Below are 66,047 nucleotides of genomic sequence, written 5' to 3' on the forward strand. Positions count from 1 at the left end.
CTCAAACCTCTTTAGTTTCAAATTATTATTAGTTACCATAACTCTGCGTGTACAAATGCCAGAGTTACGGACCCACACGGGGACATTTGGAACTCACTCAAGGACACTTTGAGACCCACTGGCGTCTGCGTCGCGTCTCCGTCTGCGTCAGGAATGTTCCCTTTTAAATCAATGGAGGGTGGCTCCACTGCCCGCGTTGCGTTGCGCTGCGTTCGGTGACTAAAAAATTGCCCCGGTTCGTTTTTTGACGCACGCACGTACACTACAATACATTACCCATGACGTCGCTGACGCGCGGTTTTCAAAAGCCCGCGGTGGAGCACCTCTAGCGTGACGTTGACGTTGTCATGGCGCGAGCAGGACGCAACGGAGACGCAGCGGTGGAGCCCTGGCGTTATGCTGTGTGCATAGAGAATATTATTGGCTCAGGAATGCCACACAAAAACATCTCTTTGAACGCAAGGCTTCGTGGGGTGTGTGTGGATTGATAGAACATGTTTCTGGGTGAACTTTAATATAAATCTATCTATGGGGATTTGTTAGGGCCCCATCACCCTTAATCACCTGTTATTACGATGAATAACAACAATTCTCAACATGTCAACAGACTATAATTATGAAATATGCCACGAACAGAAGCAGCTTACCGAGCCTGCCTGTAAACCTCAAAAGTCCCTATTCTGATAAATAAAATCAATAAAACAGTGTTTTTACGTTCCACTTTCTGAATTTCCAAAAAGACAATAAAATTGTTTCGTGGGCAAATTATATAATCGGCATTGAATCAGAATTGTTAGACGCCTGGCATAATATTCAACGTGCTCAATTAGTAAGACGCCCACGTAGATAAAAAAGACATTACATAAATTAAAGCTGCTATAAGCAATAATAATTATGTCAACATTTTAATGACCTTTTTATTTTGTTGGTGTTCAGACAGCCAGCGATGTGTAGAACGCTCCCAAAACAAATGGAGTCTCTGTGACACATCTAGAGGCCGCAATCTGCATTAAAAAATGTTCCTAGAAACGTTGTCATTGGTCGGAAAAAAAAAAAACCCGGTCGAAATTACTAACCAATCAAGGAAGCATACAGGCAAATCGACCAATGACAAAGCTTCTAGGAAAATCTTTGAATGCAGATTGCGGTCCCAAGATGTGTCTTTTTGGGAGCCTTCGACCCATTTCTGGCTGTCTGAATACCAACAAAAAAAATGTAAGATAAAAAGGTAATTAAAACTTTTACATATTATTGCTTATAGCAGCTTTAAGTCAAGCAAAAATAAAATGCTACACATGAAAACAACAGGGCGGGAAATAGAGCACCGAAGTCTGACGTCACTTTCAGTAGAGGGCGTCAGTCCCCAGGTTCATGTATTTGTTTAGTTGCATTGTAATCCCCATTGAGGCGATTTGACATCGCCTCATATAACAACTGTGTTTGAAAAATAAACATGTCACCCCGGCCGCTTCACTCATATGGATATGAAGAATCAACTGACTGAGAGAAAACGCTAATGTTACTGCTACTGAATTAGTTACATTTTCGCTAGAAGCAGACTGTATCATATATGAGTGACTGACTGTTGCAAACGATACAGAGACACCTCCCTGACAATAACGCCGAGACAGCTTGTTTATGTTTGGACCACAACGCTTATAGTAGACGATATTAAGATCACCCCATGTTATTCTCCATAGAGAAATCACTTCCGCGAACCAGGGGAATGGTCGGGATGAGCGAGTTACGTCAGGACTTCGGTGCTCTATAACTGTCTAAAAGTCCCTGAGCGATAATTAAGCTACAGGTTAAAGGACCACTTCACCACTTTTCAACCTATCTTCATATAATAGGTCCTCACTAATAATCATGAAAAACATTGTGCGATTCTTTTCTACTCGGTCTGTGTCTCATACGAGGGCTGTGGGCAGTTCAGAAACAGTCTTCCAGTGACATCATCGATGGGGAATACAAGCTAATAGAAACGTCAGGCTTTCTAGTCCTGAAAAGTTGCAATGCAATAATGGAAGCCATCGTTCTCACGATGATGGAAATCTAAACATTTCTGTAAAAAAATCTTGTTTAAAAATAAATCTGCCTAATGATGATGTCACTGGAAGACGGTTTCTAAACTGCCCACAGCCCTCCTATGAGACACAGACTGAGTAGGAAAAAATCGTGCAATTTTTTATGATTATTAGTGAGGACCTATTATATGAAGATAGGTTGAAAAGTGGTGAAGTGGTCCTTTAATACCGGCGGTGCAAAACCTCCGGTTTAACCACCTCTCCAAGCTGGGAATTTATTCCAAGGAAATCTTCAGTGCATTTTAAAGGGAAGACCTCAACGCAACGCAAGAGGTTCCATGCTACAGGACCCTACAGATACACAAAGAACAAATCATAATTTAAAAATAAATAAAAGGGTGCAGTGTTGATTTTGACAGCAAAAAAATAACCCAAACACAACTGGCCCGTGTTCGGGGAGTAGGTGGGGGCGGAGGGGCTGCACCTGTCAGCAGGGAGTATAGGACTCTACCATCCTCCCGGTGGGGGCTCCTCACTGGCAGGTTGAGTCAGTAGGATACCACAGTATGTCCTCCCGGTGGGGGCTCCTCACTGGCAGGTTGAGTCAGTAGGATAGAACAGTACCATCCTCCCGGTGGGGGCTCCTCACTGGCAGGTTGAGTCAGTAGGATAGAACAGTACCATCCTCCCGGTGGGGGCTCCTCACTGGCAGGTTGAGTCAGTAGGATAGAACAGTACCATCCTCCCGGTGGGGGCTCCTCACTGGCAGGTTGAGTCAGTAGGATAGAACAGTACCATCCTCCCGGTGGGGGCTCCTCACTGGCAGGTTGAGTCAGTAGGATAGAACAGTACCATCCTCCCGGTGGGGGCTCCTCACTGGCAGGTTGAGTCAGTAGGATAGAACAGTACCATCCTCCCGGTGGGGGCTCCTCACTGGCAGGTTCAGTCAGTAGGATAGAACAGTACGTCCTCAGGGTGGGGGCTCCTCACTGGCAGGTTGAGTCAGCAGGATAGAACAGTACGTCCTCCCGGTGGGGGCTCCTCACTGGCAGGTTGAGTCAGTAGGATACAACAGTACGTCCTCCCGGTGGGGGCTCCTCACTGGCAGGTTGAGTCAGTAGGATAGAACAGTATGTCCTCCCGGTGGGGGCTCCTCACTGACAGGTTGAGTCAGTAGGATAGAACAGTATGTCCTCTCGGTGGGGGCTCCTCACTGGCAGGTTGAGTCAGTAGGATAGAACAGTATGTCCTCTCGGTGGGGGCTCCTCAGTGGATACCACAGTATGTCCTCTCGGTGGGGGCTCCTCAGTGGATACCACAGTATGTCCTCTCGGTGGGGGCTCCTCAGTGGATACCACAGTATGTCCTCTCGGTGGGGGCTCCTCAGTGGATACCACAGTATGTCCTCTCGGTGGGGGCTCCTCAGTGGATACCACAGTATGTCCTCTCGGTGGGGGCTCCTCAGTGGGATACCACAGTATGTCCTCTCGGTGGGGGCTCCTCAGTGGATACCACAGTATGTCCTCTCGGTGGGGGCTCCTCAGTGGATACCACAGTATGTCCTCTCGGTGGGGGCTCCTCAGTGGATACCACAGTATGTCCTCTCGGTGGGGGCTCCTCAGTGGGATACCACAGTATGTCCTCTCGGTGGGGGCTCCTCAGTGGATACCACAGTATGTCCTCCCGGTGGGGGCTCCTCAGTGGATACCACAGTGAGCAACGACACACAGAAATGTGCGTGAGGAGGAATGAATTGGCACGGCGACCAAACGGGGCAGAAAAAGGACATGAAAATAAATACAAATGAAAATACAAATTTGATCGAGAAAAATACAATACAAAAAGAATTTGCATCCAAAGGTACTGTTAAGGCACTTTGGACAAACACGCCCCTGAATTACGCATATTCATGACTTGTATAATTATGCATTCATGACTATTATGATTATGCATATTCATGAGTAGTATAATTATGCATATGCACGACTATTATGATTATGCATATTCATCCTGAGGTAACGGGTCAGAGGTCAGCTGCACTGTCTCTGATTGATCAGGACTGATACAGTCTATACAACACTCCTATGGAGTGTGGAGCGCACACACACACACGCACGCGCACACACACACACACACACACACACACACACACACACAGTGAGTGTGCATGTGAGTCGTTTGCGTAGGGTTCCTCCAAAAACTAAACGGTGTGCGTCGCCATCGGGCAGAAACCTCTCATCTCCATCGGGCAGAAACCTCTCATCTCCATCGGGCAGAAACCTCTCATCTCCGCTGTAACGTTTTGTGTTTCCTCTCATTTTGTGTAATTTCAGGGTGTCCTTCCTCAGGGGTGAAGAAGGGGTGTGTGTGTGTTATTTGCGGGTGTCCTTTCTAAGGGGTGAAGAAGGGGTGTGTGTGTGTGTGTGTGTTATTTGCGGGTGTCCTTTCTAAGGGGTGAAGAAGGGGTGTGTGTGTGTGTGTGTGTTATTTGCGGGTGTCCTTTCTAAGGGGTGAAGAAGGGGTGTGTGTGTGTGTGTTATTTGCGGGTGTCCTTTCTCAGCGGGGGTGAAGAAGGGGTGTGTGTGTGTGTGTGTGTTATTTGCGGGTGTCCTTTCTCAGCGGGGTGAAGAAGGGGTGTGTGTGAGTGTGTGTTATTTGCGGGTGTCCTTCCTAAGGGGTGAAGAAGGGGTGTGTGTGTGTGTGTTATTTGCGGGTGTCCTTCCTCAGGGGGGTGAAGAAGGGGTGTGTGTGTGTTATTTGCGGGTGTCCTTTCTCAGCGGGGTGAAGAAGGGGTGTGTGTGTGTGTGTGTTATTTGCGGGTGTCCTTTCTCAGCGGGGTGAAGAAGGGGTGTGTGTGGTGTGTGTGTTATTTGCGGGTGTCCTTTCTCAGCGGGGTGAAGAAGGGGTGTGTGTGTGTGTGTGTGTTATTTGCGGGTGTCCTCCCTAAGGGGTGAAGAAGGTGTGTGTGTGTGTGTTATTTGCGGGTGTCCTCCCTAAGGGGTGAAGAAGGGTGTGTGTGTGTGTTATTTGCGGGTGTCCTCCCTAAGGGGTGAAGAAGGTGTGTGTGTGTGTGTTATTTGCGGGTGTCCTCCCTAAGGGGTGAAGAAGGGGTGTGTGTGTGTTATTTGCGGGTGTCCTTCCTAAGGGGTGAAGAAGGGGTGTGTGTGTGTTATTTGCGGGTGTCCTTCCTCAGTGGGGTGTGTGTGTGTGTGTTATTTGCGGGTGTCCTTCCTAAGGGGTGAAGAAGGGGTGTGTGTGTGTGTGTTATTTGCAGGTGTCCTTCCTAAGGGGTGAAGAAGGGGTGTGTGTGTGTGTGTGTTATTTGCGGGTGTCCTTCCTAAGGGGTGAAGAAGGGGTGTGTGTGTGTGTGTGTTATTTGCGGGTGTCCTTCCTCAGGGGGGTGAAGAAGGGGTGTGTGTGTGTGTGTTATTTGCGGGTGTCCTTCCTCAGTGGGGTGAAGAAGGGGTGTGTGTGTGTGTGTTATTTGCGGGTGTCCTTCCTCAGGGGGGTGAAGAAGGGGTGTGTGTGTGTGTGTTATTTGCGGGTGTCCTTCCTCAGTGGGGTGAAGAAGGGGTGTGTGTGTGTGTGTGTGTGTTATTTGCGGGTGTCCTTCCTCAGTGGGGTGAAGAAGGGGTGTGTGTGTGTGTGTTATTTGCGGGTGTCCTTCCTCAGGGGGGTGAAGAAGGGGTGTGTGTGTGTTATTTGCGGGTGTCCTTCCTCAGAGGGGTGAAGAAGGGGTGTGTGTGTGTGTTATTTGCGGGTGTCCTTTCTCAGCGGGGTGAAGAAGGGGTGCCACAGGGCCTCCTCCATGGTGATCCTCCTGTTTACATCGTACTCCATCATGCTCCTGATCAGGTCAAACAGCTGCTCATGTTCCATGCTCTTACTCTGCATGTAATGCTGGGAGAGGAGAGGAGAGGAGAGGAGAGGAGAGGAGAGGAGAGGAGAGGAGAGGAGAGGAGAGGAGAGGAGAGGAGAGGAGAGGAGAGGAGAGGAGAGGAGAGGAGAGGAGAGGAGAGGAGAGGAGAGGAGAGGAGAGGGGAGGAGGGGGACGAGAGGAGAGGAGAGGAGAGGAGAGGAGAGGAGAGGAGAGGAGAGGAGAGGAGAGGAGAGGAGAGGAGAGGAGAGGAGAGGAGAGGAGAGGAGAGGAGAGGAGAGGAGAGGAGAGGAGAGGAGAGGAGAGGAGAGGAGAGGAGAGGAGAGGAGAGGAGAGGAGAGGAGAGGAGAGGAGAGGAGAGGAGAGGAGAGGAGAGGGAGATGGGAGGAGAGGGGACGAGAGGAGAGGAGAGGAGAGGAGAGGAGAGGAGAGGAGAGGAGAGGAGAGGAGAGGAGAGGGAGAGGAGAGGAGAGGAGAGGGAGAGGGAGAGGGAGAGGGAGAGGGAGAGGGAGAGGGAGAGGGAGAGGGAGAGGGAGAGGGAGAGGAGAGGAGGGGAAGAGGATTTATTGTAATACAATAAATCATTGTCTTTGTGTAAGTAGTCAACTGGGGAATTAAGTTCCATGGTGATAATCTAATATAGGTATGATTTTTCTCCACTCAATTCATAACTAACGTTCCAATTTTGGAGCTCTGGCTCATGAACTAAGAACCACAAAGAACTGAACCGGTTCCCATTGGGAACCAACTAACTGGTGGAAAAGAACTGAACCAACTAACTGGTGGAAAATAACTGAACCAACTAACTGGTGGAAAATGGGTCTTCCTTCTAAGTGTAATTCCTGACACTAATGTTGGCTTTTGCTGCCCCCTCATGGTCGCCCCAGGCTACTGCTACTGCTAGTGGTGTAATTGAAGCTCATGTACGCATGCACGCAAGCACAGAATGATTGTTTATCAGAATAGTAGGCTATATAGCTACACATAATATAGATTAATTTAGGCCCCTGCCTATCCATCAAATCAATGACAATGCTGTCAGTCACCACAGCCAGTTTCAGGAGGAAAGGCACAATGTACTACTCACGTTGGCTTGTTAAAAGTTCCAAACTTCTCACGGCTCCATTTCCAATTCAGGAGTCTGAAGGATATCTCCATTTAGTTTCCACTGACGTAACAACGGAGTTATTATTATTATTAATGTCTCCGTTCCAAAAGTAAACCGTTTTTTCCATTCATCTTATCCGTGCAATGTTCCAAAACAGAGCTACAGCTATATCGTCGTGACAACTTTAAATAGGCTATTAAATAGGCTATTAAATATCTAATACTGTTTACAGTCTTTGAGGGGCGAGTCCGAGGGGAGTCTAGAGTCCCATTTGTGGCGACTCGAGTGAGAGTCTTTAACTCGAGTCGCCATCTGTGACACGCACACACACACGCACACTAGGGCATTAACGACTTGAGATTTTTCCCAGTCGACTTGTCGGACAGTAATTTATCGATAAGTCGATTTATCGTTTCTGGCGGCGGGGGGGGGGGGCGGACGCGGACGCGCGGGGGGGGGGGGATTTAACAGGGGCGGGTGGAGCTGCCGCGCGCTCAAATACGGAGCATGTCAAACATAGCACTGCGCATTCAGTGGCCTCTCCAATATGACACAGTCACAGTGCATGTATCATCTATATCAGAGGTTCCCAAACACCGGTGCCGGTCCGCGGGACACGTGGCACTGGTACGCAAGAGGGGAATTCTAAGTTTTGCGTCGTTTAAAAATGTCCAATCTTTGTATCTTTAGCAGCAGCAGCTGTAGGCTATTTTGTGACGATCGCATTAATGAAACCAAACGCTACACGCGGTTCCGGTACAGGATTATTATTTCATGTGAATCATGTCAAAATGAAAAGATGATGTTATCCAGGTAAAGTAGTGGTATTGGCACACAGCGCAGCAGCAGCACCGAGAACACAATGAGAGATATGACATTATTATTCTCCTCCTCCTCCTCCTCCTCCTCCACAACTCGATAACGTTCTCATTTGTTACTCATTTTCTGAGCCATGCAAATAAACAACAACCCGCACTGACCGGAGACGGAGAGGTTCATGTGCGCTGCGCGTAAAGCTTAGCCAGAAACAGACAGTCATTGCGTCAGCATGCATGTAGCCTCGGGAACCCAGACGTTATATTTCCAGCACGGAGGTGAGGGGGATATCGTTTGGGGGTAACGTTTGCGTGCTTCTATCTGTTACTTCTCTGACACAGCGCAGTTCAAACAGACTTCAGCCAGTCTCAATAGTGGGACACCGCGCGCTGAGAGCCACATAGCCTACACAGCTGCATTTGGTTTTTAATTAAGGGCGCGTTCTGAATGCAATGAAAAAAGGGGAAAAAAAAAAAAAAAAAAAGCTCAACTTTCGACTCGCGCTGCTACGAGTCGACTCGTGACTCGTTTATCGATAAATCGATAAATCGATTTTTTGATGAATGCCCTAACGCACACGCACACGCGCACACACAAACGCACGCGCACACGCACGCACACACACACAGCACAGCAGTAGGGCCTGGCGTATCTTATTTTCCATAAGGAGGTACCTTCAGTGGTTTGCAGTTCTTCCTGACGTATCGCCCTTTGGAGCTGTTCTCGTCCCAGTCCAGGCGCTCTGCGTGCACGTAATGCTGCTTCCTGTACACATACATGGACCCATATTATGTAACCCATTCTGACCCGAGATCAGATTCATACGAGGTTTCCACTAGACACACACTGTTCTGATTAACCCATTCCTGACCTGAGATCAGATTCTAAAAATGTCAGTCGGTCGACACTTTCAGTCGACACAAAAATAGCAGACCTACAAGCTCATAGCGCGCCACTCGGTGGCGGGCTATGAGCTTGTAGATCTGCTATTTTTAAATAGCTAAAGCATAACACGATGCTAACACCAAAATGGGTTAAAAACATAATGCCAGGGACCCCCCCCCCCACCCCCATAAGAGAAGGTTTTCATGGCTCTAGCAGTGATTCTCAACCCGTTTAATTTCAAGGACCCCCCAGTTTGACATGCATTAGTTTACGGACCCACATTTAATGGCATTTCTATCTCTGGGACCCCCAGTTTATATTGTAAAATCTATGTTAATTTAACTTGGAGAGTGTACAAATGGAACCAGGTTCCGTTTGTACACTCTCAAAGTTACAGATCCATAAGGGTCCATTTGCTTCCTAACTATCATGTAGCTGGAGACCTCCTGGAACTCCCTCAAGGACCCCTGGGGGTCCCCGGACCCCACTTTGGAAATCAATGCATTATACTATATGCTAGCTATAGTTCACCCTGCAGCAACAGCATCATTGAGTGAAAACAAACAAACAAAAACGTACAGGTCTGTAATTTTGGTTTTGGATTTGCGCTTTTTGCACAATAAATACAGATTATTTTAATAATCAATGTTTATGTTATGTTATGTTTATGTTTAAAATGAAATAATGAATATTCAAATATTCTGACCCATAGGTTAAAGTGGTTAATAATAATAATAATAATAATAATAATAATAATAATATACTTGGTTTTGTTGAGGAGGTGAGGTGGAATGGGTCCCAGGATTCTCTCCATCATCGCCAGATGTTCTTTACTGTCATGAGTCTGGAAGGAAGGAAGGAAGGAAGGAAGGAAGGAAGGAAGGAAGGAAGGAAGGAAGGAAGGCAATATGTTGGAAAACGGGACGCCTTTAAGCGCAGAGCCTCGGTTTCGATGGGCGCTGAAGGGGACGCTTGTGTTACAGCTCCGGCTACTCCCGAACGACAACCTACCTCAAACCCTAACCTAACCATAACCGCAAGCACGGAGCAGTGCACCCCTCACCAACCTTAATCTGGTCGTTTTAACGCACCCCTCACCAACCTTAATCTGGTCGTTTTAACGCACCCCTCACCAACCTTAATCTGGTCGTTTTAACGGACCCCTCACCAACCTTAATCTGGTCGTTTTAACGCACCCCTCACCAACCTTAATCTGGTCGTTTTAACAGACCCCTCACCAACCTTAATCCGGTCGTTTTAACGCACCCCTCACCAACCTTAATCTGGTCGTTTTAACGGACCCCTCACCAACCTTAATCTGGTCGTTTTAACGGACCCCTCACCAACCTTAATCTGGTCGTTTTAACGAACCCCTCACCAACCTTAATCTGGTCGTTTTAACGCATCCCTCACCAACCTTAATCTGGTCGTTTTAACGCATCCCTCACCAACCTTAATCTGGTCGTTTTAACGGACCCCTCACCAACCTTAATCTGGTCGTTTTAACGCACCCCTCACCAACCTTAATCCGGTCGTTTTAACAGACCCCTCGCCAACCTTAATCCGGTCGTTTTAACGCACCCCTCACCAACCTTAATCTGGTCGTTTTAACGCACCCCTCACCAACCTTAATCCGGTCGTTTTAACGCACCCCTCACCAACCTTAATCCGGTCGTTTTAAAGCAGCCCTCACCAACCTTAATCCGGTCGTTTTAACGGACCCCTCACCAACCTTAATCCGGTCATTTTAACGCACCCCTCACCAACCTTAACCCGGTCGTTTTAACGGACCCCTCACCAACCTTAATCCGGTCGTTTTAACGCACCCCTCACCAACCTTAATCTGGTCGTTTTAACGCACCCCTCGCCAACCTTAATCCGGTCGTTTTAACGCACACCTCACCAACCTTAATCCGGTCGTTTTAACGGACCCCTCACCAACCTTAATCCGGTCGTTTTAACGGACCCCTCACCAACCTTAATCCGGTCTTTTTAACAGACTTAATCCGGTCGCCTGTAAAACAAGCGCCCCCTCAGTGACCATCGACTCCCAGGCTCTGCGTAAAAGGTCATCCCGTTAGAAAACATTGGATGTGTGTGTGTGTGTGTGTGTGTGTGTGTACCTGGAACATCATCAGACCGAGGTAGAACTCCATGAGGATACATCCCATACTCCACACGTCACACGCCTGGTTCCACCCTAGATCTGAACACACATTTTACACTTGGTTGCATGCGGAAAATAGCAGATCTACAAGCTCACAATGCGTCGCATCAGTCATTACGACAGCATCAAGGCCCCACCAAAATACATACTAAAGAGAGAGACTATGACTAAAACTAAAATCTAAATCTGCTGCCAAAGACAACACTTGTTGTCGGTCTGTTGGTGCGTCTAATCTGCGTGTGCGTCCCATATGGGTGCGCGTGTGTGTGTGTGTGTGTGTGTGTGTGTGTGTGTGTGTGTGTGTGTGTGTGCGTGCGCGGTCATAGTTACCCAGAATGACCTCCGGAGCGCGGTAGTGGCGCGTGGACACCACAGACGTGTGGTGCTCGTGGTCAAAGAGGGCGTTGCCGAAATCCACCACCTTCACGTCCAGACTCCTCAGCGTCCTCTCATCTCGCCTCTGACAGGCGTGCACGCACGCGTACACACACACACACACACACACACACACACACACACACACACACACACACACACACACACACACACACACACACACACACACACAGGGGTCATGGAGCCAGTGCCAACAGCATGCACGAAAAAGGCCGCAAAGACTAAAACATTTCAGATGACTCGAATATGACTAAAACTAAATTTATTAATTAAAACTAAACTAAAATCTAAATTTGCTGCCCAAAGAGCAGCACTGGAGCAGGAGGAGGAGTGGAGAGTTTTACCATCTTGGCGTTGTGTTCCATCTGGTAGTCGGAGCAGACAAACAGGATGTTCTCTGGCTTCAGGTCCGTGTGCGTCAGCTTGTTGCGATGCAGGACTGGGAAAAAAAAGGAAAGAAAAGAAAACGGTTGGACGTGAATGTGAGTCCTCTGGTCTCGGTACTCACAACAACAGATACCGTAGTCCTATCTCTGGTCTCGGTACTCACAACAACAGATACCGTAGTCCTATCTCTGGTCTGGGTACTCACAACAACAGATACCGTAGTCCAATCTCTCAAGGATTCCCGTGGCCCGTGACCCCACCCCTATCGGGCGACACATTTCTTTTTTTGGGTTTCTGGAACCACTAGTGTGGTCAGATATCTAGTATCTATTGTACTAGTGTGTATTTCGTCGAGTAAAACTATGACAAAAAAAACCTTTTTCACTAAAAAAGTCCCATCTGATTGCGCTTTTCAGAGCGCAAACCAAGTGTAAAATCAGCCATTACGACACTAAAGCATGTCAGATGGCTAAAAAATATGACAAAAAAAAAACGAAATTACATTTTTATTCAAATGACAAAATGTGCTGTCAAAAATCAACAGTATACCACTCACAGCAGACGGCCGTGACCACCTGGAAGGCCATGTGTCCGCCCCCTGGAGAGACCCGGAAAATAAATCCCCGTTAATTTTCCTCATAGACTTTTCATTTTTTTTATTTTGTTTTATTTATATTTTTTGTCCCACGATTTTGTAACCCATTTTTCACCCCTGTGTCAATCATCCTGTGATGTGATCCTGGGCTCTACACACCCTCCGCCAACCTAGGGAGAGCAACGGACTTGAACTCATGCTTCCTTCATGCCTGAGTGTCCAAGTTGCTCCTTTACACCTGACAGGGGGGAGTTTCCCTGGTTGGACGTAGCGCGTGGAAGGAACACGTTATTCCAACCAGTTCCTTTCCCCTCCATCAGGCGCCCCAGCTGGCCAGGGGGAGGCAGTTTAGAGACCAGGATTACTGCATGTTTTTGTGAGGGTACCTACCCTAGGCCTCATAGACTTTTCAGAAAGTATTTATTTAAAGACGTTTACGCCGCGGACAAAGCCAACTCTTGTCGTGACAAATCATGACAACAAACAAAAAAGAATCGGGCTGAACAAATAATTATAAAGAAGAAGAAAACGGCAGGTTACAACACTTTTTTGTTTTGTTTTTCTTCTTTGTAATTATTTTGTTTGGTCCAAAATATTGTGTTTGTTGTCATGATTTGTCACGCTGATTGTACAACGCTTATAAGGTCTTTAAATAAATACGTTTTGAAATGTCTATGAGGATAAAATGCATTGGAAACTATTTCCTGGGCCTGGTGTCGTCATGGAAGGGGGCGGGACAACGACGCTCTATACTCACAGACGATCAGTATATCTGATCTCTATACTCACAGACGATCAGTATATCTGATCTATATACTCACAGACGATCAGTATATCTGATCTATATTCTCACAGAGGATCAGTATATCTGATCTATATACTCACAGACGATCAGTATATCTGATCTATATACTCACAGACCATCAGTATATCTGATCTATATTCTCACAGAGGATCAGTATATCTGATCTATATACTCACAGACGATCAGTATATCTGATCTATAAACTCACAGACGATCAGTATATCTGATCTATATACTCACAGATGATCTATATATCTGATCTATATACTCACAGATGATCAGTATATCTGATCTATATACTCACAGATGATCAGTATATCTGATCTATATACTCACAGATGATCTATATATCTGATCTATATACTCACAGACGATCAGTATATCTGATCTATATACTCACAGATGATCTATATATCTGATCTATATACTCACAGACGATCAGTATATCTGATCTATATACTCACAGACCATCTATATATCTGATCTATATACTCACAGACGATCAGTATATCTGATCTATATACTCACAGACGATCAGTATATCTGATCTATATACTCACAGACGATCAGTACATCTGATCTATATACTCACAGACGATCAGTATATCTGATCTATAAACTCACAGACGATCAGTATATCTGATCTATATACTCACAGATGATCTATATATCTGATCTATATACTCACAGATGATCTATATATCTGATCTATATACTCACAGACGATCAGTATATCTGATCTATAAACTCACAGACGATCAGTATATCTGATCTATATACTCACAGATGATCTATATATCTGATCTATATACTCACAGATGATCAGTATATCTGATCTATATACTCACAGACGATCAGTATATCTGATCTATATACTCACAGACGATCAGTATATCTGATCTATATACTCACAGCAGACGGCCTTGACCACCTGGAAGGCCATGTGACGGATCTGCTCCACGGTGAAGGGCAGGAAGTCGTTGTGCTTGAGGAAGTCGAAGGTGCTGAGACCCAGCAGCTCAAACACGATGCAGACGTGACCGTGGTGGTCGAACCACTCCAGCATCTTCACACACGCACTGGGGGGAGAGAGAGAGAGAGAGAGAGAGAGAGATCAGCCAACACAGGGAGGCTGGCAGAACATTCACTAAAACAGCCTGAGACAACCAGAGCCATACTGTACACATACAGTGAGTTAAGACAGGGTTACGACATTGAGGGGGGCAGAAAAAAACAGGCCGGTAAACGTGGTTCGTGTCACGCCTTTGTCACTATTGGCCAAAAGAAGTCTATGTAGAAGAGGCCGCCATGAAGTGGTGAGTCTTATACTCTCAGGGCTGTATTATGCGTGTCTTAAGTACCAGGTCTTATTCCCTAACTTGAGTAAACTAAAGACCTGGAGACGTGAACAATGCCATTTGGCTATTCTGAGTGGCCAAAGAGACCTGGTACTTGCGAAAGAGACATGCAAAATACAGCCCTATGGCTCCACACGTCCCAGACTCCTTTCCCTTCTGGCTCCAAAACCATGGAATGAACTTCCGTACTTCATTCAGTATTTAAGTCCGACGTCATTTTGTAGTGCTACGTTACGTCCGGGTCCAAGTGGCACCAGCTCCCGTCCGCATCTCATTGTAAATATCTAAACGCGTGAATCTTTTTACAATGACGTTATTTTTCAGAAAGGAAGCCATTGAGGGTTAAAATAGTTCTTAATGCTTCCAACTCGAGTAGAATTATTAATGTTTTGTACAAGTGTCCATGACAACAAAAATATATGATGTGGAGACAATAAAGACTATTATTATTATTATTACTATTATTCGGGGCATATTTAGAATGTGTGCAGGCTTGAGTATGTTGAATCTAGTTTGCATTAATGAGGATTTAGTTTAGACACAATTAAATAAAATGGCGATAGTATTCCATGTGGGGCAGACGGCCTGTCACAGCCAGATTTGGGAAAGCAGCGCAGCTTTGTTGTTGCGAGGAAAGCGGTAAAATTAGACTTTCGTGGTTGTTTTCGTCTCAGATTTAGTCCGACGGAGCGTCACAGTATAACTCTATGGGGACACAAAAGCGACACAAAAGTAGGACCCGGAAGTATCTCAGGAGGGGGCGCTCACGTCACGGCTAAAATACTGAATTGCAATCAGAACCGCAGACTCACTCCCAATCTTCCGCCGTAGTCTGAAAACCCAACTCTTCAAGCTAAGTCTTGGCCCCTATAGCACTTGCCCGCCTATAGCCTCGACGATCTTACAGGCGTATGCAAAGGCTCAACCTATGTAACTTAGATAGCATTCTCTATAGTGTACTGTATATGCAAAGCATTACTGTACATATATTCTACTGTTGGACAGATGCTAGGTTCTGAGCTTCCTTAGGATTCTTGATGACTATTTCTATGTATTTGACGTATTACCGTGTGTTGTTCTTGCTTATTGTAAGTCAGAAGTCTGGATTAAAGCCAGAGGCAGATTCTAAAAAAAAAAAAAAAAAAAAAAAAACGTTTTCTGAATAATCTGTTTCTATGTCAGTGGAGCTCAAACCCACCGGGATGTAAAAAATCACACCTGTGTGAACTGAGTGGTGCAACTCCCCCACCCCCCAACCTCTCTCTCTCATTAGCAGGCAACAGTGCAGCACTATCTCTCTCTGTTTCTGGCACAACAGCGCCCCTACTGGTACTAGTCATACTCGTGCTCATTAATGTCACACGGACACATAGGTGAACAACACATAGGCGGATAGGCGGACACGGACATCGCTGTTCCTTGGAGTGGTTGCACCACTCAAAAACATTGAGAACCACTGACACAGAAACATAAGTTTGTCAGAAAACAGTAAACAGTAAATGGGTGTTACTTACAATCTGTCGTCGTCGTCCAGCCTCCTGATCTCCTCCAGGACCTCCACCTCGGACCGAGCCGCCTCGCGGTACCGATCGATGTTCTTGATGATCTTCAGGGCCACGTCACGGCCACTGGAGTGCACGCACACACACACACACACACACACACACACACACACACACACACACACACACACAGACACAGACAGATAATTAATGGTGTACTGTGAGACAGTCGTACAAATGTCTTTAACAAAATCTTTTGGAGGCACGTAGATTAGAGGACAAGCAAAACTGAAAAATGCTGTCCGCGCGCACACACACACACACACACACACACACACACACACACACACACACACACACACACACACACACACACACACACACACACACACACACACACACACACACACACACACACACACACACACACACACACACACACACACACACACACACACACACACACACACAGGGGGGTCTGCAAAACACTTACCTGTGCCGGTCAATGCAGCGCACCACTTTGGCAAACGCTCCCTCGCCCAGGCTAGAGACCACCTCGACTGCAATGGATAGACGGACGGACGGACGGACGGACGGACAGACAGACAGACAGACAGACAGACAGACAGACAGACAGACAGACAGACAGACAGACAGACAGACAGACAGACAGACACAGGACTGTCAACAATGTGGACAAGACGGCAGCAACACACTCACAACAGAAAGACTGCCCTCAGTAGCTCTGCCAATAACTCTGCTAACAATGTTAATGTAAGTACATGGTTATAATTATTAGTTATATAATCAGGTGCAGTGTATATTATGACGGATAGGGGGTGCTGGTGCTCAGTACATGGTTATAATTATTAGTTATATAATCAGGCGCAGTGTATATTATGACAGATAGGGGGTGCTGGTGCTCAGTACATGGTTATAATTATTAGTTATACAGTCAGGTGCAGTGTATATTATGACAGATAGGGGGTGCTGGTGCTCAGTACATGGTTATAATTATCAGTTATACAGTCAGGTGCAGTGTTTATTATGACAGATAGGGGGTGCTGGTGCTCAGTACATGGTTATAATTATTAGTTATACAGTCAGGTGCAGTGTTTATTATGACAGATAGGGGGTGCTGGTGCTCAGTACATCGTTCTCTCAGCACGAGGCCGGTGTCGTAGACCATGTGACCCTCGTCGTCGTCCTCACAGCTGCCGCTCTTCCTCCCGTGTCCTCTCTGGAGGCGGCGTGCGTCGCAGAACGCCGTCGGGTCAGGTGGAGCCGCACGCAGTCAGAAGAACACAAGGACATGTTGGTGAGTACATAGAGCGTCACAGAACCCGCCCGCTTTCAGGGCACCAGGAGAGAATAAGGGTCTTTCTCGGCCCCACCCCTCCTCTCCCACTGTTTATATTGTGTTTTGTTTCCAAGATGGCCGCAGCACCAGGAGGGGGTGGGGCGGGGTCGACATATGCCCTTACTGGGCTGCGTTCACACATTCAAGACACCTGCCCGGTTGTCACATCCATCAAAGCTGTGTTCAGACACAAGGCAAGTGTCTTGAACGCAGCCCAGTAAGGGCATTATGTCGACCCCGCCCGCTCACCTCCGCCCCACGCCCTCCTGGTGCTGCGGCCATCTTGGATCCCAAACAAAATATAAACAGTGGGAGAGGGATGGGGCCGAGAAAGGCCCTTATTGACCTATAGCTAAGCGCCTCCCCAAACTGCTATGGTCCAATCACAGCGAAGCATAACATGGGTTAGACAAACCTCTCCACCAATAGTTTTCCTATATGATATACAGTAGGTCTCTAGTGAGGACCTATTATATGACGATAGGCTGAAAAGTGGTGAAGTGGTCCTTTAAGCCTCAGACAAAGCCAACTTGGCTGCTGACAAATCATGACAATAAACACTGGATTCTTTGGGCCGAACAAATAATTCGAAAGAAGAAAAACTTTTGTTATTTTTCTTCTAACTATTTGTTCGGACCAAAAATTGGTGTTTGTAGAGTGTCGCAGTTCCGCCCCCATTCATGACGACGACAGGCCCGGAAGAAAATTCCCCGTTCATTTCTCCCATAAACGTTTCAAAAACTATGTATGTAAAAGATCTGTAAGCCTCGGACAAAGCCAGCAATAAACATGACGATAAACACAGTTTGGGCCGATCGAATACTAGAAGAAATAAAAGGCAGTTTCAAAACATTGTTCATTGTCATGAGTTGGCTTTGTTTCCGAGGCTTAAATGTCTTTAAATAAACGTCTATGGGAAACATGAATGGGAAATGATCTTCCGGTTGCCCTCGTGTCGTTCTGACAGTGGGGCGGGACTGCCACGCTCAACAGAGTGGATGGAACGCAGATGGAGAGGCGAGGAGATGAAGAAGAGACAGAAAGGACAGGAACCAAGACAAGAGGACAGAGACAGACAAAAGACCAGATGACAGAACAGAGACAAGAAGAGAAGACAAAACAGAGAAAAAGACAGAATCAGAGATGGGCAAAACAGAGAGAAGGAGACAGACAAGAGACAGAGAAAAGCAGAGGACAGAGACAGATATAAGGAGAGGACAGGCACAGTGTGTGTGTGTGTGTGTGTGTGTGTGCGTGTGTGTGTGTGTGTGTGTGTGTGCGCATCATACCGAGCTGGTGCTTCGGCTGCGGGAGCTGCTTCTCCGCGAGCGTGCGTGCGACGAGCGCGGCTGCGCGCTGGAGTTTGTGGTAGTCGTGGCGTTGCCGAGCGGAGGCAGGCTGTGCTTGGACACGTCTCCGTTGGTGGTGGTGACGCCGTCAGGAAACCCATTCTCTATCAGTGGGAAGGAACACGTGTTGTTGAGATTGTGGCTCGGCCATAGATCTTATATGCAGACCGCGGCCATCTTAAGTTAACCCATTCTGAACGGGAACCCCTTTGTTTTAAGAATTATGCTTTAGCTATTGAAAAATAGCAGATATACAAGCCCATGGAGCTGTACTGAGTGCCGCGCTACGAACTTGTAGATCGAAGAAATCGAGACAAATCTTTGAATATATATTCTTTCAGAGTTTTTTTTTAACTCAAATCTTTGCTTCTGGGAGGGGTCCCTGGAACAACATATTTTCAGACGGGGACGGCGGCCAATTACATATGATTTTTGGGGGTCCTTGACATGAAAAAGGTTGAGCACCACTGACATAGAAACATAGGTTTTTCAGAAAACGGTCTGGATGTAGTAGACTTTCTTTTTAAAATCGGCCTCAGTTCTAAATGGGTTAATGGCCACAATTTGCCATTGACAGCCCATTCATCCAAACAGAAAAATCCTATCTGAATCTCATTGTATTAAACTATGTCAAACTCACCAACATTGCAGCTGTACGAAAAGCTTGAATCATCCTCTTTCTATCTGCAAAGTGTTTGTTTCATAAAAATCCACTGTAGACATGTTATGAGCTACTTTCTGTCAAGCAATTAAAGGTAAACCTCATTGACACTCGTTAATATTACTTGCATTAAAGGCAATGATGTTGTGTTTCTGCATCAAATAGAACAACGTCTAATCCAAGATACCATCAAAGTCTTTTTACACAACCCTCTCTGGTAATATTTTTTTTACTGGGCTAGACTTGGTTGTTAAAGGACAACTTTATCTTTTATTTATTTTCAACCAAGGTTCATGTTTTAGGTTATTAGAGAAAGTAAAAGATGAGTGATACGTTCTTTTAATTTGCTGCTTTCTCTAGTTTTAGCTATTTTGGATATTCAAAGTGTTTTTTTTTTGTTTTTTTTTTAATGGCAATTTCTTTATTATTTAACTCAGGGCTGCACACAACTTTTTTGGTCTAGTACTCAGAGGAGCACCTGGAGGAGTTTCTTGGTTCTCCTAAAATGCCGTCTCGCCGGATGGATAAAAGAGGGATGAAGAACTTATAGCAAAACAATATTTATTGGATGAGTGGGGAGTCAATGGAGGGTATTGCAACTCTAGATTTAGCCCTAGAATGGCTCTTGTTGTAGATTCATCCCATTATTAAAAATAATCTAGGTCCATGTGTGGTCCAGCCCTATGGAATGCATATTCTAATAAAAACAACTTAATACTTCCTAAGGATAATATGAGCATCAAAGCAATATTTAGATTTTTTAATATTTTGTATTTAAATAACCGATCTACTAGCTCACAACGTGTTGCGACACTTTGTGAGCTTGCAGATCAGCAATTTCTTTTACATGCGACACATCGTACGGTGAAGCATACATCAGGGTTCCGTTTTGTTTTTAGCTGAGGCGACGTAGTCAGACAGTCAGACACACATGGCTCCTCGGTGCAAAATAAACAGTGTAACTACCCGACTTTACGATAATAAGGGACAGTATGTCGAGACACGGTGTTCATGTTGGGCAGTAGCAGTGCCAGTCCGCAATGCTTTAAACTCTTCCCACTCCACTATGTCGGAACTAAAACCTTAGTACCCGTAAAAAGTCGGTGGCCGGTGACTAGGCTGTGAGAGACTGCATCGCACACGAGCAACCATGCTGCTCCAGCACCCGGAAAACAAACACAAGCACAGCGGCAAATGGGAAGAGTGCAAAGCATCCAAAGCATGCCCTTTTACACCGGGGACTACAGTAGTCTGAAACGGAGAAGACGAAACTATTTGTGTCAGGGTTTTCTCAGTGGTAAACTCCTGTCCTGTCAACCCGACCGCACTCCTCCCAGGCTCCCAGTCCCAGCAGAAAGCAGCATGGAATCCTCCCCCTTTTGAGTAAGGACGCGCTGTGATTGGCCACAATGGCCAGTGTGCACTTGTGCAAGACGTGCTGTGATTGGCAATCGTGGAAAATGCTCTCGCCACAGAATTTACTAGTATTCTGGCCATAATAATCATTCTAGGCGGCCCCGGCTGTTGGTACGCAGAAGCACTTCCCCGGCGCTTGATTGACAGCGCATTTTGAATTTTGACGACGCATGCGCGCTGGCGCACCGCTTATGTGCAGCCAAACACCTGGCGGTCTGTTAGAGTAACGTTAACTCCACAGTCAAATACAAAACAGAAAAAGTCCAAAGATCACAGCACTCCATCGTTAACAGATTCTATACATAGGACGTCTGAGAACGTCATAAGGATCCCGAAATATTAGTACTATTGACGTGTGAGGACGTCCTAGCGACGTCCCAGCGACGCGGGGCGAGATAAGAATATTCAGAATTCTTCCTATTATTTTTTTTGGCATTTCGCTTTTCGCTTGCCGTATGCTAACGCTCAGTGCAACTATTAGCTTGTCATTGACTCCCATGTTAGCGCGGCGGAAAGAATGACTCGTATCTCCTAATCCAGGGCGCTCTTTTTGGAGCGTAAAACAATATATTAAGATGATCGGGGATGTGAGGTCCCTTTGTAAAGTCAACTTTTTTAGGCAAGTGTTTCCTGTTTCATGGCTTTCAAAGTAAAAGCGATCAGACAACTCTGGCACTCTATAGCCTTTATTTTGAAGGCACTTCCTGTACTAAATGTGTTAAAGCCAACGTTATTAGTACAGCATGCTGGGGTGTCTGACCTCTCTTGTGGTTGTTCCGGGGCAGGGAGCGCTCAGCCTCCCCCTCAGCGCCGCCGGGCCCCGTGGCCCCGCCCTCAGCGCCACCGGGCCCCGTGGCCCCGCCCTGCTGCCTGGGCCCCGTGGCCCCGCCCTGCTGCCTGGGCTCCAGCCTCTTGGAGATCGGAGCGCGCCTGAAGGAGACCAGACGAGACCAGACCACAGAAACACAGTATTATTCAGGACCACTCGCCGTTGTGTTATTAACCCATTCTGACCGGGCACCCATTTTGGTGTCAGCATCATGTTATGCTTTAGCTATTTAAAAATAGCAGATCTACAAGCTCGTATCGCGCCACCGAGTGGCGCGATACGAGCTTGTAGGTCTGCTATTTTTGAATAATCGAAGAGCGACTGACATTTTTAGAATCTGATCTCAGGTCAGAATGGGTTCATCAGACCAGTGTGTGTCCAGTGGAAACCTCGTATGAATCTGATCTCAGGTCAGAATGGGCAGTCTGATTGGTTCAGAGGAACCCTAACATGAACCGTGACCTCAGTCTTAAGAAGCACAGACTCCTGTCACGGGGGAAACAAACTCTATAACGAATCAACGATGATTACTATAAGAATATATAGAACTGTTCTACACAAACAAATTTACGGTTTTACACTTTTGAATGAAAGCGGAAGAAACACATGTACAGCAAATGATGATATACATTAACAGTAAATTAAAAGAGAACGCGGTCCTTTTCAAACGGTCAGATAGCACGGATTAAAAAAAGAGAAAGAAAACAGATAAGTCATTTTACAACGTGGTTGCGTGCTGAAAATAGCAGATCTACAAGCTCTACAACGTTGTCGCGCTTGTAGATCGGCTATTTTCAGCAAGTGTCAAAACAGTCATCACGACGGCATCCCGTCAGGGTCCATTCGTACGTTATCTCTGAGTGACACACCCATACATTTGGTTCCTGATTATCATTCAGCTGGGGACCCCCTGGAGCTCTGTGGGGACCCCCTGGAGCTCTGTGGGGACCCCCTGGAGCTCTGTGGGGACCCCCTGGAGCTCTGTGGGGACCCCCTGGAGCTCTCTGGGGACCCCCTGGAGCTCTCTGGGGACCCCCTGGAGCTCTCTGGGGACCCCCTGGAGCTCCCTGGGGACCCCCTGGAGCTCCCTGGGGACCCCCTGGAGCTCTCTGGGGACCCCCTGGAGCTCTGTGGGGACCCCCTGGAGCTCTGTGGGGACCCCCTGGAGCTCTGTGGGGACCCCCTGGAGCTCCCTGGGGACCCCCTGGAGCTCTCTGGGGACCCCCTGGAGCTCCCTGGGGACCCCCTGGAGCTCCCTGGGGACCCCCTGGAGCTCTCTGGGGACCCCCTGGAGCTCCCTGGGGACCCCCTGGAGCTCTGTGGGGACCCCCTGGAGCTCTCTGGGGACCCCCTGGAGCTCTCTCATGGACCCCTAGGGGTCCTCGGACCCCACGTTGGGAACCACTGCTCTCCAGGCAGCGAGATGAGAGCACCACTACAACCAATGACACTCCACCGTGTCTACTGTAAATACTGTAAATCTACTGTACATACAGTCAGTATAAGTACATTTCAAAACAATGTCACAAAGTGCTGTACAGTGGGCAACAAGGTTAAAACAAGTCAATTAAAAGGAGGCACACATGAGCAATAACAACAACCAAAAAATAATAATTGATGAATTAATTACCAGCTGCCTTATTATATCTGCAGAACTGTGCTATGAAATGTAAATATCTATGTCAGTTTTTATCACGTCGCGCGCCAATGTAATATATGTCTTTAATTACGTGTGTGTGTGTGTGTGTGTGTGTGTGTGCACACACAGTGCCGTACCTGTTATCCCTTGGTTCGCATGACGATACCGCAGCCAATGAGAAAGATGGCTTGCTAGTACGGCCACTACCGCAGCCAATGAGAAAGATGGCTTGCTAGCACGGCCACTACCGCAGCCAATGAGAAAGATGGCTTGCTAGCACGGCCACTACCGCAGCCAATGAGAAAGATGGCTTGCTAGCACGGCCACTACGGCAGCCAATGAGAAAGATGACTTGCTAGCACGGCCACTACGGCAGCCAATGAGAAAGATGGCTTGCTAGTACAGCAGTACTAGTGAAAGGAAAAGCGATCGAACATAGACCAGCACAGCAGCTGGTAAAAAAAAAAGCATTGACCTGCACAATTAGGTCAGGTAAAGAAAAAAAAATCATGAGACAAAACGCTTACAAAATAGATGACAAGTTGTTGTAAAAATGGTCGAAGCGTCTTTGCAATGTGGATTTGTTTGTACCGTTCTGACGGTGTGGAGAGGTTGTCAGGCAGGGTCTGACGGACTGACGCTGGGTGAGATGTCAGTGGGATATGGGAGCTCTCTCTCTCTCCCCCCTGTCTCCCCCTCTCCCCCTTTCTCTCTCCCTCCCCCTGTCCGTCTCTCCCTCCCTCCCTCCCTCTCCCTCTCTCTCTCTCGCTCTCTCTCCCTCTCTCTCTCCCCCCCTGTCTCCCCCTCTCACCCTTTCTCTCTCCCTCCCCCTGTCCCTCCCTCTCCCTCTCTCTCTCTCTCTCTCCCTCTCTCTCTCCCCCCCTGTCTCCCCCTCTCACCCTTTCTCTCTCCCTCCCCCTCCCCCTGTCCCTCCCTCTCCCTCTCTCTCTCTCTCTCCCTCTCTCTCTCCCCCCCTGTCTCCCCCTCTCACCCTTTCTCTCTCCCTCCCTCCCCCTGTCCCTCCCTCTCCCTCTCCCTCTCTCTCTCTCTCTCTCTCTCTCCCTCTCTCTCTCTCTCTCTCCCTCTCTGGGTTTTATATTTAAGCACTCCTCCCTCCAACCAGCCACAGATCTAAGGTCAAAGGTCTCTCCAGCCGTGACCGGGGCCCTTTCTCCTCCTCTCACCTTCCACAGCTATTCATAGAGAATAGAAGCCGTTCCCATCCATCTCCATCTCCGATGGTTTATGGGAACGTTCGCTCGGTTGACACTTATCCACTTAGTCTCTAAGCCTCTCCTCCATTCCGATTGGTCGGGCTGGGAAAAAGCATCCCGTTCCGAAATGTGAACTATGCTCTAGCGGAGAACGCCAAGGTGCTCCGCCAAAACACGCTGGACTCCGACGACCCTAGAGGAGCGCTGAGAGGCTGTGCTCTGTGCCGCGGAGACGGGAACTCCTAGTGACCTGAGATCAGATTCATACCAGGTTTCCACTGGACACACACACTGGTCTGATTAACCCATTCCGACCTGAGAGCAGATTCTAAAAATGTCAGTCGTTCTTCGATTTTTCAAAAATAGCAGACCTACAAGCTCGTAGCGCGCCACTCGGTGGCGCGCTATGAGCTTGTAGATCTGCTATTTTTCAACTGCTAAAGCATAACGTAATGCTTAAAACTCCAAAAGGGGTTCCTGCCCAAAACGACTTTCTGGCCTCCAAAAGGGGTTCCTGCCCAAAACGACTTTCTGGCCTCGACGGCCCCATACATCCAAACAGAAAAGTCCTAAATGATTGCATTAAACAACGTTAAACTCACTTTGCCACCCTCTTTGCCACTCACTCTATGCATGCGCATACCCTCTATAGATCCCATGATCTTTAGTGGCCAGATGTAATTACCTGGAGTCTAGTAGGACTGTAGGAAATAATAATAATAATAATAATAAAGAAATCGCAGTAACATTTTGTTAATAAATGCATATTTAGCCACTCAAATTCAGAGGCTAGAGTCGTCCCTGGAAACATTTTTCCAGGGACGAGTACGTTCATTTTTAGTACTCACCGATAAGAGCACTTTTTATTTTTGTTGAGTAACCAATTATTTTAACGCCCGTTTTTCTCATAGATGCAGATCGATCTCCAATCTACACTTGTCGTCAGTTGTGATTCATGCTTGTAGATCGGCTGTTTTTGGGGCCGATTTGCTGCAGTGTTGGGTCAGACTTGTTCCCGCTGCATTCGTTCAGCCTTAAGTGTCAATCGGATGTTTTGGTACTCGGTAGGGCTGGGACGGTATGGGATTTTTATTGCCGGCCCCCATACCGCCGGTATGGCGGTTATTACCCCCCCCCCCCCCCCCCCCCATTAAAGGACCACTTTTGAACCTATCTTCATATAATAGGTCCTCACTAATAATCATGATAAAATGGCACGTTTTCTTCTACTCGGTCTGTGTCACATAGGAGGCCTAATCTAATTGAATATCCCTGCCATAAAGCATTACACTTGTTTACAAGAGGATCCACCATTTTCAATTCATCATATCATTTTGTACACTATGCACTTCTATAAAGCCAAAAACAGGAAATCATCATAAAGGAGGTAAAAAGGGGGAAAACGTATACAGTGAGGGGGGAAAGGGGTGGGTGGAGTCAAGGGATTTACATCTTAATGACAGTTGGTAGGGCGTTCCACATTTTTGTGGCATAGGAGTGAAATTAATTTAGGTGGACCCTCTTGTAAACAAGTGTCCACTCACAGTTAACAGTCTTTGTATTGAGTTGTGCTTGAAATGTAGTGTAATTCTGCAAACTGTTAATACATATTTTAATCAATCAATCAATCAATCCTTGTTTGTGCCGAATCTGGGTTGCACATGGTTTTTTGAACTCCCTCTGGTGTTGTTGTGTTGCTGGCATGATTAGACTGACTGAGCGTCACTGTTTATTATGATACTTTTCATTTCATAAGAAATTGCACCCAGCCCTAGTACTCGGGTCAGAGTATCGGGGGCCGGTTCAGAGTGCTTAGTACGAGTACTTCAGGGTGGTATCATAGGCGGACACATAGGTACATATATAGGTGAACACGGACATTGCTGTTCCTTGGAGTGGTTGCACCACTCAAAAACGTTCGCTCTGAAAGAATATATATTCAAAGATTTGTGCCGCATTTTTACGATTTTTCAAAAATAGTAGACCTATACAAGCTATGAGCTTGTAGATCTGCTATTTTTCCAATAGCTAAAGTACAACATGATGCTTAGTTAACCCATTTTCGGCGGGAACCCCTTTTGGTGTGTGTGGCGCGCTACGAGCTTGTAGGTCTGCTATTTTTTAAAAATCGAAGAACCACTGACATAGAAACATAGCTTTTTCAGAAAACTGTCAGGATTTGGAGAGGATTTGTAGAATATGATCTCAGGTCAAAATGGGTTAAAACACCAAAAGGGGTTCCCGTTCAGAATGGGCTAACAGACGCATCTCTGAACAGACAGTGAGGAACAGACAGTTCTGCCACAGAGACAGTCCCACTCCCTCATGCCTATAAAGGCTGCCAGGAACAACTGCAATGGCTGGCCATCCGTCACCGGCAGCTGGCCCGTCTGGTGCGGCTGGTGTCGACAGCACCGACCGCGGAACAATCTGGGCCAGGGTTGGGCGACATTGAAGATGGAGAGGGCCACTCATATATTTCCACACTCACTCCAGTCCAGAGGGGGCCGCGTTGCAACCCATTCTGACCTGAGATCAGATTCTAAAAATGTCTTCTACATCCTGACGGTTTTCTGAAAAAGCTATGTTTCTATGTCAGTCGTTCTTCGATTTAAAAAAAATAGCAGACCTACAAGCGCACTATGAGCTTGTAGATCTGCTATTTTTCAATAGCTAAAGCATAACGTAATGCTAACACCAAAAGGGGTTCCCGCCCAAAATGGGTTAACTGTCGTAGCAGAAATAGCCGATCTACAAGCAAGTGTAAAATCAGCCATTACGACGGCATCAAGGCCCGACAAAAAAAACATTAGTCAACTAAATCAACTGTAGATTTAGCCGACTAAAATCTTATGATATTTAGTCGACTAAAACTACAATTTACAATTACAATTTAGGCATTTAGCAGACGCTCTTAATCCAGAGCGACTTACAATAATCAAGAACAAAAGCATGGGAATACATCACAAAAGCATTTATCATAAAACATGCGTAAGCTAAGAAAGTAACAGTGGAATATCTATATTATGAGACTATACATATAAACTATATATATACTACTATGCTATACATATGTACTATGGCGTGCTATGACTATATACAATACAATTATAGTGCCGTCTACATAACTAGACTAACACATTCCTGGTGACTAAAACTAAAATTGCTGCCAAAAACAACACATCATGTCATGGTATGGTACTCTCTCACAAAAACATCTTCCCATGGGAGTCTGGGACCAGAGCTTAGAGTCTATATGAATAGAGAAGGCACCCAGAGGAAACCCTGAGGCCAAATGGACATAGTGGCCGAATGAAGGTATTGCAGCGTGGGCCCCCAAACACATGAACGCGCTGGTCCGTTGACTATCATTGTGCACGTTCACGACTGACGCACACTCGTGTGCGTTCGTGCGCGTTCAACGGCAGCGCGTTCATGTGTTTGGGCCCAATCATCACTATTGCAATCCATCCCAGAATGCAATCTGTTCCTATACCCGGAAGGAGGAGTGAAATCGCCTCATGCGCTTTTGAGCAACTTAAAGGGACACTTCACCCTTTTTGCAAAAAAATATATGTTAATGACGTTTAGAAGCTTTAGAACACTTTCCACACTTTTATGTGTGTAATATGTGGTTTTAGTTATTTTAGATTGTAGCAGTGAGCCTGGTGTCTCTGATGTCATGGACACTGGGCTCACTTCCTTCCTGGACTACATGTTGTCTTAGTAAGACAGCCCTCCACCTATTCACAAGGAGGAGCAGTGCACCAAATAATTATGGGAATTGTAGTCCAGGAAGGTAGTGAGACCAGTGTCCATGACATCAGAGACACTGTGCTCACTGCTACAATCTAAAATATCTAAAACCACATATTACACACATAAAGACCCCCAGGAAAGTGTTCTAAAGCTTCTAAACGTCATTAACATATATGTTTTTGCAAAAAGGGTGAAGTGTCCCTTTAATGCAAGTGGATGGAGTGGATGTCGTCTCTATTCAAATATACTCTAAGGACCAGTGTCACGGTACGGGTCGGGCTGCTATCTCTCTCACAGGCCAACACAAAAACATCTTTCCATGGGGCCAGTGTCATGGTACGGGTCGGGCTGCTATCTCTCTCACAGGCAACACAAAAACATCTTTCCATGGGGCCAGTGTCATGGTATGGGTCGGGCTGCTATCTCTCTCACAGGCCAACACAAAAACATCTTTCCATGGGGCCAGTGTCACGGTACGGGTCGGGCTGCTATCTCTCTCACAGGCAACACAAAAACATCTTTCCATGGGGCCAGTGTCATGGTATGGGTCGGGCTGCTATCTCTCTCACAGGCCAACACAGAAACATCTTTCCATGGGGCCAGTGTCACGGTACGGGTCGGGCTGCTATCTCTCTCACAGGCAACACAAAAACATCTTTCCATGGGGCCAGTGTCATGGTATGGGCCGGGGCTGCTATCTCTCTCACAGGCAACACAAAAACATCTTTCCATGGGGCCAGTGTCATGGTATGGCTCGGGCTGCTATCTCTCTCACAGGCCAACACAGAAACATCTTTCCATGGGGCCAGTGTCATGGTACGGGTCGGGCTGCTATCTCTCTCACAGGCCAACACAAAAACATCTTTCCATGGGGCCAGTGTCATGGTATGGGTCGGGCTGCTATCTCTCTCACAGGCCAACACAAAAACATCTTTCCATGGGGCCAGTGTCACGGTACGGGTCGGGCTGCTATCTCTCTCACAGGCAACACAAAAACATCTTTCCATGGGGCCAGTGTCATGGTATGGGCCGGGGCTGCTATCTCTCTCACAGGCAACACAAAAACATCTTTCCATGGGGCCAGTGTCATGGTATGGCTCGGGCTGCTATCTCTCTCACAGGCCAACACAGAAACATCTTTCCATGGGGCCAGTGTCATGGTACGGGTCGGGCTGCTATCTCTCTCACAGGCCAACACAGAAACATCTTTCCATGGGGCCAGTGTCATGGTATGGCTCGGGCTGCTATCTCTCTCACAGGCCAACACAGAAACATCTTTCCATGGGGCCAGTGTCATGGTATGGCTCGGGCTGCTATCTCTCTCACAGGCCAACACAAAAACATCTTTCCATGGGGCCAGTGTCATGGTACGGGTCGGGCTGCTATCTCTCTCACAGGCCAACACAGAAACATCTTTCCATGGGGCCAGTGTCATGTACGGGTCGGGCTGCTATCTCTCTCACAGGCCAACACAGAAACATCTTTCCATGGGGCCAGTGTCATGGTACGGGTCGGGCTGCTATCTCTCACAGGCCAACACAAAAACATCTTTCCATGGGGCCAGTGTCATGGTACGGGTCGGGCTGCTATCTCTCACAGGCCAACACAAAAACATCTTTCCATGGGGCCAGTGTCACGGTACGGGTCGGGGCGCTAACTCTCTCACAGGCAACACAAAAACATCTTTCCATGGGGCCAGTGTCATGGTATGGGTCGGGGCGCTAACTCTCTCACAGGCCAACACAAAAACATCTTTCCATGGGGCCAGTGTCACGGTACGGGTCGGGCTGCTATCTCTCTCACAGGCAACACAAAAACATCTTTCCATGGGGCCAGTGTCATGGTATGGCTCGGGCTGCTATCTCTCTCACAGGCCAACACAGAAACATCTTTCCATGGGGCCAGTGTCATGGTACGGGTCGGGCTGCTATCTCTCTCACAAGCAACACAGAAACATCTTTCCATGGGGCCAGTGTCATGGTACGGGTCGGGCTGCTATCTCTCTCACAGGCCAACACAAAAACATCTTTCCATGGGGCCAGTGTCATGGTATGGCTCGGGCTGCTATCTCTCTCACAGGCCAACACAAAAACATCTTTCCATGGGGCCAGTGTCATGGTACGGGTCGGGCTGCTATCTCTCTCACAGGCCAACACAGAAACATCTTTCCATGGGGCCAGTGTCATGGTACGGGTCGGGCTGCTATCTCTCTCACAGGCCAACACAAAAACATCTTTCCATGGGGCCAGTGTCATGGTATGGGTCGGGCTGCTATCTCTCACAGGCCAACACAAAAACATCTTTCCATGGGGCCAGTGTCATGGTACGGGTCGGGCTGCTATCTCTCTCACAGGCAACACAAAAACATCTTTCCATGGGGCCAGTGTCATGGTACGGGTCGGGCTGCTATCTCTCACAGGCCAACACAAAAACATCTTTCCATGGGGCCAGTGTCATGGTACGGGTCGGGCTGCTATCTCTCTCACAGGCCAACACAAAAACATCTTTCCATGGGGCCAGTGTCATGGTATGGGTCGGGCTGCTATCTCTCACAGGCCAACACAAAAACATCTTTCCATGGGGCCAGTGTCATGGTACGGGTCGGGCTGCTATCTCTCTCACAGGCAACACAAAAACATCTTTCCATGGGGCCAGTGTCACGGTACGGGTCGGGCTGCTATCTCTCACAGGCCAACACAAAAACATCTTTCCATGGGGCCAGTGTCACGGTACGGGTCGGGGCGCTAACTCTCTCACAGGCAACACAAAAACATCTTTCCATGGGGCCAGTGTCATGGTATGGGTCGGGCTGCTATCTCTCTCACAGGCCAACACAGAAACATCTTTCCATGGGGCCAGTGTCACGGTATGGGTCGGGCTGCTATCTCTCTCACAGGCCAACACAGAAACATCTTTCCATGGGGCCAGTGTCATGGTATGGGTCGGGCTGCTATCTCTCTCACAGGCCAACACAAAAACATCTTTCCATGGGGCCAGTGTCATGGTATGGCTCGGGGCGCTATCTCTCTCACAGGCCAACACAGAAACATCTTTTCATGGGGCCAGTGTCATGGTATGGCTCGGGCGCTATCTCTCTCACAGGCCAACACAGAAACATCTTTCCATGGGGCCAGTGTCATGGTATGGGTCGGGCTGCTATCTCTCTCACAGGCCAACACAGAAACATCTTTCCATGGGGCCAGTGTCATGGTACGGGTCGGGGCGCTCTCTCTCTCACAGGCCAACACAGAAACATCTTTCCATGGGGCCAGTGTCATGGTATGGCTCGGGCTGCTATCTCTCTCACAGGCCAACACAGAAACATCTTTCCATGGGGCCAGTGTCACGGTACGGGTCGGGCTGCTATCTCTCTCACAGGCCAACACAGAAACATCTTTCCATGGGGCCAGTGTCATGGTAATGGTATGGTATGGGACACCATTTCTCTCACAGGCCAAGACAAAACTTGTCATCATTGACACCTTCAGCTGTGTTGCTCATTCCACGAATGCCTGGTCCATTCAAGCTGTGCCTCAAGGTGACTGATCAAGGACAAAAAATGACATAAGTTAACCAATAGAGGGTATGCACGTGACATCATCATCAAACCAGGAAGTTATGCTGGAATGGCTTCTGAGTGGCTAAAAACTACTTTCTGGCCTTGACAGCCCCTACATACAAACAGAAAAGTCATATCTAATTGCATTAAACGACATTAAACAATGTTAAACTCACTTTGCCACTCGATTTGCCATTCACTTTATGCATGCGCATACCCTCTATTGCTATTACTAACCCATTTTATACGGGTACCCCTTTTGGTGTTTATAGCATTATGTTATTCTTGAGCTATTGAAAAATAGCAGATCTACAACCTCATAGCCACCGCGCTACGAGCTTGTAGACTTTCTATTTTTGAAAGATTGTGACAATGCGGAGCAAATCTTTGAATATATATATATATATATATATATATATATATATATATATTTTGTTTTTAACTCAAAGCTTTGCTTTTTATCTGGGGGGGGTCCTTCGAACAACATATTTTCAGATGGGGGTCGGCGGCCAATTACATATTATATATATATTTTTGGGGGTCCTTGACATGAAATAGTTTGAGAACCGCTGACAATGGGTTTTTCAGAAAACTGTCAGGATTTAGAAGACATGTGTAGTTCTAAATGGATTTAAAGGGGAGAAATAATGAACCAAAGTTAATAACACCGATTGGTATCGTGTTTTCAAATCACGTTTAGCGTTGATTAGTCACCTTTACATGGAAGGACAGCTTGTTAAGGACCGGGCATTTGTGGAATGAGAAACACGGCTACGCTGTGTTCCCAGTGACTCACCGCAGGCAGCAGGTCATTCCTGAGTCCGGAGACTTCATCACTCTCTCCCGGAACTTCCTAAGTCCTAAGTTTGTAAATGGTACCCGACACCAAATACTGCTGCCCCTCGGGAGCAGCTCATGTCCGACCGTCGGTCCGTCGGTGTGTCTAGTCTGCCGGGGGATGCACAATCCCCCGTCACTCTGCATAACGGAACAGCAGCTTCCACTGTCCGGTCCTCATCCTGAATAACGGAACAGCAGCTTCCACTGTCCGGTCCTCATCCTGAATAACGGAACAGCAGCTTCCACTGTCCGGTCCTCATCCTGAATAACGGAACAGCAGCTTCCACTGTCCGGTCCTCATCCTGAATAACGGAACAGCAGCTTCCACTGTCCGGTCCTCATCCTGAATAACGGAACAGCAGCTTCCACTGTCCGGTCCTCATCCTGAATAGGGCTGTCACAATCATTACATAATCGTCTAATCGCACTTATTTTTTTCTTGATCGTTGAAATGTTAATAAAAATTCACACTCGTATGAAGCGAGGGGCCGCTGTTATCATCATACATCACAATTGGCGTCCTCACTTTTCTGTCCTTACTGTTTATCCTCAATTCCGTGGTACCTCAGCCAATCAAAGCGTCGCTCTGGGGTACACACATTGCTCAGCCAATAAAAGCATCACTCTGGGGTACACACATTGCTCAGCCAATCAAAGCATCGCTCTGGGGTACACACATTGCTCAGCCAATCAAAGCATCGCTATATGGGGTACACACATTGCTCAGCCAATCAAAGCATTGCTACTGTATATGGGGTACACACAAAAACACAAACCTGGGCCCCTCAAAAAAGCAGAAATGTCAGATCTACAAGCTACAAGTCAACTTAAATCTGTAATAATGACAGCCCTAGTCCTGAAGGAACAACTTAAATCTGTAATCATGACAGCCCTAGTCCTGAAGGAACAACTTAAATCTGTAATCATGACAGCCCTAGTCCTGAAGGAACAACTTAAATCTGTAATCACACACACACGTACCGCGGTACGTGCGCAGCATTAATGTGTGCTAACGTTACGTTACTACACACACACACGTGCGCGCACGCATGCGCACACATACCGCGTTTATTTATGCACACACGTGCACGCACAATACCACAATACCACAGTACCCTCACATGTTCTTCCTGTGTCCCCTAGGGTAGGTACCTGATGCTGGCATTCAAAGCAACCAAAGGTATGGCTCCCCCATATCTTGCAAGTATGATTGAACCCTACACACCCTCCCGCTCACTCAGATCAGCCAACGCAGGGAAGCTGGAAGTACCCTCACTAAAAACGCCGGGACAACGCTCCACACGTCCCAAACTCTTCTCAATTCTGGCTCTAAAACTGTGGAATGCACTTCCCATTGCAGTCAGAAGTGCAGCATCACTCCCAATCTTCCGCCGTAGTCTGAAAACCCACCTTTTCAGACTCCATCATGGCCCATAGCACTTACCCCACCCCCTTAGATAGCATTTCTGTAGACTTAGATAGCATTTGATACAGACTTATAGCATGTTATGTAGACAGCACTATAATTGCATTGTATGTAGTCATAGCACGCCATAGTACATATGTATAGCACAGTATATATGTATAGTTTATATGTATAGTTTCATTATATAGATATTCCACTGTTACTTTCTTAGTTTACGCATGTTTCATGATAAATGCTTTTTATGTGATGTATTCCCATGCTTGTTTTGTTCTTGCTTAATGTAAGTCGCTCTGGATTAAGAGCGTCTGCTAAATGCCTAAATTGTAAATTGTACCCTCACATGTTCTCCCCGTGTGCCCTAGGGTAGGTACCCTCACATGTTCTCCCCGTGTCCCCTAGGGTAGGTACCCTCACATGTTCTCCCCGTGTCCCCTAGGGTAGGTACCCTCACATGTTCTCCCCGTGTCCCCTAGGGTAGGTACCCTCACATGTTCTCCCCGTGTGCCCTAGGGTAGGTACCCTCACATGTTCTCCCCGTGTCCCCTAGGGTAGGTACCCTCACATGTTCTCCCCGTGTCCCCTAGGGTAGGTACCCTCACATGTTCTCCCCGTGTGCCCTAGGGTAGGTACCCTCACATGTTCTCCCCGTGTCCCCTAGGGTAGGTACCCTCACATGTTCTCCCCGTGTCCCCTAGGGTAGGTACCCTCACATGTTCTCCCCGTGTCCCCTATAGGGTAGGTACCCTCACATGTTCTCCCCGTGTCCCCTGGGGTAGGTACCCTCGCATGTTCTCCCCGTGTCCCCTAGGGTAGGTACCCTCACATGTTCTCCCCGTGTCCCCTAGGGTAGGTACCCTCACAAAAAACATGCAGTAATCCCTGTCTATAAACTGCCTCCCCCTGGCCAGCCGGGGCGCCTGATGGAGGGGAAAGGAACTGGTTGGAATGACGTGTTCCTTCCACGCGCTACGTCCAACCAGGGAAACTTGGACTCATGCATAGAAGGAGCATTATGTTGGCAGAGGCAGTGTAGCGCTCAGGATTAGATTAGATAATCGACACTGGGTGAAAAAGAATTTTGTTAAAGAATTGATATCCTTTCAACACTTACAGCACGGTTTATGTGCACCCTAGGGTGCCTTGACACAAGTCCAGTCAACTACCTTTTTTCACTGACGAAAACTAGATAAAAACTAAATGAAAACGAAGCTACGATGACTAAAACTAAGACTAAATATAGTGACAGTAGCGATAATAGTGATAGTTTTGCCAACAAATACAAACCAGACTAAAATGTTAGGAGGGGACTAGTGGACCAGAGATCCACTATAAGTAATTTTACACTTGCTGGAAATAATATATAATATTTTCAGCAAGTGTAAAATCAGTCATTATGACGGCATCAAGGCCCGAGAAAATACATTTTGGTCGACTAAATCAACTGTAGATTTAGTCGACTAAAATCTTATGATATTTAGTCGACTAAAACTAGACTAACACTAAAACATTCCAGGTGACTAAAATGCGACTAAAACTAAAATCAAAATGTGCTGCCAAAAACACTGGTCCAGGGGTGCCTCAGTATACTTTGTTAGCACTTGGAGTTCATCAATGTCACTTCACTTTAGCCACTATACACTCAATACTTAGTGAAACGGACCAGAGTTAAAGTAATTACACCAAGTCTCTTCACCAGAAAATAGCAGATCTACAAGCTGACAGTGTGTGGTGTAGATTTGCCATTTCTGAAGGATCAAGGTTGCACTGTATTGTTTATCTTGTGTACAGGTACATAGAAGCTCAACTCACAATCACATAAGAACTCAAATCACCTCAGACCTCCAAAGGCCTGTACGTCACAAACTCTGTATAAGAATAGCCTTCAGAGGGTCTCTAGTCTAAAATATGGAATTCTCTGCCTTTACATGTGTGGGAGTTAGTTGTCTCATCTTCAATTCAAGAAGGTTCTGAAATCACTAATTCTCTTAACCACCAAATACTTCCCTCAACCAGTTTTGTGACTTTGATTTTAACACCCTTGTATAAAAGTTATTTTGCTATTAATGGAAACCAATGTTCCCTCCAGCTTTCCTCTGTGACATAAATACTGTATCTTTGGGGGAAAAGAGTGACATGTTTACGTAGCGTTAATATGACATAAATACTGTATCTTTGGGGAGAAAGAGTGACATGTTTATGTACCGTTAATATGACATAAATACTGTATCTTTGGGGGGAAAGAGAGACATGTTAATGTACCGTTAATATGACATAAATACTGTATCTTTGGGGGAAAGAGTGACATGTTTATGTACCGTTAAGATGACATAAATACTGTATCTTTGGGGGAAAGAGTGACATGTTTACATAGCGTTAATATGACATAAATACTGTATCTTTGGGGGAAAGAGTGACATGTTTATGTACCGTTAAGATGACATAAATACTGTATCTTTGGGGGAAAGAGTGACATGTTTATGTACCGTTAATATGACATAAATACTGTATCTTTGGGGGAAAGAGTGACATGTTTACATAGCGTTAATATGACATAAATACTGTATCTTTGGGGGGAAAGAGTGACATGTTTATGTACCGTTAAGATGACATAAATACTGTATCTTTGGGGGAAAGAGTGACATGTTTATGTACCGTTAATATGACATAATTACTGTATCTTTGGGGGAAAGAGTGACATGTTTACATAGCGTTAATATGACATAAATACTGTATCTTTGGGGGGAAAGAGTGACATGTTTACGTAGCGTTAATATGACATAAATACTGTATCTTTGGGGGAAAGAGTGACATGTTTATGTACCGTTAATATGACATAAATACTGTATCTTTGGGGGAAAGAGTGACATGTTTACATAGCGTTAATATGACATAAATACTGTATCTTTGGGGAGAAAGAGTGACATGTTTATGTACCGTTAATATGACATAAATACTGTATCTTTGGGGGGAAAGAGAGACATGTTTATGTACCGTTAATATGACATAAATACTGTATCTTTGGGGGAAAGAGTGACATGTTTACATAGCGTTAATATGACATAAATACTGTATCTTTGGGGAGAAAGAGTGACATGTTTATGTACCGTTAATATGACATAAATACTGTATCTTTGGGGGGAAAGAGAGACATGTTTATGTACCGTTAATATGACATAAATACTGTATCTTTGGGGGAAAGAGTGACATGTTTACATAGCGTTAATATGACATAAATACTGTATCTTTGGGGAGAAAGAGTGACATGTTTATGTACCGTTAATATGACATAAATACTGTATCTTTGGGGGGAAAGAGAGACATGTTTATGTACCGTTAATATGACATAAATACTGTATCTTTGGGGGGAAAGAGTGACATGTTTATGTACCGTTAAGATGACATAAATACTGTATCTTTGGGGGAAAGAGTGACATGTTTATGTACCGTTAATATGACATAATTACTGTATCTTTGGGGGAAAGAGTGACATGTTTACATAGCGTTAATATGACATAAATACTGTATCTTTGGGGGGAAAGAGTGACATGTTTACGTAGCGTTAATATGACATAAATACTGTATCTTTGGGGGAAAGAGTGACATGTTTATGTACCGTTAATATGACATAATTACTGTATCTTTGGGGGAAAGAGTGACATGTTTACGTAGCGTTAATATGACATAAATACTGTATCTTTGGGGGAAAGAGTGACATGTTTATGTACCGTTAATATGACATAAATACTGTATCTTTGGGGGAAAGAGTGACATGTTTACGTAGCGTTAATATGACATAAATACTGTATCTTTGGGGGAAAGAGTGACATGTTTACGTAGCGTTAATATGACATAAATACTGTATCTTTGGGGGAAAGAGTGACATGTTTACGTAGCGTTAATATGACATAAATACTGTATCTTTGGGGGAAAGAGTGACATGTTTATGTACCGTTAAGATGACATAAATACTGTATCTTTGGGGGAAAGAGTGACATGTTTATGTACCGTTAATATGACATAAATACTGTATCTTTGGGGGGAAAGAGTGACATGTTTACATAGCGTTAAGATGACATAAATACTGTATCTTTGGGGGAAAGAGTGACATGTTTACATAGCGTTAATATGACATAAATACTGTATCTTTGGGGGGAAAGAGTGACATGTTTACATAGCGTTAAGATGACATAAATACTGTATCTTTGGGGGAAAGAGTGACATGTTTACATAGCGTTAAGATGACATAAATACTGTATCTTTGGGGGAAAGAGAGACATGTTTACGTAGCGTTAAGATGACATAAATACTGTATCTTTGGGGGGAAAGAGTGACATGTTTATGTACCGTTAAGATGACATAAGGTTCCATAAAGTAACAATGTCATTCAGGAGCTTCCGTGGAATGGATGAAAGTTATTTACAGGAAGGAAGGTGACCTGAGCCAGGAATGTTTGAGAGCCAGTACACCACTAACACACACACACACGCACACGCACGCACGCACACACGCACGCACACGCTCTCACACACACACGCATGCACGCTCACACACAGATCTCGTTTCTCTCTCTATTTGTCTGACTTCTTCAAGTGCCTGTCTGTCATTAACTGTGTGTGTGTGGGGGGGGGGGTCTCTCTCTCTCTGTAAATCAACGCGGGGGTCTCTCTCTCTCTCTCTCTCTCTCTCTCTCTCGCTCAGTGTTTTTCTAAGTCCCCTCCTCCTGTCTCCTCAGCTATTTTTTGCACTCTTCTCACTCCCTCGCCCGCTGTTCACACTTCTCTCTCCATGACCTTTGACACGCGGTCCCGTTTCTGGTTAGACTCGCATGTTGTTGACCGTGAAGGTCAACACATCGACGTTAAATAGTTTAGTGTTTCGTCCCCAATGGATTGGATGCACCTATTGAAAAACAATTTAACCCATTTTGACCCGAGACCGATTTAAAAAGAAATTTGTTTTCTGATAAACCTGTATGTTTCTATATCAGTGGTGCTCAACCATTTTCATGTCAAGGACTCCCAGAAATATCTGCATTTGGCTGCCGAGCCCCATCTGAAAATATGTAGTTCCGGCTGCAGGGACCCCCCCAGAAGCAAAGATTTGAGTTAAAACGTTCATTGTGCAAGAATATATATTCAAAGATTTGCGCCACATTTTAAAGGTATATTCAGTGATTTCACTTAATTCAAATATCACTTATTTTTTTGTTTTGTTGTGATAATCCTCTCTACTATAGAGTGTGCTGACCATATAAGGAGTTCCTCCCTGTCCCCAGTTAACCCCTGGGGGTCAAAAAACCGTAGGTTTAGTTTTTGACTCTCTATCCTGATTGAACGAAAGGCTGGGTCCCAGGCCAAAAACGAAACCTAAGGTTTTTTGAGTGAAATCACTGAATATACCTTTAAAGATATAATTTTTTTTGCATATCTACAAGATCATAGCGCATCTTGTAGATATGCTATTTTTCAATAGATAACGTTTAAAATAATGGTTAAAACACACACACCAAAAAAGGGGTTCCCGTCCAGAATGGATTAAATACCACCCCAAACATCATTGGGTAATATAAATGGTGGAGTCTTGGGAGAAGGCAGGACCGCGGGCCGTCGGTCATTCACACCCAGATGCAATGTGTCCCCGGGGGGGTTATCTTAGTGCTCGCTCTCTGCTGCATGTCTCCAGTGGTGGAAAGTAACTGAGTACTTTTACTTAAAGGACCACTTCACCACTTTTCAACCGATCTTCATATAGTAGGTCCTCACAAATAATCATGAAAAAACTGCGCTATTTTCTTCTACTCGGTCTGTGTCTCATAGGAGGGCTGTGGGCAGTTCAGAAACCCGTCTTCCAGTGACATCATCGATGGGGAATACAAGCTAATAGAAACTGCAGGCTTACTAGTCCTGAAAAGTTGCAATACGATTCTCATAATAATGAAAATCTAAACATTTTTGTAAAAAAAAATCTTGTTTAAAAAAGAAATCTGCCTAATGATGTCACTGGAAGACGATTTCTAAACTGCCCACAGCCCTCCTATGAGACACAGACTGAGTAGAAAAAAATCGTGCCATTTTATCATGATTATTAGTGAGGACCTATTATATGAAGATAGTTTGAAAAGTGGTGAAGTGGTCCTTTAAGTACAATTTTGAGGTATTTGTACTTCTACTCCACTACATCTCAGAGGCAAAGTTTGTGCTTTTACTTCAGTGCACTTATTTGAAAATGTAGTTACTAGTTACTTTGGCGATTTTAATTTTGATTAGAAAACATACATGAATCACTTCAACCAAAGATACAGTATTTATGTCATCTTAACGGTACATAAACATGTCTCTCTTTCCCCCCAAAGATACAGTATTTATGTCATATTAACACATTGTATGCTAGAGTTTTCTATTTGCTCAGGCTTGCTGGTGCTAAGCGATTAACATTGGACTTTTGAACTTTTTAGGGGCCCACAGCGAGGGGCCTCTTATAGCGAGAATCACATCGCATAAATAAAAAGTAGGCCAAACATGTCCACTTCAATTTTAAAAAAAAATTATGATTCTACCATCTTCCATTCTGGAGATATTGACCTTTTTCTAAAACCTGCTTTTGAAGGCACGCTGCTCGCTTGAAAAAACAGCAGAGATATGGAAGGTTGAAGTTGACAGACATTGACAGACAGATATAAAAATGAACACAAATAATATCATATACATACTACACACTGAATGAAAGCCCTGAATGTCTACTTTTAGGAGGAAAACAAATACACATGGTCCCATGTATAGTTTGTCAGTAATTGGCTATTGAATGCAGCTTGCGCCCACCAGAGAGGATTTCAGAAAATGCATGGACCAGAAGAACTATTATTCACAAAATAAGGCCTATAGCGAAATGTACATACTATATACCGTATGAAACAGAAGACTCTCTGCTTTCATAAGAAAAATACTTCTACTGTAATAATAATGAAAATCACACCCCTGTGAAGTGAGCAGTGCAATGTTGCGCAACATTGCACTGCTCACTTCACAGGGGTGTGATTTTCATTATTATTACAGTAGAAGTATTTTTCTTATGAAAGCAGAGAGTCTTCTGTTTCATACGGTATATAGTATGTACATTTCGCTATAGGCCTTATTTTGTGAATAATAGTTCTTCTGGTCCATGCATTTTCTGAAATCCTCTCTGGTGGGCGCAAGCTGCATTCAATAGCCAATTACTGACAAACTATATTTGTATATATTTGTATATTTGTTTTCCTCCTAAAAGTAGACATTCAGGGCTTTAATTCAGTGTGTAGTATGTATATGATAATAATTTATTTATGTTTATATCTGCCTGTCAATCTCTGTGACTTTAAACCTTTATAACTCGCTATGATAACTTCATGAGGAAATGCTCACTTCACAGGGGTGTGATTTTTATTATTATTACAGTATTAGTTTTTTTCTTATGAAAGCAGAGGGTCTTCTGTTTCATACGGTATATAATATGTACATGTCGCTATAGGCCTTATTTTGTGAATAATAGTTGGACCTGAACAACTGCATTCAATATCCTACTGACAAACTGTACATGGGATCAATATTATGTATTTGTTTTCCTCCTAAAAGTAGACAATTAGGGCTTTCATTCAGTGTGTAGTATGTATATGACAATAATTTATTTATGTTTATTTTTATATCTGCCTTCAGAACGATAGTATAACGGTGAGATGCGTTACTGGATCGGTGAGTTTAGTGGTTGAGGTTGACATGTCTGGACATGTTTGAGGAAAGAAGCACAGGAGAGAGAGATGATCAAATAACTGGCTGCTTTGTTGGACAACGCTATCTTCACTTTGTTTGGGCAAAGAAGCAGAGATCAGCGATGGAAAAGAGTTTTATCCACGGCAGATAAGTAATGACGTATTATCGAGGGACCGCCATGATCAACTAACTGCCTGGGACCGAGGCTACGTTGTCACCAGCCAATGCAGCCATCGCTATCCGTTGTGTGATTGTAGCCTTTTTATTCATTATAATTGCAGTGATAAGACCTATATCACAGCCGGGCGTCTCTCTCGATACCGTGGATATAGCCTACATCCACAATCACACAACGGATAGCGATGATGGCTGCATTGGCTGACGAAGGCGTAGGCAGTAAGTTGATCATGGCGGTCCTTCGATAATACGTCATTACTTATCTGCCGTGGATATAAAGCTCTTTTCCATCGCTGATCGTGCTTCTTGCCCAAACAAACAAAGTGAAGACGCGATGGCGATCCACACAACGGATAGCGATGGCTGGTGAAGACTGAAGACGTAGCCAGGCAGTTAGTTGATCATGGCGTGTGCCGTGTGCGTGTTGAAAACGTTATGAAATGGCGATCGTTGAAGATTATTCTTGGTTTATATACTGGCAGAGGGCAAATCGACACGACTGCGTTATATCTTTTTCCGAGAATGAGAGAGCGGTGCAAGGCGATTACAAGGCGCAGTGTGGCCTGGGGCCAGGGAACTCAAACTGCAATGCGATCCGGGCAGAAGAGACTCAGACTCCCCCCACAAAGATTCCTCGGGAGAAACCATGTAGAAACAGGAGGGGAGGGGGAATCGAGTGTATTCACAGACACTAGACTACTACTAGATGGGTAACTCCATTTTAGATGCCCTGACATCTGCGTTGGTCTATGCCGTTGCCGTGCAGACCCATACGTGTAATGGAGGCATTGGAGGAGGGAGCGTCTTCGCCACAGACAGACCTCTTTTCAGGAGGGAGGGGCTTTTTACTCCCGGATCACATATTGGAGCTTCCTGGAGACGATCGCTGTTATTTTCCTCGGTGTCCTGGAGCATAGGACGTTGATGTACAGTAAGCAATAAAAAAACGTATAAAACGTATACATACGCTTCGCGCGTACGGCGTTCGATATTAATAAAGCGTATGGATACGTTTCCAGCATTTTTTGTGTTAACGGTACATAAACATGTCTCTCTTTCCCCCCCAAAGATACAGTATTTATGTCATATTAACGCTATGTAAACATGTCACTCTTTCCCCCAAAGATACAGTATTTATGTCATATTAACGCTATGTAAACATGTCACTCTTTCCCCCAAAGATACAGTATTTATGTCATCTTAACGGTACATAAACATGTCTCTTTTTCCCCCAAAGATACAGTATTTATGTCATATTAACGCTATGTAAACATGTCACTCTTTCCCCCCAAAGATACAGTATTTATGTCATCTTAACGGTACATAAACATGTCACTCTTTCCCCCAAAGATACAGTATTTATGTCATATTAACGGTACATAAACATGTCTCTCTTTCCCCCCAAAGATACAGTATTTATGTCATCTTAACGGTACATAAACATGTCACTCTTTCCCCCAAAGATACAGTATTTATGTCATCTTAACGGTACATAAACATGTCACTCTTTCCCCCAAAGATACAGTATTTATGTCATATTAACGGTACATAAACATGTCACTCTTTCCCCTAAAGATACAGTATTTATGTCATATTAACGGTACATAAACATGTCACTCTTTCCCCCAAAGATACAGTATTTATGTCATATTAACGGTACATAAACATGTCACTCTTTCCCCCAAAGATACAGTATTTATGTCATATTAACGGTACATAAACATGTCTCTCTTTCCCCTAAAGATACAGTATTTATGTCATCTTAACGCTACGTAAACGGGTCACTCTTTCCCCCAAAGATACAGTATTTATGTCACAGAGGAAAGCTGGAGGGAACATTTGTTTCCATTAATAGCAAAATAACTTTTATACAAGGGTGTTAAAATCAAAGTCACAAAACTGGTTGAGGGAAGTATTTGGTGGTTAAGAGAATTAGTGATTTTAGAACCTTCTTGAATTGAAGATGAGACAACTCCCACACATGTAAAGGCAGAGAATTCCATATTTTAGAGACCCTAGAAAACATGCATGAATCACTTCAACCCTCATATCTCCCAGAGGAGTGTCTTTCTGCCCTCCAGAGCAATGAGGCCAACATGTCTGTCCAGCTGTCTGCCTCTCAGAGCTGTAAATCTGCTCTCAGGGATATCCACACGGCAGCTGACAGCCCAGACGACACCTCGCCACGCCATGCCATGCCATGCCACACCACGCCAGGCGGCAACAGAAGTCACTCACTTAGCGACCGCTATAGCAACTCACTGGCCTTGATCCCTTTAAACGCCTCTGTTGATGCCACCAATAGCCTTCCGGCGCTGTGGCTGCCAGAGCCAAGAGAATGCTCAAAAAAAAAAGGCAGCGAAAAAGAAGAAGGATTGCAACCGCAAGTCGCATTTACTATGGAATCGTGCATTTCCCGTCAGTTGTTTGGTTGGTCGTCGATATTGGCCAGAAACTCTACATATTGACCTCAAAACCTTATAGATCTCCATATATGGATTTACTGTATGTCAGAACCTGTTTCTGACATTCCATATGTTGATCCTTCCCAATCAATCCTTCCTCTTCGATGTCTCCCTGATAAACTCTGGACGCGCAGCGCTCGCCCAGCAGTCTGCTGTCACCCAGGTGGATGCAGTCTGCTGTCACCCAGGTGGATGCAGTCTGCGGTCACCCAGGTGGATGCAGTCTGCTGTCACCCAGGTGGATGCAGTCTGCTGTCACCCAGGTGGATGCAGTCTGCTGTCACCCAGGTGGATGCAGTCTGCTGTCACCCAGGTGTATGCAGTCTGCTGTCACCCAGGTGGATGCAGTCTGCGGTCACCCAGGTGGATGCAGTCTGCTGTCACCCAGGTGGATGCAGTCTGCTGTCACCCAGGTGGATGCAGTCTGCTGTCACCCAGGTGGATGCGCAGCAGTCTGCTGTCACCCAGGTGGATGCAGTCTGCTGTCACCCAGGTGGATGCAGTCTGCTGTAACCCAGGTGGATGCAGTCTGCTGTAACCCAGGTGGATGCAGTCTGCTGTCACCCAGGTGGATGCGCAGCAGTCTGCTGTCACCCAGGTGGATGCGCAGCAGTCTGCTGTCACCCAGTATGCTTCTCGCCCTCAGGCGCATAACAGGTATAATAACCACGAGGTTGCAGAGATTATTAATACAGTCGCAATTAGTATGAAAACCTGAATCTCCCGTCCGTCCTTCCATTAGTTAGCGTCTAAGCAGCACTCAGTGGGCTGAGCGCAGATACTCCTCCTCCTCCTCCTCCCTCCCCCCCCCCCCCCCACGCACGCACCTAGTACCGCTGCCAGATCGTTTACAGGGTGGCTGCATAAAAGATAAAATTAAAGTTTACAACTAGAAAATAAAATACTGCATGTCCACGACAACACCTTTATATAATGGAGTAACTTAATATAGAGCAGGCATAAGCGGGGTCCGGGGGTCCTTGAGGGTTTTCCAGGGGGTCCCCGGCTAAATGATAGTTAGGAACCCAATGAACCTTACTCTGACCCTAACTCTGAGGCTCAGACCCGTCAGGGTCCATTTGGCTCCATTTGTACACTCCAAGAGTTCAATTAACATGGATTTGTGAGCCATGGAAACCCCATTAATGATGACATTTAGCCTCTCAGACCAGTGTCGTTGCCGTCATAACGACTGTTCTTTTGCTGAAAATAGACAATCTACAAGCTCACAACTCGTCGCAGTGCGACGCGTTGTGAGCTTGTAGATTAAGGAGTATGTGCGTATAAAGAGATGGCTGTGCAAAAGAGCAAATGTGACAAAGTGCATATTACTGTCTGTCTGTCTCTGTGTGCGTGCGTATGACTATTAATTATAAAAAAAGAACACTGTGTCAGTTATTAAATAGAATTAAATCAGATTTAGGCCAATTTACTGGCTTTTTTTTCACTTCACAAGAATTGTGAAGTCAAAAACCCATGTGACTTAGGCAACAAAAAAAAGAATTGGCCTAAGTCACACTCTTGAGATATAGGCCAATTTGGGTGCAGTACTTAGTTCAGACTAGTCATTGGTCCGACAAACACAACCTACCTCAAACCCTAACCTGACGATTCAGTATTTTAGCTGTGACGTGAGCGCCCCCTCCTGAGATACTTCCGGGTCCTACTTTTGTGTCACTTTTGTGTCCCCATAGAGTTATACTGTGATGCTCCGTCGGACTAAATCTGAGACGAAAACAACCACGAAAGTCTCATTTTACCGCTTTCCTCGCAACAACAAAGCTGCGCTGCTCTCCCAAATCTGGCTGTGACAGGCCGTCTGCCCCACATGGAATACTATCGCCATTTTATTTCATTGTGTCAACTAAATCCTCATTAATGCAAACTAGATTCAACATACTCAAGCCTGCACACATTCTAAATATGCCCCCGAAATATTTTACCGAGCAAATGGACTGTTGCCACCTTCAATAATAATGATAATAATAGTCTTTATTGTCTCCACATCATATATTTTTGATGTCATGGACACTTGTACAAAACACAATAATTCTACTCGAGTTGGAAGCATTAAGACCCATTTTAACCCTCAATGGCTTCCTTTCTGAAAAATAACATCATTGTAAAAAGATTCACGCGTTTAGATATTCTATTTACAATGAGATGCGGACGGGAGCTGGTGCCACTTGGACCCGGACGTAACATAGCACTACAAAATGACGTCGGACTTAAATACTGAATAACCGCAAGCACGGAAGCAGCGCATGGGTGATATGCGGGACAGATGTCGGACTAATGCTCAGTCGGAATTACATGCGGATCCCCCCCCCTGGAACAACATATTTTGAGATCGGGGTCCACGAATTATTACATATAATTCGAGGGGGGTCACGAAATAGTTTGAGAACCACTGATTCAGAAGACATCTGGTAGGATCAGTTCTCAGGTCTAAATGGGTTAAGATGCCGTTACCTTTCGTAGGTCTTGTGGTGGTGGTTCCTCCGGACGCCACTGCCTGGCGACGGCGTCTCCTCTGATCCGTAGGTCTTGTTGTGGTTGTTAGGGCTGTCACGATTAAGACATTTAAGATGACGATTAATATTGTCACGCATAAAAAGAAATCGCGATCAACGATTGAATTGTGTCTTTTGGCGTTGAGCATATGACAAATAACTAAAACATACTAAGAAATCACTGACATATTAAATCATTTTGCACTAGATTATAGATATATATATATATAATTCCTAGATTTAAATGGAATGGAGATATGTTTTGACAAAGGGACTTTTGTTGAGGCAGATTTTATTTGTCAAGCTTGGGAAAGACAGAGTACTGTATAAATCTGGTCTGTAATGTAAGGAATTATGTAATGTAAACAGGCTGTAATGTAAGGAATTATGTAATGTAAACATGCTGTAAATGCAATTGTGAAATGGTGTCTTATAAACCCATGAGGGTTGGGCACATTGTGTGCAGGACACGAAAATAAATAAGAAATATAAAAACAAATGTTAAATAGTGGAAACAGTGGAAACAGTTGATCTACAAGCTTGTATATCTGCCATTTCTGCTTTTCTTTTTTGATTTTAATGATCGCGATTATCTCAAACAATTAGCGATTAGAGGAGACAGGCTGCCGACGTACGTACCTAGCGTAGGTGTTGTGGTGGTGGTATCTCCTGGTGCTGCTTGGTGGTGGTGGTGTCTTCTCAGGCTCCTCTCCTTGTGAGCTGCTCTTCCTCAGAGGTCTGAGGACCTTCGCCTTCACCTCCTCCTCCTCCTCCTCTCCCCAGCCTCCTCCCCCTCCTCCTCCTCCGCTGGGGGAGTGCCGGCGCTTGCTGCGCCGTCGCATGATCTGCCAAAAGAAGAAGACCCGCCCGCCACCAACCATGCGAGAGAGAGAGAGAGAGAGAGAGAAACTTCATACGGCGCAATAAAAAACATTACAACCCTGTACCCGGGGGGAGGGGGGGGGGAGATGCATTCCTGGGGCGCATCTCGGTAGTAAAAACACAACACCCGAGCCAGCTGCACTGAAAAGAGAGATGCCCAGACGCGGAGCCACGGCAGGCACCGAGTCCGACCCCCTGACCCGACCGACAACAACAAGGCCTCTCCTGTTTCTTGCTTATAATATTGGGGGCTAATATTCTTGCTGGACCACAATAACATAAACCACATGAAAACCCTATAGGCTCAGAGACCGCAGGATATAGCATCCCACTCTAGACATGCCATCATAATAATAGGATAACATTCAGAAGAAAAGGAAAAAAAACGATCTAGTACAAGCTCGAGTCGCGTCGTGCTTGTAGATATGCTATGTTGACGTGCAGTGGCGTGCACAGATAGACACTAGGGGGTGCTAGAGCACCCCCTGCCCTTTTGGCAATTTTGCTCTTAAAAAAAACAACAACAAAAAAAAGTTTTATTTTTTTTCTTAATTTGTAGTGTGTGGACCATGGTGACATTGATCAAATATTGATAAAAAAAACACTCCTATTATATTATTTAGGCCCCCACAATCTAAAGCTATGTTTCTATGTCAGTGGTTCTTCGATTAAAGAAAAATAGCAGACCTACAAGCTCGTAGCGCGCCACTCGGTGGCGCGCTATGAGCTTGTAGATCTGCTATTTTTCAATAGCTATAAAGCACCAAAATGGTTTCCCGCCCCAAAATGCGCTGCACAAGGTGCCCTTTTTTTCACTTGAGCACCTGCCCCTCTAAATGTCTGTGCACGCCACTGTTGACGTGGTATCAGGTACGATCGTCCCTAAACCATCTCGCCCCTCGGTTTTTTCCGCCAACCTCACGCCGACCGCTCGGTGCCGCGGTTCTTATATGTTTTATTTTGTTTTGCTGGGAATAAGGTCAGAAATAAGTTTAGCGTTAGTCATAGTTTTACTGGGGCACTTAAGTTTATAGGGTTAGGATTAGGTTTAGGCATAGTTTTACTGGTTAGGAATAACGTTAGGTTTAACCTGTTAAAGCATAATTTACTGAGGTTACTTTAGGAAAACCAGGCCGCACAGTTCCGCCGGCTGTACGCCCGGGGCGACTTGGTAAAGGAGCGACTCGTCTGGTATTGGTTGACATACAAGTAGTGTTGATTTTGACAGCACATTTTAATGTAGTTGTAGTCATAGTCATTTGAATAAAATCTCATTTTGGCATATTTTATTCATCTGAATTGTGTTGTCGACTATAATGTGTTTTGGCAGGCTTTGAATGCGTTGGAATACCTGATTTTACACTTGGTTGCACTCTGAAAATAGCAATCTATAAGCTCACAATGTGTTGCACTGCGACTAGCAATCAATCAATCAAGCTTGTACATCTGCTACTTTCAGAGCGCAACCAGGCATTATTAAACGACTTGTATTTTAGTTCTACAGGATCTCTTTTCCACCAGTCCCTCCCTAACATTTAGTCCAGTTTTTTATTTGACGACATTGTCAATACATGTAGTCGTAGTTTTAGCCACCATAACTTTTTTTTATATCCTTTTTTTTTTCGTTTTCCCAGCTAAAAACGGCAGTCAGGGAACACTTTTCGTCGTAGTTTTAGTCGACGAAATCAACACCACGTACGTAGAAGTGTGTTTGTAAACTTTACCCCCAGCCAGACGTTATGCTCATTAGCCTAGCGTTAGCAGCTAACCAGTGCACTTTAGCATTAAGGACACGTTAGCAGATAGTTAGCAGCTAACGTGTGCAGCCTATAGTTACATTATATCACTTATAGACACCGTACATAAACACGGTTGACTCTGTTTACATCACAATGTTTACACAAAACTCACCTAGCCGCTGTTAGCCAAGCACCGTACGCATGCGCATAGACCCGGAAGCGGAAGATGCCGCTCCGGAGCAGAAGACAGGGGAGGAGGAGGCATCATGGGAGATGTGGTCCATGGATGACGTGGGTGTTGTTACTTTGTAGGCAAACAAACGCTGCAGGCTGCACAGTAAATGAAATTGAATTTTAGAATGGAATGGAATAGGATTCCACATTTAAAACCAGTCCACAGCTCTGCTCTCATCAGAAAAGCACACACAAGGCCAAAAACTACAGTAAAACATAAGATAGTGCAGTCTCATGCTAAACTTGTAATTTAGATATATTTGTAGATTTATAATGTATATTATATTTGTAATTTATATATATTTATAAATGTAAATTACTATTCTGATATGTCTGCCTAAAAGTACAGTAGCCTACTTGAAATTCCATTCTGGAAAGGTGTTGAATTGTTGATCCATTCCTCCATTACTGAAATTAGTTGTTGTTGTAGCCTACTATTGTTGTACTATTCTATGTCTGCCTAAAAGTACAGTACTTGTTAGAGTTAAAGATCTTTCACAGACTGTGAAATCTTTCACAGACTTACAGCGCCACCAACAGGTGGATTTTTGAAAATGACTCAAATCATGACAGCGTGCAATTTACGTGGAATCTACAGCGCCACCAACAGGTGGATTTTTGAAAATGACTCAAATCATACGTGGAATCTTTCACAGACTTTCATACTAGGCTGAGGAATATATCCCACCCTTTTCACATTGGCCTGTTACAGCGCCACCAACAGGTGGATTTCTTTTCCATTACCTTTTTGCTGGACTTTGAAACTAACCCTATGGGACACTATTTTTTTGCTACTAGTATTAATTGGTGCACCAGTGATGGCATTATTACTACGGCAAGGCTCAAACTAAGGAAGAAAATAGTTTTGTTAACCAAAAATAAAAAACAAAAAGTTTTAAAAAGAATGAAAACCAAATAAAAACTAACTAAAGTGAACGAGAAATGCATGAAAAATTATCATTTCTTTCCGCCGTCGTATCCATGTATTGAGCTTGTATAAATTAAAGCTTTTCTCACGCAAAGAATAAATAACTAAAAAGTAAAACCTAAAAACTACCTATATGCACTGAAATCCAACACCAACCTGTAAAACATTTAATAAAAAATATAAAACTAATTTCAAAACTATACTAAGTGGACGTATAAGGAGTGGAAAAACGTCCCAATGTGTAAGGAACGACATAAGCAATTAACATTTCTAATTCAAACGATGTTGACAAGACACACGTTGGTTCCTCCTCATCCAGTAAAACAGCAAATAAACAAATTAAAAAAATAAAAAGCAGAACAGTGAGTTCATCACAAAAAAACATAGACAATGTATTGTTTAGCGTCCTTCTTGCTTTTTTCATAATTGTCTTTCTTTTTTCTGTGGGAAAAAAAGAGAAGAAAAAAACCATGATCAACACGTCTATCAAAACGTGTATTTTTGGGACTTGGTGGGGCGTTTTAGGCTGGACGCTGTTACATGTGATAAAACTCTCATCCGTGTGAAGTCAGTCTTTACAGAGTCGCTCCAACAACGACAATATGAAACTTCCTATAGGTCACAACTTGGACATAATTATGTCGATGGTCATCATAGATATAAAAATCACACTCGTGTGAAGTGAGGGGCGCTCTTATCATCCATCATACACCACATTCATCATACAACACATTTGATTGGCTCAGCCAATCATTTGATTGGCTCAGCCAATCAAATCATCACAAATGTCATTCCGGCCAATCACTTTTGGCGTCTTCCCTAATCTGCCCTCACTTTTATCCACAATATGTACTTTGCTCAGCCAATCAAATCATCATTATGGGGTGATCAGCCAATCAAATCATTGCGTTTGTGTTCACACAAACAGACAAAGCTGGGCATAGCGCCCCTCAAAATCCTGTATGCCTCATTGGCCGCTGCAGTTCATCGAAGCGACCTGTATCGCGATGCAAGGGCGGAAGTGTGCCGGAAGTGCGGAAAGCACGCTGCCACTGGCCATAGTGGCCAATCACAGCGCGTCTTTTCCGGGGCCTATCAATTCAATCCAAAGGAGCTTCATTGGCATGAGAAAACAAACGTTTACATTAGCTCTGATTGGCCTATCTACCGAACGTCCCCTTCTGTGACGCACGCGCAAGCTTGCACGTGCGTCACCGAAGCTTGCCTCCTCTCAAGAGCCGAAGGAGACGTCTACCTTTCTATGTCTATGATCATCTTTACTGCCCCCTCTGATTGAGTTATGTTGTCTATTCTGCATGATCACAGGTTTAAAAACACAGGCGCCATTCAAAAGAACCTCAATATATCAATAAAAAGTCCAGGATCCAGAATTTGCATCTAAAATTCACAAACATCTAAGCCCAAAGTTATACCCAATCTAAAGTCACTTCACGAGTCTGCACATACAGTACATGGGGGATTGATGACGTCTTATCTCTCAGTTTAGGCATCTTGGGATTCTCTCGTTCGTTAGAGACTATCAGTGTATGCTGAATACCTCTGGGAAAGTAGGATTTCGCAAGCCCCTTTCTGACGATCAATCACTGCAGTCTATTGTGCGTTTTGTCAGACGTATTCATATAGTCATGGGAGTAAAGTTGCTCTGCGCTTTCCTCAGCTTGGCAGTAATGGCCTCGTAAAACTCAATCTGCTGCCCCAGGTAGAGGTACATGATCTTGTTGTAGTCGTAGCAGCGGTTGCTGTGGAAGTGGTTCATCTCGGCCTGCAGCGCGTATGACATGGTGCTGATGCGCTGGGCCAGCGTGACCCTCTCCTCGGGGGAGATCCTGCCCGTGGCCACCAGCTTGTCGCCCTCCTTCAGGTTGTCTATGGCCGTCTTGTGGACAGCCAGCGTCTGCGGGATGCAGAGCAGGAAGTTCTTGTATTCGTAGTTGAGCTCCATGACGTAGTGGAGGCTCGGCTGCTCGCCGACCTGCTGCGCGATATCCTCGTAGGTGTTGGCCATCGACCTCAGGGCCTTGGGCAGCGTGCTCTCGCCGCCGAACCCAGTGGTGTCGAACACGTTGGAGACGATCTGGAAGGCGTGTGCGATCCTGTCGTACTCCTTGGCCAGCGGCCCGATGCACCTCTTCCAGTGCTCCTGGCACACGCCGATGATCTCCTTGATGCCCTCGTTCATGTGCTTGGTGAAGCGGCTGTACCTCTCGCACTTCATCTCGATCTCGATGGACTCGAGGTCGGGGCCCTGGGGCTCCACCGTGGAGAAGATCATGATGCCCACCTTATCGTCCTCCTCGGCCTTCCGCTTGCCCAGCTTCCAATCGGCGTCGTTCTTGTACAACAGGAAGTGCTGGAACACGTTGCTGCTGGAGACGACCGGGTGCTTGCACATGCGCGTCATCCAGGCCTGCAGCCGCTCCAGGCGGATCTTGCCGACCTCCTCCTCGGAGCGCCCTCGCACCACCTTGTCCGGCAACTTGGGGACGGGGATGGCCGCCCCGAATTTGTGCAGAAGCCTGTCGTACAGCCACTCGAAGTGGTTGTATTTGTGTTTGACGGGTTTGTTTGTGGTGTTGGGCGTGACCAGGTACTCGGTGTAGCTCTTCAGCCCGTAGAGCTTGCCCTTCTTGGGGTTGGACACGGTGCATTCCAGCACCGTCTCCGGGTAGGACCACATCGGGCCATAGTCTCCCACGTAGATCGGTACCTTCTCTTTGACCTTTCCGAAAATGGTGCACAGGAGGTAGCGCTCTAGCCCCGATTTGGAGAAACGCGAGAACTTGCTATCTGCGCTGTTTTGCGCAAAGTGGTGCCCGGTGGCGGCGCTGGCGTTCCACACCATCGAGGTCGCGGGGACGAGTGCGAGTGCGGGGGCCGCGGGAACGAGTGCGAGCGCGGACGAGGGCTCATTTTCGGGCGTGGCGGGGTGAGGCTCGGGCTCGGGCGTGGGCGACGGAGCCGACGGCTCGAGGAAGGACAGTTCCGACAGCTCGGGCAGGTCGGGATACTCTGGGATTTCGTCTGCTTCTACGCTTGGAGATTCTGCTGCTTCTGCCGTGCTTTCGGCTTCCGTGAACGGGTTTCCACCCAGATCGGTCGCTGCCAGATGACTGTCCGGCACCAGGCCAACCTCCCCCTGGGAGTTCTGCACCTCGATCCAGCCGTCATCCACGTTCAGGTTGGTGATGCTGATGGCCTCGCCCTCCACGACCGACAGCTCGCCGCTCCCGGGCGATGCTGTGAAGTCAAAGAGAACCTGGCGCGTGACGGAGAGTGCTTCGCTCATCCTTGCAGATCAACGAGAGAAACACTTTGGATTGACGATTGCGTGTCTCGGCCCCTGGACGCGCTTATGAAGGCTCGCCCCCTTGCGTAAATGCCTACGTCACGCGAAAAGAAGCGCTGCGATTGGCCAGTTGGGGGTCAGAGCCAACCTGACTCCGCCAGACGGAGGCTGTATTGTGAACTAGTGAATTCAATACCGATTGTATTCACTAGTTCACAATACAGCCTCCGTCTGCGGTCGCTTCAGGGATTGGCTGCTAATTGGACCAATCAGCAGCAGCTACGGCCACGATATTGGCGAGACTGGGTGTGACACCATCGAGAAGCACTTGTAGCAATTGTATTTCCTATCGACTTAAATTTTAAAAATCGTCTTCTATTCATGAAAGCAAGCAAAGACACGACCTACACATCCGACGCGATAGTGAGGCGTTTCTAAAATAGAGTTGAACCTAACGCTATCAGGCACTCGTTCCGTATCACTTTTATCGTTTGCGGGGGTTGTTTACTTTCCTGCTGGCACAGCTACCATTCATGTACCATTCACTGTCACGTCAATATGTAGACACGTCAATATGATTGACAGACGGTCCCATCCAATCACCTGCCAAGTAGCTTGAAAATAATCACACCCGTGTGAAGTGAGGGGCGCTCTCGTCATTATACATCATCATCTCATGAACAACTGACTTCATGTGATTGGTTAGTCTACATATGACGTAAATTTTCCCTTCATTGTCAATGGCATTTAATGTTTGTGTTGCCACAAATTTACGTCATATTTGAGGGGTCAGTGATTGGGCTACAGAGATCCCAGATGGACGTACGTTGTGAAACAACAACATGTGATGTGAAGCAAGCGACTCTCCATCTGGCCAAGTCAAGGTCTATACAGTTACAGTATACGTGTTCAATATCATGTTCAATATATTAGGATTTGATCCAATATGCCCCTGGTTCTTAACCCGTGGTCCGGGGACCACAAGTGGATCTTGAGGGGCGTTTAAGCTTAGAGTTAAATTATTGTTAAACATCTACACTACTTAATTTACAATAAGGAAATGTAGAAGAATTGTTATTTTTGATCAACGTGGTTGATCACAATGGTACCAACATCAATACAGCATGGAATTGTGCAGACAAAACCTTATCCAAGGACAAGAAAAGTATATTCTACGTTTCAGTTCTGAGAGGCTAAACCTCATCACATGGTGGTCCGTGGATCAGATGCTGAATAAGAAATGGGCCTTGATGTGAAACGGGTTGAAAACCATTGCAATATACCATCTGATTGTTATCCACTTCGATCCTGGTGGCCCCTGATATGTCATTATAGGCACACATTTGCTTTTAGAAAATGGGGAGAAAATGGCAGATCTACAAGCTCACTCACAGTGCGCTGCAATATATTTGAAATGGGGCTTCAGTGGTAACTTTGTCCTTTCCTATATATAGTCAAAAGTACAATATGTTGTCTTTGAGACAAAGACACATGTATCCACAAATACAAATACTCACTCAAACTACACCTACTAAACTGGTGTTTGCTGCTATCTCGTAAGAGTTGGTGAGATCAGGGGCAATATGTATTGAAACACTAGGGGTCCACAAGCCCATCCCAGAATTAATGTATATGTTCACCCCAAACTTCAATGGGGAAACAGAAACAGTGAATGAGCCTTCATACTCATTCACAATGACTTGAATGAAGGTTCTAGTTACTTGCGCAAGCAGAGCGCGCAAGTAATATTTTCGCCCGGTCTCCTTCGTCGTGACAGCTGTTCCGCCATTCGAGGCTTACGCAGAAAAACATCGAATCTGTGCCTGTGTTGCTGGACCAATGATGACGAAATGACCATATTTCTTATGTCATCATTTAGAGCTAGTCATACGTATACTATATACATAATCAGTAAAAAATAAAATAGCAAATTGTGCCTGATCTGCTGGGACCAGAGTACGTGGTGTGTATGTGTATGACTAGCTCTAAATGATGACGTAAGAAATATGGTAATTTCGTCATCATTGGTCCAGCAACACAGGCACAGATTTGATGTTTTTCTGCGTAAGCCTCAAATGGCGGAACAGCTGTCACGGTTTTTGGCGCAAAGTAACCACAGTATACCGCTAATCAACTTACAACTACACACTTTATACAGTATAGAGTATAGAGTATATATGTATACATATAGTAGGCCTATATGCCTATATACTATATATATACTATATATATTTCTTACATCATCATTTAGAGCTAGTCATACGTATACTATATACATAATCAGTAAAAAATAAAATAGCAAATTGTGCCTGATCTGCTGGGACCAGAGTACGTGGTGTGTATGTGTATGACTAGCTCTAAATGATGACGTAAGAAATATGGTCATTTCGTCATCATTGGTCCAGCAACACAGGCACAGATTTGATGTTTTTCTGCGTAAGCCTCAAATGGCGGAACAGCTGTCACGGTTTTTGGCGCAAAGTAACCACAGTATACCGCTAATCAACTTACAACTACACACTTTATACAGTATAGAGTATAGAGTATATATGTATACATATATAGTATATGCCTATATACTATATATATACTATATATATTTCTTACGTCATCATTTAGAGCTAGTCATACGTATACTATATACATAATCAGTAAAAAATTAAATAGCAAATTGTGCCTGATCTGCTGGGACCAGAGTACGTGGTGTGTATGTGTATGACTAGCTCTAAATGATGACGTAAGAAATATGGTCATTTCGTCATCATTGGTCCAGCAACACAGGCACAGATTTGATGTTTTTCTGCGTAAGCCTCAAATGGCGGAACAGCTGTCACGGTTTTTGGCGCAAAGTAACCACAGTATACCGCTAATCAACTTACAACTACACACTTATACAGTATAGAGTATAGAGTATATATGTATACATATATAGTATATGCCTATATACTATATATATACTATATATATTTCTTACGTCATCATTTAGAGCTAGTCATACGTATACTATATACATAATCAGTAAAACATTAAATAGCAAATTGTGCCTGATCTGCTGGGACCAGAGTACGTGGTGTGTATGCGTATGACTAGCTCTAAATGATGACGTAAGAAATATGGTCATTTCGTCATCATTGGTCCAGCAACACAGGCACAGATTTGATGTTTTTCTGCGTAAGCCTCAAATGGCGGAACAGCTGTCACGGTTTTTGGCGCAAAGTAACCACAGTATACCGCTAATCAACTTACAACTACACACTTTATACAGTATAGAGTATAGAGTATATATGTATACATATATAGTATATGCCTATATACTATATATATACTATATATATTTCTTACGTCATCATTTAGAGCTAGTCATACGTATACTATATACATAATCAGTAAAAAATAAAATAGCAAATTGTGCCTGATCTGCTGGGACCAGAGTACGTGGTGTGTATGTGTATGACTAGCTGTTAATAATGACGTAAGAAATATGGTCATTTGTGGTCATTTGGTCCAGCAACACAGGCACAGATTTGATGTTTTTCTGCGTAAGCCTCAAATGGCGGAACAGCTGTCACGGTTTTTGGCGCAAAGTAACCACAGTATACCGCTAATCAACTTACAACTACACACTTTATACAGTATATAGAGTATAGAGTATATATGTATACGTATATAGTATATGCCTATATACTATATATATACTATATATATTTCTTACGTCATCATTTAGAGCTAGTCATACGTATACTATATACATAATCAGTAAAAAATAAAATAGCAAATTGTGCCTGATCTGCTGGGACCAGAGTACGTGGTGTGTATAGTTACATCTAAACATTAATCATTTCAAACGTTCCTTCACAGAGATACTGAGATTTGACAATTTACAGCGGTCGAAAGGACTTGCGCGCTCTGCTTGCGCACTAGTTGGCCATTTATGGCCTACTAGTGTGCAACAAGCAAGTATGCACTCGACAGAGTGCAGTTCTAGTTTAATATGTTGTTGCTAGGGTGTAATAAGCAGTTGCTATGCTCCACTGCTAAATGGCATTTACCCCATTGAAATGAATGGGGAAATTAAAAGTGAATTATCTCTAAAACTAAGTAGGCTGCCGACATGTCCTGAGACCTAAGTAGACTGCAATGTTGTGGAGTCGGAACCGAGTTTATATAGCCAGGTAAAAGTATGAAGGACTATAGTAAAATGCGTGGGAAAGTGAAACATTTCCCCATTGAAATGAACAGGGAAATTAAAAGTGAATGTTGAATTCAAATTCAAAATTGAAATATTTCAATATGGGCTGAACGGTGTAAAGAGCTGGAACAGAGTTCCTCTAAAAGTATGATCGTGCTAGTTAGTTCAGGGGCCTAAGAAAAACAGGCGGACAACTAGTTAGTTCAGGGGCCGAAGAAACAGGTGGACAACTAGTTAGTTCAGGGGCCTAAGAAAAACAGGCGGACAACTAGTTAGTTCAGGGGCCGAAGAAACAGGTGGACAACTAGTTAGTTCAGGGGCCGAAGAAACAGGTGGACAACTAGTTAGTTCAGGGGCCGAAGAAACAGGCAGACAAATTGACTATATTAGTTCCATATTAGTGTGACCGCCTTAGCGATCCCACAATATATACCTCCATTCAAGTTATTGTGAACGAAAAGTGCAGGGCGGAATAACATTTGTAGTGATTTAATTGGCTTTTTTTTTTCTTTTCCTTTTTTATATACCAAAACATAACACTTAAATTGGGAATCAATCAAGTAACCTCAGTGTCCTTTTTTTAAGATCTCTTAAAAACTGCTGTTCATAATAACTAAAATGGCTTTTAAAACATTTTTTTTTATCTTTTTTTGCTTTGAATAAACAGCAAGAATATGCTTTGCTTTCATTGTCTCTGTTGTCTCTCTTCCATGTTGTCTTGACTCAAAGCATCACCGACGCTGCAAAGGCGTCAAACATGCAGGCTGTGGATCAAGCAAGGGGCCTGGTCAACCCCGACTGGGCCTGGTCAACCCCGACTGGGCCTGGTCAACCCCGACTGGGCCTGGTCAACCCCGACTGGGCCTGGTCAACCCCGACTGGGCCTGGGCAACCCCGACTGGGCCTGGTCAACCCCAGATGGATCGCCTTGGCGAGGGTGTCTCATGTCGCGAGACCCGAAATACCCCAGTGAACCCAGGACACAATCACTGACCGATGTGTCAAAGCTGCACCAAAAGTGTTTATTAGAACTACATTGAATATATTCGTACCTTGTTTTTCAAGGCTTGGCTTTTTGTTTTCTTTTTTTTTTTACATGAAATAATTCGGAATGGCCTGAAACCTTGTCCAAATTGGGAGTCATACATCATAAATATATGAAAGATGACCGACACCACAGATAGACGACTGATGTCACAGGCTGGTCGTGAAGTGTTGAGAGCCGTCACTGGAGCCATAATGTCGCAATGTCCTTTGTGGAGCCTGACCGAGATCAGCATGAGCTCCAGGATGAAATGACTGAGGGGGTAGTTGAAAGGGCATCATTTTTATATAGTAAAACAATATGTACATGAAACCTAAACTGAGGGTACCAGACCCCCTCTGGCACCCCTGTGACGCCAGGCCTGGCATGATTACATGTTTTTGATTAGAACGTGAGTCAGCCATACGAAGCAGGCCCAGTGCATCACAGCATACCGTATGTAGAGAGGACACTGGAGCAGCTCGGACACATTAAGCCTGTTTTATTAAAGACGGACGTTTCTATATGCTACTGCATCGTCACGACATGACATCTGTGTCCGTGAAACTATTTGGATGACTGTTTCTGATTATATTAGAAGCCTGTCAGTTCATCATCAGCAATGATGGCTGGTGGTTCTGTAAAGTAAGTAAGCCTTGAGGCCCATAGGGCCATAGAAGTACAACCCCTAGACATGGCGCTACCCTCAATCCAACCCTTGATGCTGAGTGCCAAGCAGGGAGGCCCACTGAGCTGGTGGTTGGTGGTGGTTCTGGCGGTGTATAATTCATCACATGTGTTCCGGGTGGTTCTGCAGACAGCCGATGAACTCGGACACGGGAGCGCTCTGGAAGCAGATCCGGTGGACGGCGGTGAACAGCGGGAACCTGTGGGCGAGGTTCCGCTCCTCCAGGATCCGGTGGACCTGGGCGGCAGTCGCCGGCCCCTGCAGCTTCTGCCCGCCGAGCATCTCACCCTCCAGCTCCTCCACCGACTTGCCCGGCGTGCGGGCGAAGGCCTCGGCCACCCTGCGGTTGCGCCCGCCGTAGCAGGTGGTGACCAGGTCGGCCACGCCGCAGCTCTGCAGGAAGGTGTCCGAGGAGACGGCGGTGGTGTCGCCTTCGGCACGGAAGGCGCGGGCGAAGGCGATCATCTCCATCAGGCCCAGGCGGATCACGGCCGCCTTGGTGTTGTCGCCGAAGCCCAGGCCGTCGCAGAAGCCGGCGCCCACCGCCACCACGTTCTTCAGCGCGCCGCACAGCTCCACCACGCGGCGCTCCTCCACCACCGACACGCGGAAGTTCTCCGTCTGCATGAGCTCCTTCAGCAGGGCGCCGCGCTCCCCGTCCGCGCAGCCCACGGTCGACTCGCAGAACTTCCCGTCGGCCACCTCGCCGGCGATGTTGGCGCCCATGAGCACGGCCATGGTGGCGATGCCCGGCAGCCGCTCCCGGATGACGTCCGAGACGAGCCTCAGCTGCCCTCCTCCCTTCTCCTCGTCGTCCATGAGGCCCTTGATGAGGGACATGCCCAGTGCGCCCGCCTTGACGCTGCCCTGCATGCCGGCGCACACACGGCCCACGAACTGGTGCGGCACCACGAACAGGAGGACGTCGGCGTCGCGGCACGCCTCCGCCAGGTCGGCGACCGCCACCACGTTGGACGGCAGCCGGTGTCCGGGGAGGTACTTGACGTTCTCGTGGTCGGCGTTGATGACGTCCGTCAGCTTGCGGCCGTCGGCCATCGTCTCCTCGAACACCCACATCCTCACCGTGGGGTCGAACTTTGTCGGGTTTCTGGCGGCGTTGGCGCCCACTATCTTGGCCACGGCCGAGCCCCAGTTGCCGGAGCCGATGATGCAGACTTTACTCGGGGCTGCCATCGCGAAGACGTCGATCGATGAACTGTAAAATCAATCAGGTAGCATTAGATGATGACAGGATCGTCTCCCCGGCAATACAGGATGCCGTTTCGACTGTCTTATAAAGGCTTCCCTCGCTCATGTAGATGCTACGTCACAGGTGGAGAAGCGCTGTGCGGGTGCACGGGGGCCGTCGTCACAAACGCATATGCCCATATATGGTGATCCCTGTGGACGGTGGGATGGCAATATATGGAGTTCGGTCTACTCCCTGTCTGCAGCAGGTCTGCTACGTGCACTAGTCTGGGTCTCGGGTAAATGTCTAAGTTCTGGGTTTTTTTGTTTTATGTTTTTTTATGTTTTTGATGTGTTTTCTATGTTACCCTGAGGTCCCTGAACAACAAGCAAAGTCGCTGGCGACGACAAAAGAACGGCCTACCGCAAGGTAGTGTGCTGGCCCCACTAATGTACAACATCTACACCAGAGGTGTCGAACTGAACTTGGGGCGAGGGCTGCATTGGTCAAAAGGTCACTTGATGGGGGCCACAACCAGTTGCGGACGCACGCTCGATATCTCAGTCAGTCACTGCTAGAATATAATATATTATTATATATTATATATTATATATTATATATTATATATTATTCTTGATTCTATAATTCTACACCAATGGACCAGAACACTGAGCGATTCATCTACGCTGATGACCTCTGTATAACATCTCAAGAGACTACATTTGAAGCAGTGGAAGCAAACCTCACCTCAGCCCTAGATGAGCTACTCCTCTACTATGATCGCAACCATGCAAGTTAGCCCACATGTAACCATGTTGTTGAAGATCACCTATAAAACTCCATGTCAACAACAGTGTGGTCACCTCAGTTTCCGTAGTGTAGTGGTTATCACGTTCGCCTAACACGCGAAAGGTCCCCGGTTCGAGACCGGGCGGAAACAGGTTTTTGTGTCCGTAATTAAATAAATAATAAAAACACCAGTTCCGTTTGCGCATCAATTGGACCCTAGGTAGGGAGATTGTATATCCTCTGACTATAGGCCTACAAACAGTCTTTGCTTGATTGAAATTTACAGTTTTTGTCAATACAAAAACGGCTACTTGAGCATAGAACCAGAAAAAGCACTAAGACTTGCTTACATATGTTCTTCCATTTTCAATTTATCAGAAGAACCTTTAATGACATACAAATATAAATATAAGTCATCAGCCACTGACTGCCATAGTGCAAATATACAATTATTATATGCCTATGCACATTATTATTATTAATTTCCGAACTCTCTCTACGATAAAACAGCTTAATATGTTTTTCTTAAACTGGTAAATATGAACTATATTGATCTGTTTCTTTGTTTGCATTATTCAAAGTCTGGAATGTGAAAACACAGACCATTTGTTCAGTGTGTTATTGATTTTGTCCAGTTTCTGATTAACAAAATGGAAAAAGGGAACAAAAAAAATAAAACGCTGGGCAGCGCCCGTGGTTCGATCCCCCGCCGAGACGGGAGATGGGATTCGGTAAACACAATTGTTAACAGTAATGAAGTAACCACTGAGCTAAGCCAGCGCGCTTGAAACATAGGTAAATACACCTCTTAGTCTTATACTGGAGTTTGTGCGTCCCATAGCCTGGAGGGATACACCTGTTATAATCTGTGTGCGTCCCATAGCCTGGAGGGACGGTCGCTGCTGTCATTGTCAAAGCGTAGCGGTGGTGGAAAGATTAGTTTTAATTAAAAAAGTCTGATACAAACTTGTAAAAAAGTATTGGCCTCAAAATGTGCTCACCAAAAGTAAAAGTAGCCTCCTCCTAATTCATACGCATTGCACTAAAAGTATTCCAAAAACAACAATCATTGTAAAAAAGAATAGTTTTTCAAACTGTTACCTATATATGCATTCATATTAATTTCAATATATGAACAGAGCAAATAATTACATGTAATTAAATGGTTTTGTTCCAGTTCCACTTTTCCAATGGTTTTGTTCATGTTTTCTCAGTCATCGTGCCAATATTTAACACAGACCAGTCTGTTTGTTGATAAACAAAATGGAAAAAGGGAACAAACATGTTCATGTTTTCTCAGTCATCGTGCAAATATTTAGCCTCTTTAAATTGAAATGGAAAGTGAAAACACAGACCAGTCTGTTTGTTGATAAACAAAATGGAACAAACAAAACGCTGGACAGCGCCCGTGGTTCGATCCCCCGCCGAGACGGGAGATGGGGATTCGGTAAACATTTGAGTTTGCATGAAATCTACGAAGTAACCACTGAGCTAAGCCAGCGCGTCTGACAATCAAGGAAATACACCTTTTATACTGGAGTCTGTGTAGGCCTACGGCCCGTAGCTGTCATTGTCAAAGTGCAGCGGTAGTGGAAATATTAGTAGTTTTCTCAGTCATCATGCCAATATAAAGCCTCTTTGAATTGAAATGATTGAATTGATTTATAGGTAGAAAACGCCATGGTCAGCGCCCGTGGTTCGATCCCCCGGTTCCCCGATGCGCCGCATGGTGACACAGGAGACGATTGGATTATCTACCGGTAATTATTCTTTGAATGAAGTAATTCAGTGAGCTATTTAAAGCCATGCGGGTCCAGCTAGCGTGGAAGCCGGTGGAAAACGCTGGTCAGCGCCCGTGGTATGATCCCCCGCCCGGAGACGAGGGATAGATTCGTAAACTTGGAAGGTTTATTTGAATGAAGTATCCACTGAGCTAAAGCCAGCGCGTCAACCTGTCATGGAAACCCGCCTCTTATTCCTGGAGAAACGGCGGACTCTACAGATTTTATGAGAAAGAGAAGAGCCTCAGGTCACACCAGCAGTTTCCGTAGTGTAGTGGTTATCACGTTCGCCTCACACGCGAAAGGTCCCCGGTTCGAAACCGGGCGGAAACATCTGCTTTTTAGTTATTTGAATGCAACAAGCTGCCCAATGACAACAAGCCAATCCTTTGTTGTGTTCAAAACTTTAGCATTGTATTCGTATTAAACTGTTACTCTTATGTGTTTTTTTTTTTTTACAAACTTCGGAAATATGGAATATATATTAGAATACATAAGCTATAATATTAATGCATGCACTGCTGTTAACACCAAATCTTATGACGTAGGTACAAACATAGGCTACTATATTATACAATAGCCTACAACACTGAGCAACTTCAGCTTTAATTACATTGCACACCAATGGTTTTGATGCACTTTAAAGTATTGTAGCCTAAAACGTATGTTTTCTCATGCCAATATGAAACTTATTTGAATTTAATTAGTAGTAGAAAACACTGGTCAGCGCCCGTGGTTCGATCCCCGGCCGCTGCATGGTGTCGGGAGATGGAGATTCATACAACAGTAATTTGAATGAAGTAACCACTGAGCTAAGCCAGCGCGTCTGTCTAGCATGGCAATAAACGTTATAGCCCATAGATATAAGAAAGCCTACTGGAGTCAGTTTACGTCCCATCGCCTGCCTGGAGGGACAGTGGACCCCCAGTTTAATCAATTTGAAAAGTAACTATTGTAACCCAGGTTTATAATGTCTGTATTTGTATCTCTGTTTGTATGGTCACGGTACCATCTGCATCAGTACACAGCTCATCACACCGATCACTCACTCACTCAGTCACATCAGTTTGGAATCAGCAATCATCACCACACCCTAGTATAAAGCACAGCACTTTATTTTGTCTCAGTCAGTGAGGTGCACATCACTGGCTGTGGCAGGTCTGTATCCCTTCTTCTAAAACAGTTTTACCATTTCACTCTTCATTATCAAACTTTATATTATATTAACACTGATACTGATGATTGGTTTTAGACCTCCAAATACACACTGGTGAACCGAGTTGGATGAGCTGCAGAACTTGAACTGAATTGGTGAGTTTATTGTTTGAAATGGTTGAAGTGTTTGTGAACAGTTTTGTTTGGTTTTGGTTATTTTCATTTGAAGTTTGAAACTTAAAGGATTATTTGATTTGACATTTGTAAATTATTGTTTGTATGCTTGTAGATCACTTTGATTATTATTTTTACAAGATACCAGAAAAATACAGAAAAAACTGTTCAGGTAACTAATTGTTAGCTTTTATTTGCTTTGTGAATGACCATAAAATTAGGTTTCAACTTGTAACTTTGACACAAGGGACTAAATTAGTTTCGCTCCTATGCCACCAAAATGTGGAAGGCTTGTAGATCTGCTATAGTTCTGTGTGTGCAGCGCACTGTGCACGCCTGCACAGCACCGTGCTCAGTTAAGAAAGATTTGGTGCAGATGTGCTCATTGCGCTGATCATGACGGTCAAGGTTCAGAAAGGCAGGGGCTAAAGCGCCCTTTCATGAGAAACGCATTGATGAACAACAAGCTGAGTAGACGGTAGACACAGGAGAGCAGGTACAGGAATGCTTTTTTTTCTCCTTTTTTTTGGGAGGTGGGGGCTTGTTTTCAAGGGCCTTAGAGGTGCTGTGGTACCCGGAGGTGCATACATAGTCGAAGAAACCTTGTACGAGGGCTCCTGTTAGGGTCTTCAAGGTGTTTTTGTTGACCAGTGAGGAGGTCCTGTACAGGAATCTTGTTCTTTGATTGACTTTTTTGATCACATTGGTGGCCATTTTATCACCGGAAAGATTTGCCTCCAGGATGGAACCTTTCATATTTTCGTGTGATAATATTGTCACCCACTGTAACCAAGAAGCCATCTGCCTTGCTGGCCCCTGTAAAATCTGAATCCCCCACCCACCCCTTTTTCCCTTCACTGTATAGGCCTATGTTCTTTTCCCTTTTACCTCCTCTATGATGATTTCCTGTTATTGGCTATAGAAGTGTATATTTTTACATCTCTAAATGTTATGATGAATTGAACATGGTGGACCCTATTGTAAACAAGTGTAATGCTTTGGTGTCGTCCACAGTTAACAGTTTTGTATTGAGTTCGAGTTGTGCTTGAAATGTACAGTAATTCTCCAATCGGTTAATCAATCAGTCAATCAATAT

The 66,047-nt window shown here is 45.3% G+C and overlaps 3 protein-coding genes across 5 annotated transcripts; all 3 read right to left on the minus strand.

Annotated features, from left to right (window-relative positions):
- Positions 1 to 5,634: 5,634 nt before the first annotated feature.
- On the minus strand, positions 5,635 to 47,630 carry LOC310867119 (dual specificity protein kinase CLK4-like). 2 transcript variants are annotated; one of them, XM_083776937.1, is made up of 14 exons: positions 47,512 to 47,630; positions 46,832 to 46,924; positions 21,470 to 21,639; positions 18,573 to 18,736; positions 17,076 to 17,163; positions 16,417 to 16,483; positions 15,936 to 16,049; positions 13,976 to 14,142; positions 11,621 to 11,715; positions 11,211 to 11,340; positions 10,837 to 10,919; positions 9,478 to 9,557; positions 8,503 to 8,593; positions 5,635 to 5,927 (listed from the first exon to the last, which is right to left on the minus strand). In XM_083776937.1, the coding sequence occupies exons 5-14, from the start codon at positions 17,110 to 17,112 to the stop codon at positions 5,778 to 5,780; spliced, it is 1,014 nt and encodes a 337-aa protein (XP_083633063.1). In that variant the 5' UTR covers positions 17,113 to 17,163; positions 18,573 to 18,736; positions 21,470 to 21,639; positions 46,832 to 46,924; positions 47,512 to 47,630; the 3' UTR covers positions 5,635 to 5,777. The 2 variants fall into 2 exon arrangements, with proteins under 2 accessions (XP_083633063.1, XP_083633064.1); XM_083776938.1 differs by lacking the exons at positions 46,832 to 46,924; positions 47,512 to 47,630 and adding an exon at positions 23,769 to 23,795.
- A 4,661-nt stretch (positions 47,631 to 52,291) lies between these two features.
- Positions 52,292 to 53,962, minus strand: LOC310856037 (sorting nexin-9-like; the record flags this gene model as incomplete). The annotated part of the gene is made up of 1 exon (XM_083761255.1): positions 52,292 to 53,962. One exon carries the CDS (start codon positions 53,960 to 53,962, stop codon positions 52,292 to 52,294), a length of 1,671 nt encoding a protein of 556 aa, XP_083617381.1.
- Positions 53,963 to 59,965: 6,003 nt separating this feature from the next.
- On the minus strand, positions 59,966 to 61,057 carry LOC310867058 (glycerol-3-phosphate dehydrogenase [NAD(+)], cytoplasmic-like; the record flags this gene model as incomplete). 2 transcript variants are annotated; one of them, XM_083776852.1, is made up of 2 exons in its annotated part: positions 59,966 to 60,760; positions 60,830 to 61,057. In XM_083776852.1, 2 exons carry the CDS (start codon positions 61,055 to 61,057, stop codon positions 59,966 to 59,968), a joined length of 1,023 nt encoding a protein of 340 aa, XP_083632978.1. The 2 variants fall into 2 exon arrangements, with proteins under 2 accessions (XP_083632978.1, XP_083632977.1); XM_083776851.1 differs by having other exon boundaries at positions 59,966 to 61,057.
- Between the last annotated feature and the right edge of the window lie 4,990 nt (positions 61,058 to 66,047).

Source organism: Protomyctophum parallelum, assembly GCF_964188405.1.
Source record: "Protomyctophum parallelum genome assembly, chromosome: 1".
Lineage (NCBI taxonomy): Eukaryota > Metazoa > Chordata > Actinopteri > Myctophiformes > Myctophidae > Protomyctophum > Protomyctophum parallelum.

What these genes read in the sequence shown, in the direction of transcription:
- LOC310867119 (XM_083776937.1), bottom strand. Translation starts at nt 17,112, where the DNA reads ATGGTCTACGACACCGGCCTCGTGCTGAGAGAACGAT. An exon ending in GGTGGTCAAGGCCGTCTGCT is followed by an intron (nt 11,716 to 13,975) that starts GTGAGTATATAG and finishes TTTTTTTCCCAG; the next exon opens with TCCTGCATCGCAACAAGCTG. An exon ending in AGAACTGCAAACCACTGAAG is followed by an intron (nt 5,928 to 8,502) that starts GTACCTCCTTAT and finishes CTCCTCTCCCAG; the next exon opens with CATTACATGCAGAGTAAGAG.